General features: G+C 39.2%; 1 protein-coding gene and 1 long non-coding RNA gene across 2 annotated transcripts; one reads left to right on the top strand and one right to left on the bottom strand.

The window, feature by feature from the left end:
• The first annotated feature begins 13,775 nt into the window (after positions 1 to 13,775).
• LOC145785322 (uncharacterized) lies at positions 13,776 to 49,863 on the top strand. Its single transcript, XM_082596982.1, has 8 exons — positions 13,776 to 13,788; positions 13,886 to 13,978; positions 15,964 to 16,053; positions 16,403 to 16,516; positions 24,319 to 24,387; positions 48,994 to 49,256; positions 49,488 to 49,670; positions 49,759 to 49,863. The coding sequence occupies exons 1-8, from the start codon at positions 13,776 to 13,778 to the stop codon at positions 49,810 to 49,812; spliced, it is 879 nt and encodes a 292-aa protein (XP_082453108.1). The 3' UTR covers positions 49,813 to 49,863.
• LOC145785992 (uncharacterized) lies at positions 32,946 to 36,635 on the bottom strand. The gene is made up of 3 exons (XR_014291237.1): positions 36,252 to 36,635; positions 35,218 to 35,458; positions 32,946 to 33,024 (listed from the first exon to the last, which is right to left on the bottom strand). It is a non-coding gene; the product is annotated as an uncharacterized LOC145785992 (long non-coding RNA).
• Positions 49,864 to 72,089: the final 22,226 nt, after the last annotated feature.

The following is a 72,089-nucleotide window of genomic DNA, read 5'->3' as shown; positions in this document are numbered from 1 at the left end:
ACATGTCGAGTCACATGACTGAAATCAGCTGAATCGCGAATGAACATGTCACGCATGATTGCGTACCTTTTCGACGAGTGGGTAATGTTAAAGTGCCTACCACATTATTACCCGAATCCACTCTATTGCTCAGTGCCAAGCAGAAATTAGATTCAGTACCATTTTTAAAAAGTCTTTGGTATGACCCGACAAGGTATCGAACCCATGCCTACCGCTTCAGAGGCGGGCGCACTAACAACTGAGCCACCGAGCCTGATTGTGTTAAACAACGAAGTAATTTATACATCACTCATTGTTGAACTTCCGCCTTTCATAATCAACCTTCCTTTTCTTACTTGTAGACATTTTTACTATGCTAAGCTTTTTGTAGAATAAATATTAATATATTCACCACACTGCACCCATAAAGTAAGATTTATGTTACTGAATTATTGCCAGAAGAACAAGGCAGTTTTCTACAACGCTTACTAATGACGCAACAATAATGCTAATGATGTAATAATGTTAAAAGTCAATAATGCTAATGATGACGTTACAAATAACAACATCCTCCGATCTAACAGTAAAAAGTATTTAAAAATAATGGGCTACTTGATGAAGAATGTGCGGGCCACGTAAATGGGTACCGCGGGCCGTGCTCTGGCCCGCGGGCCGTATGTTGCACGCCTCTGGTCTAGAGTCTAGAGCAGTGGTTCCCAACCAGGGTGCCGCGGCACCCTGGGGTGCCAATTTCCATGCTCAAGGGTGCCGCGAGATAATTGAGATATTGCAATACTGCGGCCCATAATCTGCGGTATGCCTTTATTTTCTCGCCCAGGAAAAACAGCGTGAAAGATAGTTTGACTCGTTGCTGTTCTTTCCATAAAAACCGTTTGAAACTCATCATTATTGCCAGGATTCATGATTTTATTTTGCGAAGAAATCAAGAAATTCATTTTTATTGGACTCTCATATTGTTTTGAATCTTAAAGAAGAAGAAGAAGAAGAATTAAGCTTAATTGACATTCGTAACAATGGAAATTTTAAGCTTATGCATAAGCAGATGCCTCTCGACGAGTTCTGGATAAAAATTCAAAATGAATATCCTTGCGTTGAAAAGAAAGCTATTATAAGCTTTTGCTTGCTGCAGTTTTCCACGTCATACCTATGTGAAAGTGGATTTTCCGTATTAACAAACATAAAAACTAAAAAACGAGAACGGCTGCTTATAGTCGAGGAAGAAATGCGGGTGGCTTTATCGAATGTGCCCCCAGACATTAAGGGACTTTGTGCAAGAAGTCAAGCCCAAATTTCACACTGACTTTTAAATAAATACATTTATTTATGCACACTATAGGCTACTGTACAACTCATTCTGTGTCATTTCATACAGTTATTTGAAATACAGAAACCTCATAAAATTGACCCACTTTTGCCAGGGTGCCGCAAACTATTTATCTCTTTGATAGGGTGCCGCAAGGTCAAAAAGGTTGGGAACCACTGGTCTAGAGTCTAGACTCTAGACTTATGACCGGTGGCTGAATATTTCAATTAAATAGGCGGGAAAGCAAAGAAGTCAACTTAAAAACTCCTTTCAATTTGAAAATGCGTCATGTGCAAAGAATCATTTCAACTTCAGTTAGTTTGTTAGCGTTTTTATTTCAAGTTACGTAAATAACAAAATTAATTTGTAAAACTTGTTTTGACATGTGTTGACCTAACACAAGGTTTCTTTGCACATTAAATCCACGTGACTTGCAACAGTATCTATTTACCTCCTGTAGTTGTTCAAGTATGATTTCAACGCTCACTGTCAGGTTCAAACTTTATCTCATTACTGGCATGTGAGGATGTGGTCATTGTGAAAATAAAACAAAATGGCGGCTTTAGTGTGCCAACAATCAAAAGCAACCAGATTTCTTGCAAATGATGCAACAAATAAATACAATTTGTGAATAAATAAGCTAGAAAATGAACAACTTGTTCTTGAAAGTAAAGTTCTGTATAAATCCAAGCTTTGTAAAGGTGGTTCCATATTTGATTCCTAGGTTTAAGAGATGAGGGGTTCTCACTATGGTAAACCATTGGCATTAACAAGAGTAGAGTTGCCAGTTTGTTTCTCTCGGCCGCGTTTATATCAGCTACTACGACCATAAAGTTTATCACATCCTTGGTAAAGGTAAGCAGTATTTTGTAACAGCCAAAATAAGTATCGAAGTAAGCTCTCATGATTGTAAAGACCATTTGAAGTTGTAGGCTACCATATAGTCCCGATAGCTCAGTTGGTTAGCGCGTGACTTCGTAAGGCGCTTGACAAAATGCCTGGCATTTGAAAAAATTTGACATTTGCATTTTATCAAGTGCCTGTAGTTTACACCTCATGTGATCTGTTTTCCACCATATAATATGTTCATCATGTTAAACCCCCTGAAGTTACTTTGTTTTATTTCTCTATGGTTTAACAAAGCAAACTCTCTACCAAAGCTTTATAAATCCTCAAAACTTGTAAACAATTGTAAAAAAAATAGTGTTTCAACGTCTACCAACGTTGCAATTACATAAATAAAGAGCCTCTCATGCTTGTGAGTTAAAAACTTTTTTCTTCAAGAACATTTCATTTTTTTATCGTTTTCCTGTCCACGTCTTGCTCTCGTGACAATTCGGATATAACCGCGAGCGGTTGAGCGCTTCTGCACAGTCCACAGTAGGGTGGCTCATTTTCCTTGATGTTCTTTAAAATTTTTGTCAGTTTGGAATAATGTTCCATTTTGCTCACTCGTCGTCGTCGTCGTCTGAGCTTCTGGGGCCGAGGGTCTATCCTTTTACCACCTCAGATTCACGATGTTCCCGGACTACACTGGAAGGCTGCTAGAGAGCAGCCAGTCTTTAGTTTCATCATCCATGACGCGCAGACCTTCCACTCCGTTAGGTGGTTTGAAGATGGTACAGTCATTGATGATGTGGTCTGCGGTCTGTTCCTCGGCACCACATTTACAGGAGGAGGAAGAAGCCATTCCCCATTGGTGCATGGTTGAGCGGAAAAGGCCGACGCCCGTACGGAGACGGTTGAGGCGCACCCACGCCTGTCTCTGTAGTGTCAGGCCGATGGGGGCGTGTGTCGGCGTCGGGGATGAATGAATGGAGTCTGGTGGTGCTTGACTTCTATTCAGAATTCCATTTATGGTCCGCCCAAGTAGCCGCAGAGATGTCTTGTTCATCAGCTTCGTTGATCAGAAGCCGAGCGGCTGGCACGAATGGGTGTCTTGATTTCAGTCGGCGAGGGTGCCCGTTTGGGAAGGCAGAGATCTTGTGGTGGAGAAGATGATTAGGCTCCAGTGCCCGTCGACCGAGGAACAGAGTGGCTTCTTCGCGACGAAGCTCAGCAGGTTGGATGCCAGCGAGAATGGGGAGATTGTCCAATGGTGTGGGACGCAGGCATCCGGTCACTGTGCGCAGGGCGCTGTTTATGTCAGTGTCGATCTTGTGGCAGTGAGCACTGCGGCACCAGACAGGTGCACAGTACTCTGCTGAAGAGTAGACAAGGGCTAAGGCTGCTATTCGCAAAGTGTCAGCCCTCGCCCCCCAGCTAGAGCCTGCCAGGCGCTTCAGTAATGCAGCGCGGGATGTCAGTTTCTTGCGCAGTGACACCAAATGGTGGCGGTATGTGAGCGATCTGTCTAGTGTCACCCCAAGGTACCTTGGCTCGGGGCAGAAGGACAGAGGTTTTCCGTTGTTGTGGACATGTAGCTCACGATCAGCTTCCCGATTGTGTAGGTGGAAAGCTGCCGCCACAGTTTTGGTTTCGCTGAGTTTCAGTCGCCAGTTCTGGAGATAAGCTGAGATGGTTTGCATGTCCTGGCTCAAGGTGTCTTCTAGATTTTCCCACGACTTTGTGGAGTGGAGAATTGCCAGATCGTCCGCATAAGCGTATTTTGCGGAGACCGTGGTTGGCAGGTCGTGGGTGTAGATGTTGAAAAGAAGTGGAGCCAGGACCGATCCCTGTGGGACGCCGTTTTTCAGGCGTCTCAGTCTGCTTCGCCGTGGGTTGCCGGTGGTGAGGGTGAAGCTTCGATTCCTGACAAGTTCCATAATCATATGGACCATATGTCAGTCAGGAAGCAGGCGAAGCAGCTTGTAAGTAAGGCCGCGATGCCATACGGTATCGTAGGCAGCTGTGAGATCTAGAAAGACAGCGCCGGCCTTCTTTTTTGCCTCAAAGCAGTCCTCGATGTCTTGGGTCAACAGTGTGACCTGATCTACAGTGGATTTTCCGCGCCGAAACCCAGCTTGCTCTTTTGGAAGGAGCGGGTCGATGATTGGGTTGACGCGGGCATAGATCAGTCTTTCGAGGATCTTGAAAGGAACACAGAGGAGGGATATCGGACGATAACTCCTTGGGTCCTCTGGTGGCTTGTGAGGCTTAGGGATCGCAACTACTAAAGCTCTTCTCCAGATTTTTGGGATTGTGAGGTGGTGCAGGCAGGAAGAGAGGAATCTACGTAACCAGGACTTTAGGGCATGGCCAGCATGGAGCACAAGCTCAGGGCAGATCTTATCGGGCCCTGGAGACTTGTGTGGTTTCACTAGGCGGAGGGCGGTGGCGAATTCCTCTGGAGTGAAGTCTCCAGAGATTGTTTCTTCTGGTGGTGTTTCCACTCGCCATAGGGCAGACACTTCCTTGGCAACAAGGCGGGATGCCTTGCGGTCCTTTGTCTTGTACACCCCGTTCTGCACTAGCTGGGAAACGATGGCATTAGCAGAAACGGGGCACTGACGAGGGGAGTTTGCTGAGCGCCCAGTGAGGTTGTTGATGATGCTCCATGCTTTGCGGCTTGAGTGTGTGAAGTCGATGGTTTGGACAGCTTCGTTCCACCGCTCAAGCTTCTTTGTGTCCAGCCGCTCAAGTAGTCTGGTGGCGGCGGTGTTAGAAGCAGCACCACTTGTGGCGGCTAGGTATGAGCGGTAGAGAGCTTCACACTCAGAATCCCAGCATGGTTTATAGCTGGTTCGATGGCCACGTGGTATTGTGGCCTTTGCCGCAGTTATTATGGCATTGCAGAAGTCCTGGTATGCCTCGTCTGCGTTGCATGTTTCAGTCGGTGGTAACTTTGCAGCAGACTCATTGGTCAGGAGGCTGTATTGATTCCAATCGGCTTTTTTGAAGTTCCATCGCTTCACCGGTGAACTCGGGACAGGAGCTACAAGTTTTGGGGCGGTGATGAGGGACGGCCGGTGTTGGGACCGCGGGAACTTCTCAAGCACACGTCTGTCTGGAAGAGAGCTGTCGACACTCGCGAAGGCCAAGTCAGGGTTTGTCCCTGTTCCCCAGCGGCCGGAGTGAAAACTGGCTGGTTCCTTTGGATTGAATAGGAGGGCAAGATGGTTTGTAGAGGCCCAGTCAGCCAGCAATTCTCCGTCGCTGCTTGTGTTGTTGTAGCCCCAGTCGATGTGCTGGCAGTTGAAGTCGCCAGCGTAGAGACTGGGGGAGGGGAACGTTGGAAGGGATGATGGCAACATTCGCGAGGGTGGGGGTTGTAGATGTTGACGATGTTGTAGTCTGAGATACATATGCACACCCACTCAATCTCGGCATCAGTTGGAGATTGGTCGACAAACGTCCACTTCAGGCTTTCATGCACAAACGTGGCAGTGCCGTGCTTCCTGCTTAAGGTAGACCCGGCTAACGTGTAGTTGGGAATGGCTAGCCTATCTGCAGAAGTGCAGTGGGTCTCCTGGAGGAGGATGACGAGTGCCCGGTTGGTATGGGCAAGCTGCTCCACAACTTTGGTCTTGCTTGTTGTGTAGCCTTCTATGTTGAGCTGCAGAATGGTGGGGCGTCTGAACTTGCTATCAATTGCCCCTTGCAGCTGTGCCGTCCGGGTGGAGGCTCTTTGTTGACAAATTTCGTTTCTCATCTGATTGGAAGCAGATGGTACTCACAGGATGGGGAACGAGGAGCCATTTGTCGTCACTGATATTTGTAAACTAAAAATTTTTGTTGGGTTTTGACCTTTGACCCTGGTTCACCCAAGGAGAAATTCTGAATCTTTCTGAAAAATTAGTAAATTTCGAAGTGGTTTAGCAGTATCTGAAGAGAGAATTTTTCAAAATTTGACCACGTGATTTTGACGTCACTTCCTCTGTTAACTTCCACGTGGAACGTCTTCACCCTACTCCAAGTCTGAGAGTCTCTAATAGTGTATGCTTTTAGTGTCATTTTAGTTGATTTTACAGCCTTTTCGCAGTCAGTGAATCTATAACATGGAGTCATAGACCAACAAAAAAATTTTGGCACAAAAGATGAGAGTCATTTTAGAGTATTTCAGGGCCCCTGATTCCGAAAATGCACTTAGTTTTTTTGAATTGGCTCTAGTTTTCGAGATATTCGACAATGAAAATATTTTTGAAATCGTTTCTCAAAAGCTTTTAATTAGCAAATTACTTATTTTCAGCCCTGTTTCCCATTATGATGTCATAATTGCACTTGTCTAGTTCAATTGGTTCATATTGCACGAAAGTTCAAAACGCAAGCAAAGGTTGAAATGAACTGTGTTTGATGTAAGGGAGACATATATACTCAATGAAAACAGTTGTGAATCAGTAGGTCTACATCACAAGAAAAATATCCCGAAAGTCATGTGTTTATGAATGCAGCTTTATATTGAAAAGGTTGGCCTACTGAAATGGATACTTGTACAAATGAAGTTTTATTCTAAGCCTTTGCTAAGGCCAAGTCTTTGCTGCAAGAAGTTTTTTTTCTGGTCTATAGGCTAAATAAATGGCATATAGGCTAATCAAATATGCCTTTGACAAGTAGGATGCTGTACAAACAACCCAGATATATTTTGCTGCATGAGGCAACGCAGAGGACCAACTCATTCTGCGATAGATACAGCGCTATATAAAAACAAGCATTATTATTATTACTTTGACATGAAGCTGGGTGATCAAGATAAGTCCTGGGTTCCTCCTAAAGTATGCAAACATTGCACTCAAACCCTTTTCTGGGCTCAAGGCTAAGAAGTTCAGAGTGCCATGGCATAAAGAGAGCGTGGAATCACCATGAAAATTGATACTTCTGCACGGTGAGGATGTTCGAAGGAAGTTGGAACATCATGTTTACATGGAGTGTGCAAGGCAGTCATTGCATGGACGTTGCTATTTCTGTTTTTTGTTTGCCCTCTCTAGTTTCAAGTGGTGATTTGCTTGAAACAATAGGAAAACGGGCATGACTGAGAGTAACCTCAATACCTGCAGTAATGTTTTGGAGCAAGGTCAATTTTTTTTCCCAAAACCATTTCTACCACCTACTGTAGTAGTTAAAGATTTAGTTGCAAAAGTGGTAGCTGCAATCTTGGCTCATCATCTCGATCAACATGGCATTCTTGACTCCAAGGCCAAGATTACGTTCTTCCGCAGCAAGAATAAAATTCTAAGCAGCTACTTTACTGAAGAACATAACTATGTATTCTGTAATTATATAAATGGCCTTCGTACCTTGATGGGTGTTGCTCAGTAGGCCAGTCATAATAAAGAGTTGCGTTTGTTCATCGATACCTTTGTTTTACTTATTTGTCTAGTTTGTTAAGCAAAACAATGTATGCATTTTGTTTGTACTTAGTAGCTTACTTAATAAGTCTGAGACTGTTGAAATCAACAAATATATTAATGCAAAACGCAAGTTATATATTCTACATCTTGTATCCTCAGGCTTACTTCACATCATATTTTGATTGTTACTAGGCCAGTAAACGTTAAATAGCTGTTTGTTTGGGTTGTAATCAACGTGATTGGTTCCAAATAGCGTTTACACAACTCAGAAATGTGCCTGGGATTACTTCCAGTTTTGTCTATGTAGTAAACGACACGACGTTAAATTTATAGGGGCTCAAAATTGCGAAAAAAATATTTTTGCTGTAACTCAAAAACTAAAGCCAATTCGAGAAAACTTAGTTCATTTTCAGAATCAGAGGCCTCGAAATACCTTAAAATGACTCTCACATGTCCTGCCTTTATATAAAAAAAAGTTTTGTTGGCCTGTGAAAATCGATAAACATTGTCGAATGATTCAAGAAATTGAAAGCAGTAGATATTTACTACAGTGAAGGGTGCACAAAAAAAAATCATGTCTGAAATGTGGTAGAATTCGACATTTTGAGAGTAATACATGTGTCAGTGTTCATGGAGTTGCTAATTAAACCACTTTGGTTGCTACAAGTTTGTGTTACTGCCTCTTATTGTGTCCATTAAGATGCTAGAGTGCATTAGAAGATAGCGGGTGAGCAGTTTCAGGGATAAGCGAAAATTCGATATTTTGAAAAAATTCAAACCAGGTGAACCAGGGTCAAACGTTAATATTTTTTTGTGAAATTTGGTGTAGGAAATACATTTACCAAAAGGAACAATATTCCAAACTGACGAAAAATTTAAAAGAAAAAAATTTTTTTTTTCGAGATTTTGCGCCAGCCTAGTCCACAACCTGTAGGACAAGGTTCGAATCTTGGAAAAGTTGATCTAAAAATAATTTTTATTGCGTTGTTTCTAGTTTAATTGGTGAGGATAGATCAGAGTTAGAGCAGCAATGTGTCGGTTGTGTAGCCGAGTGGTGAGAGCCCTGGTAGCCTACGACGCTCGATAGGATGCCGGTTCGACACCGCTCAAAAGCATGCGACTGTGTCTTTCACATGACACGTAAACGATGCATGCATGAAAATTGTTTCCTTGCCTTCCATCCATTCAATCTAAATCTTCAACCCCCGGGTATAAGCTTTAGATGAGACAAAATAGTGTGACTAACGTAAACAAGTTTGTAAAATTGGATGCTAAGCAAGGCGGCTTGTCGTCATCAAACATGTTCAGTCAAACTTTATAATTGCTTGATTTTTTTTTTTTTTTTTGTTAGTGGAGCGACATTATAATCACTTGCAATTGTGTTTTGTAGTTTCAACTACTAAGTCTTAGTATTCTATTCTGTCGACTTCCATAAATTAGAAAACATGTCCCTCTCAAACATTGACGAACAAATTGCAGATGTTCCAAGTGAGGAAGTGGTGGCTGAAGGTGAGTTTGATTGTTTTTTTGCTAGCTTGTTTTATTTGTTTTTTTGTCATTGTTTCATGTCGTCAAGTTATAGCCTATCTATTTTGTGAGTCGTGCAAGGCCTGGTGCGTTGCGCTTGAAATGGCTTTGCCCGTGGTAGGATTTCTTTGTGGGGTTTTCTTTGCCTGCCTTGCTCTTTGCTATGAGCTAAACGCATCAAGACGTGTTCCCCTTACGACCATCAGCACTCTTGATAACGCACCATGGCCGATCTTCATAGCAACTGTCCATACAAATCTTCAATATATCAGCTAAAGTTATGTAGGCTAATAAAGTTATAGCCTATATATGTTTATTTGTTTTGTAACATTTTTTATTTTTTTTCTCCCTTTATATCATAAATTTTTCTGAAGGTGTTGCGACCGTGCCAAATTTTTTTCAACTCAATAACTTACTTCGATCACAAGCACGTTTTAACGTTCGCGTTTTGTCGCTTCTACCTTTTTCTTGACCTTTGCTATGTTGATGTGTATTGTTTTGATATGATGGTCAGAAATAAAAAAACAACTGAACTGAACTGAACTGATGGTTGCTCCAACATGTTGATCACTTTGATAGCATTGCTTTTTACGTATTTTACACATTTTAAAATATGTTGCTTCATTTTAGTGAAAGAGAACAAAACTTACAACTGCCATGATTCCGACATCGTTATCGACGTCTTCTTACGTTGAATTCATGGCTCACATGTTAATTGTCAAAACAATATTTAATAAGTTTTCTTACAGGACAAGCTCAGCAACAACTGACTTACCAGGACAACCGACAGTTTTTTACAACTGTCCATCAACATGTTGACCAACAAGTGGTCCAAGTTGATCAGCGACAGCATCATGTCCATCATCATCAGCATGTTGACAAGAGGCAGTTTAATACAACGATCTATAATTTGCCGGAGCAAAGTCGTGTTCTATCTGGAGATGAAGGTTTGTACTATTTATATTTGATTGAAATAGTTTCCATAATTAATCTAATAATTGCTCGGTTTTTAAAGCATCAGAGCATTGAGCTTAATGATGATACACATAGAGAGTTTGCAAACAATTGCTGTGTTGCCATATTTTCATTGAAAAGTTGTATAAGTAGATTTAATTGTCAATGAATCTTTCTTCATCATCAACTGTAACAATGCCAAGCTTTGCAAATAAATCAGCTTCATGCTTTTAATCTTCCTAACAACGGAAACTCAAAAGATACAACAAAATGTTATAACAATCAGCAAAATATATCGTTGATTTTATTGCGAGGCTGGAATGATACAAAAACATTATAAAGTCACTTGTTTCAGTTGATTGTTGCAATAAGAATGTAGATATTTCAAAATTAACGTTTTACAAGAAGGGATATTTTAAAGTGACATTACATCTCTTTGCATTTTGTTCATTTAATAAAAAACAAATTTTAATAAACATCAACAAAATTGTCAATCAGGGTTTTGTGGATATGTTTAAATGAATGAATTTCAAATGTTTTGAATACAGGATAAATATTACACGAAAAGTTTTATTGTAATAATTTTGCGATTTTTCCAAACATAATTTAGTTTCCAAATTGGGCTGTTCAAAACGATTTCTTGTTCGAAACAAAATCTGTCACAAAGAAACATAATTTGAAACGAAATCATGGAAAATATTTTTCCATCGAAAAGAAATGTTTCAAAATTTTGTAAAAAAATTTTTTCTGAAAATTTCAAAAATAGTTGTAAACCTAATTTTTTTACTAAAATAAGAAATAAACGCGAAAAACAATGTCATCAGTTCATCTCATAAAGTCTTCACAACATGGCAGGAGAACAAAAGCAGTGAGGCTTGGCCTTATGAGAATTTAAAGCTCATAACCTCTTTTTTAAGACATCTATGACGTCACAATAATTTGGTTTGCCTGAGTATCGTTCAAGAATTTCTAGTTGTACGCGAAGACGCCTGCTCAGAGTAGGATATACGTTATAAAACAGTATTGTCAGATGATTTTTCAAGAATTTTTTCCACTTTTGGTCAGCTTAGGAGTAACTCGTTGCTTTGTACTTAAATTTGTTCAAATGTTTGAAAAATTAAATAAATTCAATTTGTTTTTGCCACAGTTTTTAGGAATTATTGCTGTTCAATTAAGCTACAGCCTGAAAATACAAATTTATTAAATGAACTCCTGCTACACAACACAATCAATTCATCAACAAGTCGATTTCAAATTCTTACTTTAGTGAATTCTTTTTTAATTTGTTATTTTATTTCAAGTTGTAATTTTTACACATCAAATTATGGCAACAGGTTATTTTTGTCGTATCCAGGTTTACAACTAGTTTATGTGTTAATTGTTTAAAGCTTTTAAGAGTTTTGAGTTAGGGTTTGTTTGCTCATGAGACAACCAAAAATAGCATTTTAACAAAAAACGTCTGGCAACACTTTTGCATAACGCACCTTACACTGGGCAGGTAGTTTTACATCCCATATTTCTAGAAATCCTTGATATTATTAGTTCGTTCTACGTGTGCAATACGTGTACATTCCATCATTTTACCATGGCGATCGGTAGAGTATTGCTAGTAGCATATGGAACTTTTGTAAACGACGGTGTAAGATTACTTCGAAACCTTAATTTTTGTTGTTGTTTTTTGGTTAAAATTCCAATCTGAAATTGTTATACGTCTCGTTTCAAAGGGATAACGAAACAAAACGGTTTTATATTAAGGTTTTATACAGCTTTATATAAAAAACAAGCATTATTATTATTGTATTGAAAATATATAAAACTTATGACCTGTGGAAGAAATGAGACGTTAAATCAAAATCTTCACTATACATAGTTTTATATGTTTGGACTCTTTATTAAACTTTTAATTCACTTTGTTGAACAATCGGTCACTCAAAGTCTAATCAAGTAAGCTTGCCAGCAAAACCAGTCACCATGCAATTGCACAAATAATTTTGCAAACAATTTCCATTTCTGATTTTTAGATTCAAAACAAGAATTAAAAAAACTTCAAAAAGCAACTTCCAAACAATATCATTCCAAATATGACGTTGATCTCTCCAATTTTAAAGCTTCTTCGGAGAGTTTTCCAGAAATTTATCCTGAAATGGTTCAAGTTGATTTTTACCAAGGAAGGTCCATTCCTGACGATGACAAGTACAATCCAAAAAGTCAAGGAATTAAATTGACCGACTCTGACCAAGCAGTAACAATCGATCAATTAGTTTCTGATATTCGAAAGAACGGTTTTGTGTCGGTTATCGGATATCCTGGGTCAGGAAAAACAACTCTATCGAAACGCCTGGCACGACGACTTTCTCAAAAAGAAAACTGCCTTGTCCTAAGGAAGCTTTTTATGGACATGAATGACTGCAACGAACAATCATCATTGAAAGAGTTTCTGCTGGGAGATTGCAACTACAACTTAAGCGACCAAGAACAGAATTCTGCTTTTGAATGGATGACAGCCAATCCGGAAAACTGCTTCATTATTTTGGATGGATTTGATCAAGTGAGTTGGAACCTGAAAGAAAAAGTAAAAAAATCCAATTACAACACCCCACTTCAATATTGGGAACTTGCTTCGAATCTTTGTTTGGGAAAATTTCTTGAAAATTGTCACTTGATATTCACTTCTCGACCACACGCTATGGTTGATATTCCAAAAAAATGCCGACCCAAACGCACTTACTTCATTCGTGATCTGACATCTGACGACATGAAGACGTTATTCCACGCCTTAGTCAACGACCAACAACAATCCGAGATTATTTGGAACGAACTTACAGTAAAAACTCCACATTTGAAATCGATGTCTCACAATCCTCTGATGCTGCAACTTTACCTGAAAGCATGTCTTGGATCGTCACAAATTGATGATATATCCACAATGACCAGGATATTTCATACTGTATTGTTAAATCTTAAAACCTCTACACACTCCGTTTCCATATCTGATGATATTGTCATCAGACTTTCCAAAATCGCGTACGAAGCAACAAAAAGAGAAACCGTCTTAATCTCAGAAGACGACCTTGAAATCGAACATCTCACCAGTCAGGAAGTTCAAGATCTTGTCGTCACTCTAATGGGAGCAAACAGAGAATATGCGCTCCTGGAAGGGCAGCAACGGTTCTACTTTAGTCACCAGACCTTCCAAGAATACTTCAGTGCTTTATACATCTGTCGTGAAATGTCATTATCTGATTTCAAATTATTCGTTCAAAATAACTTCTTAGAGGGTCACTGGTCTGTAGTTCTCCAATTCACGGCCGGACTCCTTTTGGATCCGATCATGAACAAAGGTAAATTTGTGTTTTATCTACGGACTATTCATCATAAAACTAACAACAAATTACATTATTGCGTTTTTTTTCATTATAGTAAGTCGAAACATGATTTATCAAGTTTATTGGAAAAATCATTGCAATAATTTATCCCCCTTAAACAAACTTTAATTGACCAATAAAACCTTGAGACTTGATGTTATTTTATATAATAATTACTGCATCAACAAAAATACCAACATCAAGAGCAAGAAATTTATTCATTCTGTTTTTTCAACAGCGTGTTTCATTTTTGTAGATCTATTGAGCACTGCAATGAATCAACGTCCTTCAGTAGAATGTACGTCAGCACTGACGCAATCATCAACTTCGTCTTCACAAATTGCTTCAAGTAGGGTTACCGACAAGATAATGGTCAATGTGTGCATAAAATTTTAATCAATGCAAATTCCTGGTAAAGTTTATAGCTGCAACAATCAGCTTGAACGTTTAATTCAATGGCAGTAAATTTTGTTAATCTTATGTTTCAACATCGTGTTTCATTTTTACAGATCAGTCGAACACTGCATTGAACCAACGTCCTTCAGATGAATCTACGTCATCACTGACGCAATCAACATCTCAGACGTCACAAATCGCTTCAAGTAGGAATATTGTTTAGGTCGCTAGATCAGCGGTTCCTAAAGTCTGGCCCAACGTGATTACTTTTATACGTGTTGCATTTTCAATACGTAAAATAGTCTACCCACCGACGCTGTTAGAATGACGAACTTGGCCCTGTGCCGACAAATATTGGTGATCACTAGGGCAACCAATTTTTTGAACTAAAAACTTGAAATTTTGACTTTATAATTTACAAATTTTGACCTAATTTTGATCAATAACTTTCTGCGTTTGCAACCCAAATGCGAAATACAAAGCATATTAGAAATCAAACCGTTAGGTAAGGATATCTTTTTTTTCTAATAAAATAAAAGAAAAATGTGGAAGACTCAACGACACCACAGCTAACGAACAGGTAATGAAAGTCACTCGAAAATCTGCAAAAGATAAATATGGAGTGTCTTTAAATATCCCGAAATTACTGAGAGGGTTCTGCAGTATTATACTTCAACATCAAGTAATATTTTACATTATCGCCTTTGAAGTTCCTGTCTCTCGCCAACATTTTTCCTAAAATGGAGAAGCTTCTTTCTACTGATACAGAAGTTGCTGGGAGTTCCTCAGCGGGCTATATAAATGTGGTGAAATATCATCTCGTCCCATTTTCACAAAGCACTTGATGTCATTCCTTGAGATTCTTGCTTGAATATATTTTCCAATTTGGCAGCCATCAACACCAAAGTCAAGGGACGTCATTTTCTGGTAAACTTCTTGAATGGTGTAACGGCTGTCTTCCATCTTCTGAATTATATCAAACAGTGCACTGTACTGCTCCTCTATTTCTACAAGGCGAGTAGCTAAATTGGGAGCTTTTACAGCATCTTGAGCACGCCGCAGCAAGACACCACCATCATGGAAGCGAAGCCTTCCACAATATTTCTTAGTTCTGGTAGACTTCTTGAATAATAGAAAGCAGCTTTCAACCAAGTGGCCCATTTAGTTACAATTGGCTGTGGAGGTTGGCCAATGGAAGTAAAACTAGCTCTTCTTGACCAGTTTTTAATGGTCACTGCTTTTACCCTGGCAACCAACTCATTAACAGCAGGGTAGCTGGCTAATATTCAATCGTCAATAGTGGGCGAAACAAGATTATTACCTCGGAAATTGCAACAAAAAATCAGTATCTGTGTAGCTTTAATAAAATATCAATAGAAAGAAGAAAAACTACGTTAAAAGAAAATTTTGACCTAACCATAAAATTTGACTTTTTTTTACTTAATAACTTTGAAACCTCTCTTAGTGTCAGCCTGAAATTTAGTTTATGGACGTTTTATAAACTTTGAACAACGCAGAACAATTTTGACTTTATTGACTTTTGGTTGCCCTAATGATCACTATAGCCTATAGAAGACAAAGTCATTATTTGTTTAAGTGCCTGGTGGGACCTGCATTGGTGGCAAGCTTTGCTTCACAGCGCCTTAGCGACACAGCTGCATTAAGCGCGGTCTACTTCACAGTAGGGGATCATTTGTATATGAGCACTGCACTGACTGTTTTGATAGCAAGCTGCATTAGATTATGGAATCGTAAGGTAATACCATGTTTAAGTTTAATCGAGCCTTTGTTAAGTGAAAATGTTTATTAGTCACGAAAATATAATGTGTACAACTGTAGGCTACAATCATGTCAGTCACCAAATAATTGATTTCTATTTGTGGTTAATCTTTTTTATTCTAAACAAAACTAAGCTGTAGACATAACTGAAAAGTGTATCTTATTACAACCACAACCACATCAAAAGCTTAACTAAGCAACTACAGTATAATATAAACAATAAACATATTGCAGTATATTACTTTTAGATCTCCGTCAAGATTCCTTTCTTCAAGAATCTCAACAACTGACTACGCAGTCTATTTATTTGTTAATTCAAAGTTTATTTATTTCAGTTAACAAGGGAAGTCTTTTAACTTCATTATATTTAAATTTATATTAAAATTAAATTAATCATATTAACATTTTACAGGCAATTCAACCTCCAACACAACCCAACAACCTTTAACAGAATCTACCTCATCACAAACGCCACCATCTTCCAACCAACCAAGCTCTTCTGGTAATATTATTGTACAACAAATAAATATCTCAATAAATATATTGTTGACATAATGTCAGGTTTGGTGGCCGTGTTTAAATGTAGGCTACTGTGATCACAGATATGCCTTAAGGCTACATCCTAAAGTTTTGCAGTTTTGCCACTTTGTCCTGTTGTTGGTTTTGTTTCTATATATAATTCCAACATTATCATTAAATGTTGCATTCCGGGAAAATAAAAATAAATTTAATTGAATGTTTGTAATGAAGGATAAGACTTTGAAATATCTCAAAGATTGTTTGTAAGGGCTTCTTTCTTTTACAAGTTAAATATTTTTTAAAATTGTTGAATTGGTCTCAATTCGTTACAGCGACTTCATCTTCCCAAAGTTCTTCATTTTTGTTTCAACTCAAGCCAAAAACACAAACATTGATGGAAAGTGTCAGATCTATAATGCAAAAAATATTTCTACGTAAACCTACCGGTAAGTAATGAATTATGCAAATTAAGCTAAGAAGCCCAATGGAGACCACAACATCAATGTCAAAATTTATATCAAATAAAAACAAGCCTTCTGTGTTTTGTAACCACACTGGGATGGATATTAATAATGCATTAAATATGACAAACATGGAAAAAAATCTAAAGATGGCGTCATACTCAGGGCCGTAGCCAGACCGCAGAACAAGGGGGGGCCAACTTTTTGTTAGGGGGGCCGAAAAAATTTAAATGATTTTACCATTTTAACCTCTTAAAGTGCAACTGCACGATCAAATTAACATTGGCTAGAATCCATTGCCAAGACGTCTGGTACGGGATGAAAAACTTACTTCCTTACAATTGAGGCCCACAGCCAAGAAACTGACCTTTTTCCCACGCTCTCTAGCGCTTCTCTCTCACGCTACCTGGAAGTGGCAAACTCGTCTACGCCACCTAGCGATATGACGTCACTTGTAGTCGAACTTGGTGGAGACCAAACTAGACGCGACAAGTAAATGCGCTAATTTATAAGGCATCTATTCTATAATGAAGACGCATCTTTCAGCCAGCATATAATACAAATTTAGTTGTTGATGCCTGTGTGCCAGGAGTGGTTTGCGATGCCCATCGCCGAAGGCTAGTTTCGTAGATTGGAACCGGCAAACTTGGTTATATCGAAAAGATTTTGTATTGTACAATAACGCTTCAACAATCAGTTCAGTTCAGTTTGTTTTTATTTCTGACCATCACAACGAAAAAACGATATATGGCAAACATAGCAGAGGTCTAGAAAAAGGTAGAAGCGACAAAACGCGGACGTTATAACGTGCATGATACCAAAGCAGGACAATCAGTTTAAAATATGGCACGGTCGCAACATCATTGGGGCCGTTTTCTGAATCCAGCATAATCCCTATCGTCGCTAGGATATTTTCTACGAATAAAAGAGACAATGCAGGATGGCAGCACGACTCTGTTCGACTTGCCCAGAAAAATCATGCTCAAGAAAGTGATTTGAGCAGATAACACTGCTAAGGAAGGGTCCATTCCATTTGCGAACTTGATGAGCAAACCTGCACCACTTAATTCGCAAATGTTGATCGTTAGGGAAGGCAAAAAATGTCACCTTGCAACCAGGAACAGATTTTGTGTGACAGATAGAGCAAATTTTCACCATTTTACATATTTAGCTCAGAACTACAATAATCTAAGAAACGAAATTGCTAGAGAAATGTTTTCTTTTAAAAGTTCATTTTGCAAGAGATACATTTGAACGAAAGACTTGAAACTTACGAAAATGTTACGTGACATATTTGGTTGAGACGTACCTCGCATGCTTTCCTTATGGGCCTATGACAGCTTTCGTCAGTCTCTTAATCTAACAATCTCAATGAACAAGACAACAAACCTGGCTTATTTTTTCAAACTAGAGGTTGCAAAGAGCCTATACTACTTGCTTTCACATAAAAAGCACGTGCCACGAGATCGAAGCAGCGAAAAACAAACATCTTCCCTCTTAAGACTAAGCCAACCAAAGGACTTGCAAAACCGATAGTCGCTCCGAGGTCTGACTACAAGTGACGTCATAATCCGCGTGTTGCGCGATGCAATCCGCCATTGCAGGAACGTGGCCAAAAATACAAGCGCGTGGAAAACCATGGTTTTGATAATTTTTATTGAGATAAATATAACCTTAAAATGTAACGGCGACGTTGGTATTTATAGATTGAAACATGCTCTTTCAGATAAAGTGCGGTCAAAGTCATCGTGCAGTTGCACTTTAAATACCGATATCCACAAAAATTGCAATATATCAGATTAGTGTTAAAACCAACACTGGTCTCTTATTTTATCCGCTAGTTAAATCACGGCAACCATGTTACAATGACCAACATAACACAGCAATTGTTGACTTGTTGTACAAATAGCGGTACTTGTTATGAGCAAAAACTTTAACTGGCTCGAAGAAACTAGTGCCGGGGATTTTGATATAGCCTATATGATTAGGGGAAGGTGACCATAGTTGTGCAATTTTTAACATTTTAATCAAAAACTGAATCATGAGTAAAGTTAGCAAACAAACGTTATGATGTGGTTATAGTACAAGCATTTACCAACAAAAAGCACTACAAAAATGAAGTTTTGCAAATAAACTAATAAGTGCTTTTGACATTTTAAAACGGTGACTAAAGTTGCACAACTATGGTCATAGGTGTCTATAGTTGTGCATTCCGATTCCTTAATTGTGCAACTGCTTTGTGTAGGTTTATAACTTTAATATTGCAGTAGACGTTCAAATACAAAACGGACAGGGTCATACGCATTTAGCAGATCTTCACTTGTTTTCCTCCATGCTGTATAGAAATGGCAGTAATGGCTTATTTTGCAATAGTTAGCAATGGGTCTACATACAAAAACGTCGCTGTATAGCAGATATTTTGTTTGTGGATAGGTTACATGCATAAGAAGCAAGGAAAGAATGACATTCAAGTTTACTTGACAAATCAGCAATTAGCCTACTATTCGCAGTATTGGCACACATACATCACAGGATCATTTGTCATGAGCCCAATTATTGCAAGGCCCTGCTGAGCTTGAAGCATTCTCAAAATTACAGTAAGACCAACTTTACATTTGATCCATGTCTCCAGTCCCAAATACCCTTCAGAACACACCATGCACACAGGCCCGGATTTAGGGGGGCAGAGGGTGCAGGACTGCAGGTGCTCCGCCCCCTCCCCCGACGTGGAAAAATGTGATTTTATGTTTTTTTTTCAGCCTCTGAAGTTTGTGCAAAATGTTGTGCAGTGCTGGATTAATGCTACTGTAGACGTAGAGGTGTTTTTTTGCACGGGGGCGCCCCGATCTAGAAGTGCCCCGGGCCCCTCATCAGCTAAATCTGGCCCTGCATGCACACATTCTTGCCCTCCATGTCACTTTCGCAGGCGTTGTCGGAGGAATCGTTATTTAGAACCATTTGGCTTTCATCCTCTGAAGAGCTCAAAGAAGAAGCTTGAGGTGTTGATTTCTTATTTTTACGTCTTGATTTGCTATCTTTTTTGGACCTTCTTGGAACTCTTAATTTTCTTTTTGCCTTTCAACAATTTTTCCTTTAACAGCTATTGCTTTTCAGGAACACTAGTAAGAATAATCAACTTTCTTCTCTTCCTTTAATTGAACTGAAGTTTGCAAGGAGGAGCTTTAGGAATTCGAAGGATATCTGATGGAAATATATATGTAGCCTATAGCCTTGCCTACACATTGGGAGGATTTTCACTGCTTTGGGGAGCTACTGGTGTGCTGAGAATATCATCGTCTCAGGTGCTGAGAATTTTCAATATCAGTGCTTAGAATATTCGTACGGTGTCCATAGTTGTGCAGAATGCTCAACTAAGGAATCACGTGCTGCACAACTATGGAATCAAGACTCTGCCATCTTGAAAGGGATTTTCTGACCACACTGCGAAACCTTTTTCCAGAAGAAGTGCAGGTAATGCAAGCTCTATGCACCTTTACTGATCAAAAATTAGCTCACTTTCCTAGAGAATCAACATCTACTAAAAATTACAACTTATCTGATAACTCAAAAACCAGGAAAAAATGCAACAAACTAACATTTATAGCAACAGCTTGCATAGAGAACGCACTAGAAATCTGTTACCTGAGCTCATTACTTAGAGGCATCACAGGAGTGTGGTCATGTTTGATCAACCATGCATGAAATGGCGGGAAATGGCACATGCACAACTATGGAACCTGCACAACTATGGTCACCTTCCCCCATTGCGCCTATACTCGTACACCTGTGAACTAGTCTATTGCAATTGCAGTCGCGGATGTTTGGATGCAAACCGTCTCACAAACAAGTTTAAATCGATAGATTTCGATGCAGAATGTTCAAAGGCCATAAGCACCAAGTTTGCCTGTCTTGGTTCTAACATGCTGCGTCTAGTGGGAGCGTCAACCCTTGTTAACACTGAGAATCCACACTCACAAACGGCAGTGCTAGATCCAAATTAAGCAATATCTGCTGCAAGGTTGAACACTTCACAGATTAGAAAACTAGAAACAAAATTTATTTACACTGATTGCATTGAAGAGAAAAAATAAACACTGCTTAAAAGATTACGGGTTTATATTTTGTATGCGTTGTCTTCAAAAACCATTGCACATTTTGCGATTTATCACTGCACAAATTTGGTTTATCACTGCACAAATTGGTTATCACTGACCCTTAGAATTAGGTATGATACCGAGAATAGCGACAGCTGATATCAAATAGCCTAATTTATACCGGTTTGTAGGCCTGCTGGAAAACCATTCCCTCTTTGTTAGGTTATCATTCTTTCCCAACACATTTTTATTTTGCACAGTTTCTGACAATTTTTCTACCAACCTAACACGTGTTGGCCTTGGTTGAATTGAACATGTTGAGGTTGCCAATAGAGGGGTAGGGGGGGGGGGGGTGAAATTGTTTAATTATCTTAGCTGTTAACTAAACAAAACAATTGTAGTTAATTGGGCCTAGGTTGGAGCTCTGCAACGGGAAAGATAGGTAAAATCAATCTAATTGTAGCTGTTGCTCGAGAATGTTGGGATTTTGCCAGGGGGGAGGGGGCGAGGCCTCCCCTGGCCCCCGGCTGGCTACGGGCCTGGTCATACTTTTAAACAGTAGTTTCAAAGTGGCCTCATGAGTGACGCATCTATAATATTGCATGCGGTAACAGACCTAGAAAAGTTTTAAGAGACAAAATGGACAATGTAGAAGTTGGGCTCCGACAAATCAAATAGTGAAAGAGATGGTCTCAGGGCTTGCCCCAAGAAACAAATGAAAATTTTAACCTTTTTTGGCCTATTGTGCATTCTAGGCTCATTAATGGGTTTTTCATCAAATTTTTGTATAAGTTTAAAATCGAAGTCACGTTTTAAATGACTTTTTCTTTCCGACCACAGAAGGGCTGCAATAATTTATTTATTAAGCTTTTTTTTTAATGTTATATGTCGTCTCACAAAAGTCTGAAGTGTCCAAGCCTTTCCCTATACGTAGTATGCAAGGCCCATTTTAGCTCATACTTCTATAAACACTGAAATAGGTCATTTAACTGTTAAATAGTTGAATAGGCAATGGGTTTATTTTGAAATTTTACATTATTGTCTTAGTTTTTAACGCAGCACATAAAACATTTCTATCCCTAAAATCCACTGCTGAAACTTTGCGTGCCAAATGCAATCGATTAGGTTGATAAAAATGAGGTTGAACGAGCAAACTGAATAGGTTGAAAAACATTTGCATCAGATCTGTAATTTCAATTTATGAAAAAATCAGTCAGCTGGTTACTTGAAAAGGGCTGACATGAGTATGGCCGAAAACGTTTGTAATTTTTAGTTTATTTTCATGCTATTACGTTAAACGCCGTCTGGTTGCTGGGTTTTATTTGTCTATTTGCATAAAGGAACAAAATTACATGTTTTTTCCTAATTTTTTTTATGGGTTAGCACGTGACCAAATGCCTCCCTACATTCTTTATTGCCCTCAAGCTCGTTGAACAGTATTTAGCTTAAATACCTGAAATTGTTAACAGAATTATTGAACGTGAATTAGCAAGGTTACAATAATTGGAACACTATTAAAATCATCACGCATTGAAGCAACTTTGTCATCAATTTTTAAAGATCATCGACTGTAAAGCGGTTTGCGACGGTGACAAAAAACAACAAACCAAACGTAATTGGTTGGTTTTGAAGCTTTATCCTCGGACTGACAAAGCCTTGATAAGTTATTCCTGGTAGTTTCGCATACTTGTAGAGGCTCTTGACGCAGGACCGGTTACCGAGATTGGCAGAGTGAAGTTTTCCGATTGTTAAAGTCTTGTTGCCGAGAATTGTTCCATCCATTAGATGCCGCTGAATGGGGAGCAGTCCTGAAATGCGTTGCTCAAGCGCACACCCCGAGAGTCGAACCAGCGCCGCGTGATCTTGAGCCGGGCGCGCAACCACTGAGCTAACGGGGCGTAGTAATAAGTCGAAGTAAATAAACCAAACATATTATTTCATCAAGCGTCAAACATAGATTACAAAGTACAGTAGTACAGTAGCCTATATTCGAATCATCTCAACGATCGCATCATAGGATTTAATTGAGTGATTGTGAAATATTTATTCACGAACTGAGAAAGCTTCTATGAGAGCTTAATCCTGGCAGTTTCGCCTACTAGTAGACGTTTTGAACGACAGAACAGACAGGGGCGCCGGAAGCGGGGGGGCAGGGGGGGCGGATGCCCCCCTGCCCTCAAATTTTCTGCAGATGGAGGGGCAGGGGGGGCAATGGTGCCCTTTTAAAGTAATGTAAGCAACTGCACATTTTGCAATATAACAAGTTCTGCTATTCGCTTTTAGCCTAATAATAATCTTTCATTTTTGCCTCAAAATAATATTTACGGCAGAAAATTTTGCAACACAGTACAGGCCTTAAAACTCGTTTTTTTTCGGAAGCTCCTTCTCGGCGGCCAAATCTGTGTGCTTGGAGGCCAAAATACAAAATAAAAATAACGATAGCACAAGTAAATAGAATTAAACTTGCAACAATATTAAAATGATCACTTAGCGTTGTTGAAGTCTGGGCCTGGGCGACGTCCTACAATAGAATCGTCGTCGCACCGCGCAATAACTGCTTTATCGGGATTGTAATCCAGTACTGCGGGACCATCTAACGACACTCGCACGAGTGTCTCCAATGTGGCTGATTTTAAAGAAGTTCGCCATTCCCCTAGAACTCTTTTTAGCAACGAAAAACAACGCTCGACATGATTGTGTTGACGATGACGGCAAGGTAATAAAATAAGTATTTCAATGATGTGAAGGACATTACTAAAAGAAGCATAATTTTTGCAAAATATGATCAAAAAATGTTTTCCCCTTGGATGTCAACTAACCTAGTTCTCCTTTTTAACAACGATTCAATGTCCGACAACATCGAATCGACATAAAAACGACAATATTGCCAGCCGATGTAAATTAGCACTTCGGATTAAGACTTTGTTAAGATAAACGTCGAGAATTACAAACAAGACTTACAGCGCTGGTGATTGCAGCTGGATATATTCCATCAATAACAAATATCCCCGCACAATGCAACAGTGGCGATTATGACTCGCTGACCTAATTTTGCGTCACTCTTTGATACTACATATTTTCGACAGTTAATCCACGACCATTCTATTGCAAAATTAAATAATTGGTTAGAAGAGACCGGCGGCCAAACTTGGCCGATTGAAGAGGTAGCACCGGCGGTCATTTAAGCACTACTTAGCGGCCATGGCCGCAGGCTGCTTTAAGGCTTGACAGTAGGTTACATCATTATAACATAGCATGATGCCCTTCTTTGTATACTGGACACTTGTATGCTATCATTACTCAATACATAGTGAGCTGATAGATTAGCATTATCGCTATATCTTAAAACTTGACAAAAAATTTGCCTTTTAGTAAAAAAAGTGCCCTTTTTTCGTAATCTTGCCCCCCCAGTCAAAAATCGTTCCGGCGCCCCTGAGAACAGACGCATGACCGAGTCACTTGTTTGTCAAGTATTCCATTCACTTGGTGCCGCTAAATGGAGAGCTGTCCTTGAATTGCTCAAGCGCACACCCCGAGAGCCGAAGCACTTGCAAATTGGTAACATCTGTTTTATTTTAATGACATTTGATAATTTGCTTAAGAGTTAAAATCAATGCATATACTGTAGTCCTGCTACCTTATCAAAGTGACGTTTACAAATCATAAGTTTAATGACAAGTTTTTATATTTTAGATGAAAAAATGCAAAAAAGACAACTATTTGTTGAGGAATTGCTGAAAAAAACCCGGAAAATTGCTAAAGGTAAGTAAAAGTAGGCTAAACCTAGTCTAAAACTTCAATACAATGAACAACCAAAAGACATAAATTTAGAAACATGCAAGTACATGTTGTATTTCCAGACGTTTAATATAAAATAAACAATAATAATTGTAGCGATAGCCAACCAAGTGAGAAAACCATTTACCTCTTGTTACTTACTGATTCAGTGTATAAAATCAACGCAATATATAGTAAGAAAGAAACGCAAAACAATCAACTGAGGAACGTGGTACAGAACGCTCAATTAATTACACGCGCAGTGTGGTGGTAATCAATTCCAACGTCTGTACCAGAAAACGCTGAACTGTGATTATGTAGTGACTAGAGATGTAAAAAAACGGTTTTTTTTGTTTTAAAAAAAAACGAGCTCGTTTTTTTTGTTTTTTATCGTTTTTTTTGTTTTTTATTCGTTTTTTTTTGTTTTTTTTACCTATTTTGACATTAAATGTCACAATATGCAGCAATTAGGGTAAACTCATTGCTATAGCGTCTCTTTCAACAAAGAAACAGTCTCATAACTCGTATAACTTACTTTAAATGAGACTATATGTCTGGTATAGGCCTATTTTTTCATTGCAATTTTGTAGGTCCCAAGTCTCAACACACGAGCCAAAAAGATTTCTCACTGTCTCAAATAGTAGTAACAGTGTCCTATGGTTGGCACATCTCAAGTATTGTCTGTACTTTGGTCGAGCCAGTTGTTAAATGCAGTACCACACTCGTGTACAGTTTCGAAGCCACCTGGGATTTTGGTTAATGGCCATGTTAGGACCAGGTGGTCACTGGTCAGTGTCCTGTTTTTCTACTTAACAAAGGCACTTTTGAGCAGCACCACACCTTTTCCAGTACAACGTCAAGAGGTTGTTCCAGTTGATGTGCATTTGGTGCAAACTTGATGAAAATCACACAAGCGGTTCTCGAGTTATAAGTGAAGTAATCTTAGCCACTAGGTGGCTTCATAGATAAGGAGCAATAGAAAATGGCAATATCTCAAGAACCGCTCAACATATTTGGATAATTTTTAGCTCTACCCCATGTTTTCTGGGGAGGGCTATCTGTTTATGAACATTAAAACAAGTTTTGGCAACTATTTTTTGAGATGAAAAGAAATTAACCTCTTGTCGTTACGCCCCAATAAAACCATGATGCGTAACTTTAAAAAAAAAATTTTTTTTAATCGGGTAGAGGAAAGATTGATGAAAAGTTTGACAAAAGCAGTGTAGTGCTAAAGCCCCAACTTTTAGCCCAAATCACATTTAAATGAAGTGAAAGATGGAAAAATTTTGTTGTTTTTTATTTTCCCTGAAGACATTTTTAAAAGAAGTATGGTTGCACTTATCCATCCAAGTTGAACTACTGTAGTTTTCAGGACTTTGAGACTTCAGCACTTTTCTGTTTTTGCCAAACTTTTCATCAATCTTTCCTCTACCCAATAAAAAAAAAAAAATTAAAGTTACGCATTATGGTTTTATTGGTGTGTAACGACAAGAGGTCAATTCTCATTCCTTTTTACTCCAGCGTAGTTCCCAAATAAAATAAGTTTTCATCTTTGATGTTTGTTTTGTATCTTTATCCTGCATTGCGGTAGCCTAATATGGGTAAAACTTTATACTTGTCAGGAAAAGTATTATGAAGCATTTATTCACTATGTGAACACTGAGCAGTGCTGAAAAACTCCACTTTAAAGGGAATTTTTTTTCATTCAGGGTTGGTAGTTATTAGCAATAGGTAACATGGGTGGTGGGCATTTGAAAGGAACATTAACCTAAACCTTTTCTGACAAATGCACTTACTTTTGACAGCTAAAAATATCAGTGATAAGATCTCTTGCATTATGTCACAAATGATCTGCAGGAAGCATCAATGACAAAGTGTCTAAGACCTTTTACAACACACGAAAAGAATACTTCTGTTTCAACATTTATAAAGCATATAGGCTACATCGTTGTTAAGCTATCAGTTAAAAAACATGTTTAAACAAACTATTGGCAATAGCTTGCATTAGGAAATTACCACAAACAAGGTAATGTGTGTTCTGAATACTGCCATCTTGTTTTTGCCAAAATTTCGTCAACCCATTGAGTGTGTACAAGAACAACCAGTAGGCCTACCGGTATACTAACATCGTAGGCTACCTTCCATAAAGGGCACTTCCATAAAAGGAAAAAGAAATTAACTCATCTACATTATGTCATGTATCAAATTGCATTAATTCAATGTTTGTCAGGTCTACTGCCACAAACATACCTGAGAATGAAAAAGAAAGTGAAACAACGTAGGCTATAGGGCTATGCAAAAACATATGCTGCTGCCCAGCACACACACTTAGGAATTTCAGCACACCAATAAAAGCAATTTTACTAGTTTAATGTTTTTCAAGAGCACTATAATGAAACTAACCTGCAAATTGTAAAAAATTTGCAAATTTTCCAGAAAAATATGAAAAAAAACAAAAAAAACCAAAAAACGCGTGTTTTTTTTGGCCCAAGTTTTTTTTGAAAAAAAACATGTTTTTTTTAAAAAAAAACGGTTCGTTTTTTTTGCATTTACAACTCTAGTAGTGACGCTGGTCACGAGTTACATATATTCAACGTAAATAAAATGACGACTATAACACCTCCCCCGATAATTTTTATACACAAAGAAAAATATGAACAAGACACCGAATTAAACAATAACTCTCAAAGTCCGAAACGGGCCGGCGGTCTGCGGCGACGGCTCGACCTTCGTGGGTTGTGTGGCCCGAATTCCGGTACAGTCGGTGTGTCGTCCGAATCCGTTCGAGCTGAGGTGGAGACAGCGGAGGAGTCGACTGTTGGTGCAGGAGTTTCTCCCGGCTCCTGGTCCTCCGATGATGCATAGCGAGGTTGCAGTTGGTCCATATGGCGCCTCCACGTCGGACCATGTGGCAGCAGACGTACCAGGAAGATTCGGCTACCCTGTCGCTTAATCACCTCGGCTGGAACCCAACGAGGATCCTGGCTCCGTCGTGGAGTGAATGATAGCGCGTAACAGGGATCTCCCGGTTTGAAATGTCGTTTTGTAACTTCAGAGGCGTCCGTGTTGTGAGGGTTTTGTCGGGGTACCACTTGAGACGGTGTGGGGAGAAGCGTGTCGATCTTGGTTCGAATCTGACGATTGTTGAGTAATTGGCTTGGAGAGTAGCCACTCGGAGTGGGCGTGTGTCGATACTGCTGTAGGAACTCCAAGACGGCCTGCTTCGGGGGTAGGGAAGATTTGCGAAGTGCTTGCTTGAACGTACGTACGAGGCGCTCCGCCGCTCCATTGGTTTCCGGATGGTAAGGGGCACCCGTGATGTGTACCATACCCCTCTCCTTACAGAAAGTTTGGAATTCTGTGGATTTAAAAGTAGTAGCATTATCGGTAACTACAGTATGGGGATAGCCGAAATGAGCAAAATCTTCTTCTAGCAGGTTGATAGTAGCTGTTGAAGATAAGGAAGTAGTAGCATGAATACAAGGGTATTTAGAAAAAGCATCAATGCTGAGTAACCAATGATAACCCATGAATTCTACCGCATGATCTATGTGTAAGCGACTCCACGGTGCTTCTGGAACCGTCCATGATTGGACCTGGGTTTTAGATTGCGGTTGATATTCGCCACAGGTACTGCACTTGTGACAAAGTTCCGCGATGTCTCGATCGATGTTTGGCCAGTAAACGGACGTCCTTGCCAACTGCTTCATTCTCTCAATGCCGAAATGTCCTTCATGAAGCAACTGAAGGACGGAAGGACGAAGTTTGGAAGGGATGACCACTCTGGAACCGTAAAGTAGACATCCGTAACAAGTAGAAAGAGAGTCTGCGTACTTACGGAACGGTTCGACCGGGTCTTGTGGAGAAGACTTGGCCGGCCATCCTTCATGAATGAAACGCATTACCGTGGAAATGATAGGATCTTTAGAAGATTCTTTACGCAGTGAGGCGGCATTTGGGGTCTGGACCTGCAAATCCAAAGCATCGATAGCACAGACGATATCAATGTCATCCGCACTTTCCTCTTCATCGAAGACTTTATCCCCTCCTGCTGGTAAGCGACTCAAAGCATCAGCGTTTTGATGATCCTTTGTCTTCCTGTACTCAATAGTGTATGTAAATTGCGACAAAAAGAGTGCCCAACGAGCCAAACGATTTGCTGCCAAAGAAGGTGTCGATTTGGTCGGGCCAAAAAGACTAAGCAATGGTTTATGATCTGTGACCAAAATGAATGATCTACCAAAAAGATATTGATAGAATTTCTTTAACGCAAAAATTATCGACAAAGACTCTTTCTGAATTTGACTATAGTTTCTCTGAGAGGCTGATAATACTTTTGAAATGTTTGCTATAGGCCGTTCTGTGCCATCTGGGTAACGGTGAAACAAAGTAGCACCAATGCCCACACTAGAAGCATCACATGCGATACCTACCGGAAGTGACGCATTGAAATGTGTAAGAACCTCATCAGTAGATAGATGATGCTTCAGCTGAGCGAAAGAGTTTTCCTCTTGTTTTCCCCATCTCCAAGGAATGTCCTTTTTCGTGAGATGGTATAGTGGTTCTGCTACAGTAGAAGCGTTCAACGGTAGAAACTTCGAATAAAATTGTAAGGAACCTAAAAACGAAAGAAGAGAAGATACGTCAGTGGGGGCAGACATCTCCAGTACGGCGTTTACCTTGGGACCTTTGGAGATTCCTTGCCTGGACAAAATGTGTCCGAGATACTCTACCTGAGGTTGTGCAAACTTACACTTGTCTTTCCTACACCTCAGGCCTTTTGAGTGAAGTCGATCGAGGAGCCGTCTAAGATTCTGGAGATGCTCCTCAGCAGTAGTGCCACTGACAAGAATGTCGTCTAGGTAGACTGCAACCCCTGGAAGGTCGGCTGTAAGGTCGTCCATGATCTTCTGAAAATAACCTGGAGCAGAAGATATGCCAAAAGGTAAAACATTTTGTAAAAGTACGCCACGGTGAGTGCTTAATGCGAGTCGTTTTCGACTGTCAGGACCAAGTCGAATCTGATTGTAGGCATCAGCCAAGTCTATCTTGCTGAAACCGTACCCACCACCCAACTTTTGCATTAAGTCTTCTGGTAAGGGTAACGGGTGACGATGGGTCTCCAGGGAAGGGTTCACCGTGACTGAATAATCGCCACATATGCGTAACTTGGCCTTCGCTTCTGAAGAGTTTGAAGGCTTACGGACTGGAACAACCGGTGTGCCCCAATCGCAAAACTGAACTGGTGTCCATACACCACGTGCAATGCCCGAATCATAGGCTTGTGCTAAGTCCTCCTTTAGCGCGAAAGGTACAGGCCTAGGTTTGAGAAAAACAGGTTTAGCATCAGACTTAAAATCTATGTCTAGTTCATAATCTCGTAGGCACCCGAGTTCAGGCTTAAAAACATCTTTGAACTCGTCACATAAGAGGGAGCATGCTTTCTCCAGACTCTTATCAGGCTTGTCGCATGACTGGATACTCTGTAAAGTAGAATAGTTAGACAGAAGGAATTTATCGATAGAAATTCCTAATGACGAGATTGCATCACGACCTAGCAAGTTTAGTCCTTTGACTGTCGTGACTACGAAAGGAATACTATCTGACCTTCCCGTGGAAGGACAAGTTACCTGGGCCGTGAAAGAACCCGTGATTGGTACTAGATGCTTGGTAGCAGATTGGAACTGCGACACTGGTGCTTGCAATTGAGGTGCGCCTACCCGAGTCCAGACGTCGTTGGAAAGGAAATTTCCATTTGTAGCAGTGTCCAGTTCTAAGTGTGTGGTTACCGAATTAATGGAGATCGGTACTTCCAACTTTGAATTTCGAGGTTTTCTGCAAGAACTAGAAAGCATGTTAATTTCCTCGATACAATTTACCTTAGAAGGTTTAATTAAACTGTCTAGCTTTCTTTCGACAAACACTCTGTAAGTGTCCCGTAATATTGCAGAAATGGCAAGTGGCTTTCTTAAACCTACAGTCATTGGCGTTATGGTTGGAATTACCACAACGATAGCATTCTTTATTTTTAGAAGTAAAGAAAGTACCTGTAAGTTGCCTAGTTTTTGGAGGTTTGCTGATGGTCCTTACTTTCGCAACTGGTGCTGGTGGAGTGCCGTAAACAGTTTCTTTGGCCACCTTGGCTGCCTCTTCGGTTTCTGATTCAACCTCCAGCGCACGTTTGAAAGTAAGTTCATCAGCTCTGATTTTGAATAACGCCTTAAGCACCGCCTCGTTACCTATTGAACAAATAAAACGAGTACGTAAAGCTTCGTCCAATGGATTTGAAATGGACGAGAAGTCACAGGTGGCAGCTGCCTGGCGTATGCGGATGGCTAGTTCTTGAGCTGTTTCACCGGGCTTGCGCTTCATTTCGCTCCAGAAACGGAATCGCTCCCTCACGATGAAGCGTTTTGGGTCGAATTGTTGAGCCATGTAATTTGTAATTTCCGTCATGGTGAGATCGTTGACTTCTTTTGGGTTTGTTTCCTGCGCAGCCAAATTTGTTAACATTTTGTAGATTGTAGGTGATTGATTGGTGAGAAAAACCTGCGGCATTTTGTCATGTGCGACTGAATGTGCTGCTACAAAGGTGTTAAACCTCTTCCAATAGTCTGCCCACAGTTCAGTGGTGGCATCGAACGTTACGAACTTAGGTAAAGATACCTGTTGTTGTATTGTTGTTGGTTGTGGTCTTGAAGTTTGGGCTCGTATTTCTCGTAGTTGTTCAAGGTGGCGCTTTACTTGGTTGGCAATTTGATCTTGATGACGTTGTTCTTGTTCTTGGTGACGTTGTACTTGTTCTTGGTGACGTTGTACTTGTTCTTGGTGACGTTCTTCTTGTCTGGCAATTTGCTCCTTCGTCTGGCGTTCTTGGTTGGCAATTTGTTGTTGCAGGACTTCGATCAGTTTCTCCATGTTTCTAAAATCCTGTAGAAATTCTGTAAAGATCCTGCCGGCGACGCCAGTTAAATGTCTGTTGTATTTCCAGACGTTTAATATAAAATAAACAATAATAATTGTAGCGATAGCCAACCAAGTGAGAAAACCATTTACCTCTTGTTACTTACTGATTCAGTGTATAAAATCAACGCAATATATAGTAAGAAAGAAACGCAAAACAATCAACTGAGGAACGTGGTACAGAACGCTCAATTGATTACACGCGCAGTGCGGTAGTAATCAATTCCAACGTCTGTACCAGAAAACGCTGAACTGTGATTATGTAGTGACGCTGGTCACGAGTTACATATATTCAACGTAAATAAAATGACGACTATAACAGTACAGTAGTGATAAGTTTCCAGAATCTTTTACTTTGAAAGTTTACAGGAAACCGGCTCAGTGCGACCGCATGAATTCAGAAAAAAAAGGTGAAATGAAATTAAATATTGTTAAATACATTCGTACCACTTCATTTTGCATAAAGTTTGATAAATCAAAATTAGATACAAATTTTACAAAATTACTAAACAAACACAGTTTGACGATTTAAATGCATTTATTACTTCACTGAAAGGTGGCCGAAGAGGTGATAAAAAATTAAAACATGTACTCAAAAGCAAATTAGGAAAAAGCATCATAATTGTAACAGTTATATTTCAAAACAATTAATTAAATTTCCGTCCAGAACAGGTTATGATTTCAATTTCCACTTGTAGGCCTACACCTGCTTCTTGTCTTCAGTTTCTTTTCCACACTCAAATTGCACTTTCTTTGCGAATTCTTAATCAATTTTGAAAATCTTTCCATCAGAGTAACCACAAACAAATACTTTTTTCAATTTTACTAAACTTGACGTGTCCTGATACTTACAAGTTTAAAGGAAAAACCTGACTTGGCTACTTTCCACGTTCTTTGTGTTTAACATGCTACCATAAAACGATTTTCAATAAAATTTTGCCCCATTGCGGTCTGACCACCATTGCGCGCGTGGTTTTGTCAGAGCTGTCAAAACGGGAATTTGCGTGAGCAGCGAAGCGTGCGACTGTACACTGTACAGCCTACGTCATAAAAGCTGATCGAGCAATATTTCTTACTGCGGGCGATTTAACTGTAGCCTATGTATTCTCTCATTAACCAGAGTTTCTATGATTACAAGCGGTAGTTTTTATACTTGGAGAATTAAATAATGTTTTGTCTAGTTCAAATACTGCATTCAAAGAAATGGCATACACATGATTTTACACAACCAACCAACTCTACATAGGCTACTGTGTAAATTCACGCTCGTCTGATCACATAGGCTACATTTCTTGGACCAACAAAATGAGCGATTTTATGTAGATTTAACAGGACATTGAATTGCTTTTCATAGTTTAGTGCATTTTTCACTCGGTGCAGACTTATATATTACTAAGGCCATTTTAATTTAACCTAAAAAAATTCTTTTTTACTTTATTTTTACTGAACGGAATTGATAACTTGGAAACAAATAAGGCGATACCAAGTCAAGTCAATTTATTTTGTTTCAATAGCGCCATATACAAACAAGCAGAGTAAATGTAATCATGCATGTCCAATTGTCCATCCAGCATGTCTTTCATCCGTGCTGTATCCATCTCACAGTAGCACAAAGCTTGATGTTGCTCAACCATTGCCACACAGTGACAACATGAACACCTGTTGATATAAAATTGGTAATAATTAGGGTGATTACTTTTTTACTTGTCAAAAAAAATGAAAAATTTATCAAAATTGTAGCGTTAGATCAAAAATTGTCAAAATTGTTCACAAAGTTAAAATTGTTCACAAAGTTAAAATTGTTTACAAACTGCATTGTTGTGGTGTCGTAGAGGTTGCACTGTCAGTGAATTATTTTCATTTTACACCTTGTAGCCTACTTTGGCGCAGAGGGATGGTGTAACGGATAAGAATTGGACTCACCGAATTGTAGCAGACCCTCTACAATCTACATGTATGCGAAACTACCAGGAATAAGCTATCAAGGCTTTGTTAGTCCGAGGATAAAGATTCAAAACCAACCAAACCTGGTTCGATACCCAGCTTCAGCTGGTTGTTGATAACATCGCTCACCTCTAGCTAGGGTGTAATAAATTGGGTGGGCATAATTGCTGCAGGAAAGGCGGCTGAGAGAAAGGAACTGGCCACCCTACTTTCTTAGTGCCAAAGGCTTAGTACAAAGAGTACCTATCTTCTCATACCCAACACTTGAAGTTGAATCAAGTATGGGATCACATTTGCCTTTTTAGCTCACTTTATACTGGTGTAAATGGCCCATTGTCTACTTATTGTGAATCATAAGCCATTAGGTAAAATAATTAGGTTAATATGGTGCTCCCTGATATGGTGTGGTGCTCAACACACCTCAAAATGTGTAAAATTTTTGATAGGTCGTTTTGCGGCAGCTGTGTTGTACAGCATTTTGTACAATGATGTGTTGTGTTGTAGGTTCAAGGCCTTACAAACCCATAGGGAAATACAATGCAAAGCTGAGCAGTGAGCACTTATCCCGCTACGGTCGGTGATTTAATTATTTTATTTTAAGTAAAGCTAAACAAATGCAGTATATGCAGCCCTCGAAATTAGCTTCCATCTACGACGGCAAAAACATTGCCGTCGCCAAATCAACAAACCTTGAATTGCGGCGGCAATTGCCGTATGCTTTAATCAAACGATTTTTTATGCGCATCACACGGCGGTAGCCCAGAGCATCACGCACGCTATTTTATGCGCTGACAATGCTCTTGTGAACTGTAAAAAGTTTGCAACCTTATAAATACTGGCTTAATTGTTACGCAAAAGTTATTCTTTCATCGAATGCTTATTTTTGACCGGTGTCGTTGCGAATATAAAAAGTGGTACGAAATTGGATAAATGGTTCTTCGGCAGTAAAGAAAAGCAATGCTTCCGATCATATGGTATCGCGAGTTCAAGAACGGGCAGTTTTGCCTCTTCAAGTATTCCAGTGACGACGCGACAACCTCATCATCCGATGATTCCGATTCTAACTAGTTCTTTATCTAACAGACTTTGTGTTGCTCGCAGTATCCTAATTGTGCCGAAATTATGTTAGTGTACTGTATACGTAAATCGAGGCAATCTTCTCGCAGGGAGCTCTTGATTTGTTATCGGTATCTGATTGAGCAATTAACGTTATTTCATGATAATTTAACGTCGCTAGATGTCGAATTAATGTAAAACAAACGTAACTTTCTTATTGGGCATTGTTGTTACGCGATATAACTCGCCGGGAAAATCAAATCGATTTGTGCTGACTCGAACGTTGAATCAACCCAAAATTAACTTACTTTTCCCCCCCAATGAGTTATAACGTGAATCACCGTAACAGCGTGCGTATCGCGTTGATCGCTTTATCACTACTTTTGGTATTATTACATCACAACAAATCAAACAGTGCGGTCGTGATAGACTATTCGATTATTTTTTTCTCCTCTCATTTTGCATGTTTTGGTACAATTTTTTCGTAATAAACGTTCACAGCAATTGCCGAGGCAATTTCAACTTAATGCCGTTTGGCCTCGTCAATGTTTTTGCGAAGTAAAAGTATGCTAATTTTGAAGACTGTGTGAGTGTTCACAGCAAGTAAAATAGTCCGAGGTGAGGTCTTGGTGCGATGTTTCTGCTGATTAAACTCACGCTGCTAGTAAATCAAACAGGAAGAAATTTTGAACAAATTTTGTCCGAATTAAATGCTCATTTTGCGACGGCATTTTTATTGCCGTAGCAGAATGGCCATTATGACGTTTGCGGCGGCATTTACCACGGCAATTGCCGTGTGCCGCCGCTAATTTCGAGGACTGTATATGTTGTCAAATATCTAAATTTGCTTACCCATCAGTGTTCCCAACTCGATCCTCCTGCTGAGAAACGTCAGTCACATCAGCAAGGTAAAGCTAATTGATCTCTGCCTCTGTGTACTCAGGCTCAAAACGATAGGGTTCAGGTTCTAGCATACTTTCTCCTTCATCATCACTTTCACTTCAACCACCGTACTATCTTCCTCTTCGTATTGGAAACCAAGAGGCAGAAATTCTCCAATATGACACAAAAAATTTATAGTAACCTAAAGCACCTAAAAATTGACAACTATATAAACCACGCATACAATAATGATGTTATAATTAAAGTAACTTGCATTCTTCTGGTGACTATAGGCCACCATACTAGGTTGCGTTCTTCTGGTAACCTAGTAGCCTAGAAGAACGCAAGTTACCGTACTTTAATTATCAAATGCCTGGTGAACCATTTCACTCTGTTTTTAACGATGTTATAGGCCTAAAGTGAATTCAATTCATTCCATTTTATCTTTTTCTGCTGGCGCAAACAAGTACAGAATGACAAAGTAAACATACGAGTTTAACACCAAGCAATTTTGTGAAGTTGGTTTTTGTCGCCGAAAAGTGCTTCAAACTGTGGTTTAGATATTTGATTAAAAAATGTTTTTAATTCATCACGAAGATCAAAAACACGTTTCCAAACTTTGCCTCTGGACAACCATCTCACACTAGTGTGAAATAACAGAACATTACTGGATGTATCCAATTCACTGCAAACTTTTGAAAATAGGCGGCTGTTTAAAGCACTAGCTTTTACAAAATTCACGACACTTACAATGCTTTTCATTGTATCTTGGAATTCTTGTGGAAAAGTTTCTAAACTAATGAAATTCTAAACTTTTCAGAAGGCCTCAGGTGACCCCAGGCAAATTGTCAGGCGACCCCAGTTGGGGTCGTGACCCACAGGTTGGAACCGCTGCACTAGGTTAATGGCCTTGTTGTAAATTAGGCCCTGGGGTACCGTACAGGTTATCAAAACCTAATACTGTAATTCTAAATAAATACAATAAACCATAAAATCAACATTACTTCATTAACTTGGCGTCTTCTATAAGCTGGTCGCCAGGAAGAAGTCAAATGTGATCTTTCAGTTGTTGCACTAGTTTCTGGTGGAGAAGGAAAGATTGATGGACATGCACCGGGTTTCAAGTCAAGTCTTTTGGCATATCCCATTTGGAATTAAAGAAAATTTTTGAAGTCTGCTTCTTGAAAATGCTGACTACAAATTCTGTGGTGTGGTTTTGGTCCACTCCAATGACAAGTTGTGGTGTTGACAAATTTATTCCATTTCCTTTTTTTGTGTACGGTACCGGTACTGTCTTTGGGAAACCCAAACATACTAACTTTATGCAATGCTGTCGTGTCACAGCCAAGCACAACACAAAAGTCAGGCATAGTATTTGCTATAATGCAATATTGTTTCTACAATAGTCAAACAATGATGCAATATTGATTTTATGGACATTTAATTTTTAGCAATGCTACTAGAATTATACTACCGTACCTCACCTTTCTCGTAACATTGCTACTATTACTCAACGAAATATCCTAGAAACTTAAAAAAGTGTGAAATTATCCTGCAAAACTCCTTTGAACGCAACACGTCCGAACTTTGCAACCCAGCGCGCGAAACAGTGTTGCCACTCACATCAATTTTTAAAACATCAAATTGAAAGCTCGGGTGCGTTTTGTCAATAAAATGATAAAAAAAGATAACAATTACATTAAATCTACACTTTCTTCGTAAAATTTAGGCAGTGGCTATTTGACCGGCGCCGGTCTTTGAATCTGAAACACTATTTGACCGTCATTACGTCATTGTCCAGTCACTTTTTTTCTTTTTCTCTTTCAAAGCAAAAGATGAGAAGCGCGCATATAAGTTCTGAATCCAACCATTTTATTCAACTCGTTATGTGGCGCGTGTGGTACGTCGCCGCTTCCTATTCTAGAGGGACTGAGTTCGATACTTCCCAGAAGCGTTCTTTTTTTTTAACTAAATTTTGACCCAAAGTGCATTTTGTTGAGAGCAAAAATGTATTGCTTCGTTCGGCAAACACGGTCACATCAATCAATCATTTTATTTTTCGTCATTAACGCGTCCGGGACGAAAAAGATACTAACTACAAAAATCGATACATATAGACCTCCCAGCACGTTAATGAACGGGAAGACGTGGCAAAACCTTGAAAAGTTTAAAACGTGGCTGAATTGAAAAATTATGTAGGCTACCGTATCAGTAGTTAGCACGGCCACAATCGGAAAATTACCCAGAGAAATTCTCAAATTCCAGCAAATTAAAAAAACTCTAACTTTATTACTCACATTTAAAAAGACATAAACAATAATTAAAAACTGACTAAAAAATGCACTTCGTGTCAAAATTTGGTTAAAAAAAAAAAATAAAAAAAAATAACGCTTCCGAGTAGTATCGAACTCAGTCCCTCTAGAGTCGGAGGCGGCGACGTATCGCAGGCGCCACGTTACGAGTTGAGTGAGATGGTTGGATTTAGAACTTATATGCGCTTCTCGTCTTTTGCTTTGAAAGAGAAAAAGAAAAAAGTGACTGTATAGTGACGTCATGACCGGTCAAATAGTGTTTCAGATTCAAAGACCGGCGCCGGTCAAATAGCCACTGCCTAAAATTTACTTAAAGGTTTATTTAAAAAACATGTTTTCAAGAAAAACTACTTGGCTAGCAGAATTTTATATGCAACTAAAAAACACTGGTCTACGAAAAAAGAATTTATTTTTGCTCCAAAACTTTGAAGACTGATTTAGAGTAATTTTGGGGTGCTGAATCCGAATCTGACCTCAGATTTATCCTATCACGTGAGGTTTTTGAGATATAATAACAACAAATTGTTACTTTTATCAAAAGTGGAAGATTTGGCGTTGCGTTTACTACCAACATAATTATGCAGTGCTATAAGGAAAGGTTAGTGTTAGACAGTAGCGTAGCCAGGAATTTTCAATGGGGGGGTTTTGACGACCCAGCGGCGGGGGGTCTGGGGGGCCTCCCCCAGAAAATTTTGAAAAATTACTTTGAATTTGGTGCATTCTGAGAGCATTTTCAACAAAAATGTGGGTATGAATATTCCTGTAAAATGGTGCTGTCCGGTGGCATAGCAAAAGGATAAGATCATGTTAATTTTTCGGAAATAAAGCTAAGTCTCTATGTTTTCTTGTTGCTAATTCCTGGCTGAGATGTTTGAATGTTTGGTATTGGCAAAACTCGCTCTTTTAATGCAGTTTTGTTTAAAATTAGGCAATTTGTTTTAGACTGAAAGCAACATTCTCAATATCGTGACGTCACACGCGTGCCAAAGGGGGGGTTGTAACTCCCAAAACCCCCCTCTTGGCTACGCCACTGGTGTTAGACAGGCCAAAACAGCCTAAATAAGGTTACTGGACAAGCATTGACATAGGCCTGCTTAAATCTTTGTGGTTTCATGCAAAACATTGACGGAGGAGGGGTTCAGTTATACTTTTAGCTTCCCTTTTAGTTTGTTATTACTGCCTTGTTAATAATGTTGCTTAGACAACAAATTGGTATCAAAATTATAGTCGGTGGGTGTATTTCAGCTACTTATGCACCACATGGCCTGGATTTCTGGATATAGCACAATGTGTATGTGTGATAAACTCAACATCAAATTTTCCACTTTTGACAAAAGTAACAATTTGCTGTTATCTCACAAACCTGACGTGATAGGATAAATCTGAGGTAAGAGTCGGATTCAGCACCCCAAAATTGCTCTAAATCAGTTTTCAAAGTTCATAGGCCTAGAGCAAAAATCGTGTAGACCAGTGAGTACACTTTCAATGCGGTACCTTTTTAATTTTGGTGGCTGATATTTGCAAATAAGCTTACCTACAGTATATATATACAACTTACGCCTGTATTTTAAAACCCTACTCGACTTCAAGTTTGACTCACTTCAGATGTAATGCAAAACTGATTTTACAAAATGCATCTTTTATGATGAATGAAGCCCAGCAATTGGCTAGTTATGAAACATCAAACTAAAGCATCATTTTGGTACACCGTGTTTTGGTATTACACTTTAGCCTACTTCATGGGGTCGAATTTTTAGTCAAGGCCGACTTGAGCTCAAGTAAGGTTTTAAAATATGGCCCTTAATGTCTTCATTTTAGATACTACAACCAGCCTATCAGTTTTCTTCACAACGGCTCATCATGCTCATGTATCTTTTACGTGGACCACCATTTCTCATAACTTCCACTAGCCAATTTAATGGTTGCCAGCTGGTGCAGCTTCCACTACTTTGGGATACAAGTTGGCGAGCTAGAAGCTGTCCTTTTAAAGTTATTGAATTCACCAAATTGATTATATTTTATTTAGTCTGAGCTAGTTAACAGCAAATTGCTTAACATCAGATTTTTGGGCAAAAACATCAAACATCAAAAAGTTACCCAAAAACATCAAATTTGATGTAATTACATCAAGAGTGGCATCGCTGGCGCGAAAAGACTTTTGATATTGCTGGAGCTCTTGGCAATTATGACGTATACTCTAGCAGTGTTTCCACTTTTTGGTCATTTTAAAAAAAATAAAAAATAAATGAAAATTGGACTTTGGGCCTCGCCAGCGCCCTTGAAAACAATTGTTTTTCGGTAATTTTTTTAAAAATGTATTCTTGAGTGTTCAGTTTACGCATTTTAATGCTTAATTCCAGTTTGAAAATTTTATTGGATATGCCTTTAAGCCTAGATTTTTTTTATAAAACAGATTTTTAGTTTTGGACTTAAAGAGCGAAATTTAAGCTGCCGATTCTGAAACGGTGCGGAAATACCATCTTTCATTGGTCCACTATTTGTCTGAGCGTAAAACGTATTGACCTGGAATAAATTGCGACCTTAACAAATTAGGTATCGTTGGAAAGTTTAACTCCTCTAGATTAAGATTTTTACTCTCCTCCAACCAGAGACCCTTGGCAAAAAAGTTATGGCCGTTTTTTAAGCAGCACCTTGCGCCGCTAGTGGCGAAAGTGCATTTTTCCTTTTGTGCAAGTTTCTAGTCTCATTTTCAACTTTTTTCCCTACGTGTATAAGAAAAAGACAACTCACATTTGACAAAATATTTTTTATATTTAAATGACGTCACTCTGACGTCATCAAATTAAAATTGCTTACTTATTACTCCCAGCAACGAGATATAACACAATGAATGGAAACTCCTCTTTTTGCTCTGTTTTACGTGTCGGCCGTCACGCTTCACTACAGACACTTGCGCAGTAGCTTAAACGGACATCACAAGAGTTTTAGATGGGATGTTCCTTCGATTTTATGTGCGTTGAGCTCTACCACTGAGCTATCTCACCGCCTAAGGTGCTTGGCTAATTAGGAATATAGTTTTGTACCATGGGTAAGGTGCTATCCACATGTTAGGCTATTTTTAACCTATTATTTAACATTATGTTATTGTCAGAAGCCTAAAATTAAACTCTAGTGCAGCCCTAAAGTTAACCCAGCCAGGCTACTGTTAGCCTGTCAGCAACTTAATCAATTTTGAAGGACCTGAATTTCTAATAAGCCGTCTAGACTAGCGTCGTAAGTCTTACAATGTTTTTAAAACCTTAGGCTATAGTCTTGCACTGTTGCTAGTTGAATCGTGAAATTATAATAATAATAATAATGATAGCATTGATATCTCCTTAAACACAGTCTGCATTGTATTACAAAAGCTGAAGTGTTTTCGAAAATCCACTTCCAGCCTCAGCAAAATTTTCATCAGAGTAGGACTTGGCTTCAGTAATGTTCCGTATTCGTCGTTTTGTAGTGTGTCAATCATAGATGAACCCGCTGTGCAACTGGTGTCACTTTCTATTTAGACAAAATGCCTTGTTGTTCATCTGTGGCACTGCGCTTCAATTTTCGTAACACGTATCCCCCAATATATTCTATTATGTGTATTTCATCAGTTGTAAGCACCGTATTAGTCGTTTGTTGTTGTTGTGAAACTTTGCTATTTTCATCTCTGAAATGTAAATTTCAAAACGTTAATGTTTGTGTATTGAACATAGATGCTGGCAAGAGTATTTAATGGTATACAAATCGTAAATTCGTGCTATTTTTTACGGTAATGTAGGCAAAGTTAAAATATGCATCTTGCCCCGTTTTATGCATCTTGAGTATGTCTCATTTACTGGCTGGTATAGACAATTGCGTTATCTATTTGGCGACTTTATATGAAGTTTTTGGATATCGACCAATAAATACAGACTGATTTAAGACAAGTTTCGTACTTGAATTTAGACGGAGAGATTGGGATTGGCTCAGTCAACAGCAATCCCACGAGATCACTGGATAAGCATATTAATCATTGAAGGCAGTTTCTGAAATCTGGCAGAACTGTCGTTCGTCGTACCAGACATGATTGAAATAAATGTAAATCACTGTTGATAAGCTACACTGGTTAAACAAGCTATAGCATCGGTATAGAATGAAAATGCCACTATATGTTTGGTTTTTACCTCAGAAACACATCAAGCAATTTTCTTGTTTGCTCCACTGCTTCCATACGTTGAAGTTTTCCGTGAAATAAACCTGGGATCACTTCAATTGCATCACAGCTAAACTTGTGAAAAAGTTCGCTCCCATTTGTGGTGGATTCGAATGCACGAATGTAATATTGAAGAGCTGCATCAGTGAAGTTATCAAGTGAACCACCAATTTGTAACCACATCTTCTGTACTGTTGATTCAGACACTAAAAAATACAAAGTGTGTAATGAATACTACATGTAGTGGCGGATGTCCCGGTAGCACCTTTTGAAAGTGTACCACAATACGTTTCCTAAAAGGAAACTTGTCTACAAATTCCCAAATCAAAGACATCTTACCGTAACCAAAATAGAGGATTCAAACCAACGACCTCCAGTCTTCTGGCCAATAGCATACTCTCTACGCCATGTTGGTTGGTCGAAAACTCGATCTTAGCAACTATATTATTACTATCCTTTTCCCTAACCCTCTGATTGGTCCATTCCCTCTATACACCTATGTAATGGTACATTTTCAAAAGATGCGTCCCGGTAGCTTATGTTTCCATTATATATTGGTGTAATGACGATATTCAGTAGAATCAGGGCTCCCGAGAGGGGGGTCAGGGGGACCAATGCCCCCTCTGCAAACGAAAACGCGATATATGATGTCTTAGTTGCAACCTGAAGGGGGTATGGGCCTCCGTTTCAAGAAATTAGGGGCCTCATTTTGCTATTTTGACGTCTGGAATGTGGTCTAACAATTTCCCCTTTTTACGTCGATTCGACGTAGGCAGGTGTTGAATAGATGCAATATTTGCGATATGTTTTAATTTGGCAGACTGGATATGCCTACCACAGCAATTGTTACACACAAGTGGCTGACTGCAGTCAGATTTTAACGTTGATCCGTCGTCGCCAGACGTAGAAACAATGTGTAAATGGACGATTCAGGCTATAAAGTTGTCTTGCCGGTCTACAGGCAGGTAATATGCGGAACTGTAGTACCATACCTTTTCTGGTGTTATTACATGTGTTTCCAGCGTGCTTTGACTTGACATGAAAACGCAATCCCCCATTGGTTTTGTAAGTTTTCGGACATAAGTGAGATCTGCAAAAATACCGGATAATATATCCAAACAATTTTATTCAGCTTTCAACACACAACTGCACAATTTAATTAGAGGTGCGGAGGTCCTTTGAAACGCTTTCTTACCCAAATTCACGTTGCACTGTAGACGCGCTCGTTGAAATGGGAATACTTTGAAATTCTTCATCTTCGATTATTTCCACAAGATACTCGACGGTTAAATTATCAGAACTGTTTTCCATTGCACTGTTATAAAAAGCCAAACTTCTTCTAGCCCTGTTGGTTGTTTATAACTGGATAAGATAAACTTTGATAACCATATAGCCTACAGTCAGTCGTTTTGTATCGTATTTCGTAGACCTTTGCTACCCTATACTAATTTAATATTGTTGTTAGCAAGAGCCTATGTATTTACCCTGCTTATTGACCTGTAACTTCCTGATTAACCTACTTCAAAATTTCACACAATAATCTGAAAAGACAAGCGGTAACGAAAATAAACTTTTAAACCACCTAACAATAATAGGCTACTATGGTCGGAACAGTCCAATTGCTTCGTGGTATTCGCCGTCACTTTAGCCTTGCTTTAGTGCATTCTTAGCACGCCGTACACCCGTACGGTCGCAGTCTGTAGCCTTCCATGTGCAAGCAGTGAACCATGAAACGTACGACGTAGAGAAACGAGAGAGATAAAAGAGAAACACTAAGAGAAGAGTGAGTTTCCACTCATTGTGTTATATCTCGTTGCTCCCAGCCAACGAGATATAACACAATGAGTGGAAACTCCTCTTTTTGCTCCGTTTTACGTGTCGGCCGTCACGCTTCACTACAGACACATGCGCAGTAGATTAAACGGACATCACAAGAGTTTTAGATGGGATGTTCCTTCGATTTTATGTGCGTTGAGCTCTACCACTGAGCTATCTCACCGCCTAGGGTGCTTGGCTAATTAGGAATATAGTTTTGTACCATGGGTAAGGTGCTATCCACATGTTAGGCTATTTTCAACCTATTATTTAACATTATGTTATTGTCAGAAGCCTAAAATTAGACTCTAGTGCAGCCCTAAAGTTAACCCAGCCAGGCTACTGTTAGCCTGTCAGCAACTTAATCAATTTTGAAGGACCTGAATTTCTAATAAGCCGTCTAGACTAGCGTCGTAAGTCTTACAATGTTTTTAAAACCTTAGGCTTTACTGTAACGCTTTACGCAGACTGATGTTGTTTTTCTGAACATCACCAATGACTTTGAGCTTTAAAATCTTCGTTTTTTGATAGGTACGAATTTTAAAATATAGCTTGCAAATGTGGTTTACAATATATGACACAATGTCCCAGTTGTTGGTTAATAAATACAAACTGTTTATATCAATCTCCTTAAACACAGTCTGCATTGTATTACAAAAGCTGAAATGTTTTCGAAAATCCACTTCCAGCCTCAGCAAAATTTTCATCAGAGTAGGACTTGGCTTCAGTGATGTTCCGTATTCGTCGTTTTGTAGTGTGTCAATCATAGATGAACCCGCTGTGCAACTGGTGTCACTTTCTAGTTTAGACAAAATGCCTTGTTGTTCATCTGTGGCACTGCGCTTCAATTTTCGTAACACGTATCCCCCAATATATTCTATTATGTGTATTTCATCAGTTGTAAGCACCGTATTAGTCGTTTGTTGTTGTTGTGAAACTTTGCTATTTTCATCTCTGAAATGTAAATTTCAAAACGTTAATGTTTGTGTATTGAACATAGATGCTGGCAAGAGTATTTAATGGTATACAAATCGTAAATTCGTACGCACAACACAAAATACGGTAATAGTTTTATTGCAGCCTGATACTAATATTGCGCACAGATGTCCAATTCTGCAGTAAAATCTTGTGTGGTGTGCAATACGCCTAAGCAAACATCACACTTTTTCCAAGACAAAGGGTGCCCAGAATGACTCTTCGTACCCCGAGTGAAAATTTCTCTCAGAGGCCCTGTCTGCATGTACTTGACTTACCGTAGTTGGCCAAGTGTATCTGCAGGTTTTGCACTAAAGCTTGATAGATCAACAAAATATTGCATTGTTATTGGGGAATCTCATTCAGACTAGTACTCAGCAACGTTTTAATTTCTTCTTATTTAATTAACTGTGCACCAATACAGTCCCAGTATCCAACCTTTTCAATAACAAATCTCTTCCAGCATCAGCTATTTGCTCACGTGTAGAATCTAATCTACCAAATACACCAACAGATTGTTGAAATTCTTCCTTCTTCAGGTAATTAAACATGTTTAGCATTCTTCCTTCTTCAGGTAATTAAACATGTTTAGCTTTCCTAAGCAACAAGACAGATGAAATAATTAATCATTGTCACAAAATAATGTGTGCGTTCACTCCATAGGCTACATTCATTGGCATTACAAATAAAATTATTACAATATTAGAATAGTGTTTAGTGGATTCGGTAATGACTGCCATTTGAATTCTTGCATATCTTTTAAAAGCTGATCAGAAAATGGTAAAAATGTACTTTCAGACAAGCATGGTAAGCAGTTCAGAAATGAAGAGTGGGGAAAATCCAGAAAATACTGAAAGCAAGATTAAAATGTACTGCTACCACAGATGATTAATTATACTGGTACCTTGTTGATATATTACAGAAGTTATTATTATCACATCCACTCCAAGCATGAGTTATTATTATCACATCCACTCCAAGCATGAGCAAACAGCATGTAATTTAGCACCTCTAGTGAGTGGACAATGTCTGAAATCTTCCAGTACTTCAGCTCTCTTTGACTAGAATCACTATTCCGATCAATATTATACTGAAGTAAATTGTGTTTTGTTTGTCACTCCAATGATGACATAAAAGAACTAAGATGTCTGTATCATCAGCAGCCACAACCACGGTGTTGATTGTAGATAATTGTAACACCCTATTCACAATCAGAGTATCAGCATTATGTTGAGCTTGATATACAAACAACCATGAGCTTTCAAATGCTCAAATAACAGTTTAATTAATTGCTCTTTGTTGTTTGTATTGCGAAGAAACATTTCACGACTCATTGTTACCAAAGCATCTTGTGAAATTGCTACATTTGCTGACAAATTGCTTCCACGCCTGCCTTGTTCGTAAGTCTTTGTTGACTTGTGGGTTGAGTATCCATCAAACACAATGCTGATGATGGGGTATTTTCCATACCGTCTTTGTACAAATGCACAGTATTCTTTTAAAACGTCTCCATTGTCTTTTTAAATCTTAAAACGTCTTTTGAAAACGTCTCCAGTTTGTGCACCAGTGCACTGGTAGCTTATAACAGTGGTCTACTACTACTACCATACTGCATTCATTGGTACAAATACTTCACATCTGCATGCAATGCCATTTAAAATCCAAGATGTTAAATGAAAGAGAACTCAACTAAAAGAACAACAAAAAACTCAAAAATTTAATATAAGCTAGACCAGGGGTCACCAACTGGCGGCCCGCCACACTGTTATGTGCGGCCCGCGGAAGGTATCAGCGCACAAGTAGGCTACTTTTCTTGAAGTGGTAAACAGCATGAAGGCAGAAAATACTTTCCGGGAAGCATGTTTTCGCTTTGTATACGATTCCACCGACCGACCAATCAGATTGTAGTTGTAGGTAGGGGTCGTTTAAAGTTGTTCCAATGCGATGTCCAGCCACATTGTCCCAGTGGTTGATTAAAATGTCTGTTTTCTAATTTCGAAAATGTCTGTGAGCATAGGGTTGCTTATTTTAAGTTTGTAAATGTCTTGTAAACACTAGTGTGCATTTCACCATTATTGGGTTTCACGAGCAGTTTTCCTTTATGCAAGTTTTTGTTGGCAAAATAGGTCGGTGTGCCAACTCAATTTATAATAAATTGGAAAAATATTATATATAAATTTACAGACTTTTTCTGGTATGAAAATATTTAACTTAGTACTGCAAAATGTTGTTAACAATTCTTGCCATGCTAATAAGCACCGCAAGGAAAGACGGTTTTATAAACTCTCACAAAAAGGATGAAAAACCGATTCATTGCTTTTTTAGAAGGAACACTGTTCATGAGTTACGATAGAAACGTTTTATTTTTTGGTGATTTTCTCAAGCGTTTGTTTCATGGTGCCAGGTTTCTTTCTCCCTGTTGTTGGAGCCTATTTTTTGCTGATATGTTTGCAGGTCACTATTGTTGCCTGTATTGCGATGTGTCAAATATTTCCTTGTTTACCGAAACTGTTAATTGCAAGATATCTTTTGTAAAGCGAAGTGACGATACCACTCTTGCTTGGCGATGAATATTGTGATGAAACCGCTCGCCTAACAATAAGTGCGCAAACAAGTGGCCTCGTTTATTAGGCAATGTTAAAGAAGTCAAAAGTGTTGTTAAAGGAGCTTGGCCTGGCAGTAACGTTATTCGACTAATTTTGTTGCTGCGGTATTCTAAGATAAATATTAACAACATGTAATATAATACTAGGTACGAAATGCGTTCTTTTCTAGCACAAGAGTCAACCTACCTAAAATTTTGTTAGTGCGGCCCGCCACAGCTCTCCTAAGTGCCAAAGTGGCCCGCATGCAAACAAGGTTGGTGACCCCTGAGCTAGACGAGTAGACATGCTGCATGTAAAGAACATTTAGGCCTGTTTCCTTTAACATTCATCATAGCCTAGCATACACTGTTACAGACCTAGTGCACCTGTGTATCTCCTGCTTCCCGGTACCGTATATAACGTTTTGACTTCTGTTGCAAACCAAATTAAATGAATATCCTGACATAACTTACCGATAATGATGTTCTTGAAAACACTTCCCAAAACAAATTAAACTAGGCTATAGGCTTGCCTGGTACTCCGTTCTGTGATATTTAGGCTAGTACTGCAGCCAGTGCAGAGTGGTAGATCAAGAATCTTTGCTGTCACACACCTACTCAGTAGGCTACTGCCTAGTTACTTACAAACCTCATGGCTAATAAGCTGGTCAGTGGTCACCGGAGCAATTTCAACAGCCAGAATTTTACACGGCTTGCAGACCGTTAGCCTAATCATTCTGCTACAATTTCAACCAAGTTTCTGTTGAAAGTATAGCTAGATTAGCTGCGCCACTAGCGGCGCAAGGTGCTTCTTAAAAAACGGTCATAACTTTTTTTGCCAAGGGTCCCTGGTTGAAGGAGAGTGATAATCCTAATCTAGAGGAATTAAGCTTTCCAACGATACCAAATTTGTTAAGGTCGCAATTTATTCCAGGCGGCCCTATATTTTCGCATTTTACGCTAAGACTATATGCTGATACAAGAGAGAGCAACCCATTCGCAAATGTCTTACTGACTGGAATAGATCAAAGAATGGTAACCGACTTGTAAACAAGCGAATAATAGTCTTAATAATGAATAATAATGAATAACTCCAGAATATTTTTGAGAAAATTGTTGAGAGCCGAAACATCATCAAACAGCTGGTCACAGCGGTAAACCATAATATCTTCGTGGGAAAGTTGTAACATAAATTTCCCGCATCCGTTCGTCTGTATGCAATGACAGAAAGAAACACTCTTCTGAAAACGTCTATTCAAGAATTGTATTTCTGTAAAAATAGCCTCAAGGCTGTCGAAGAATGAAGGAAACACTGTACCCACTAAAACTTGTCACTAGAATACAAATTACTGAGATAAAGACGGAAATTTCGTCTAGTTGGTATAAGCACCAAGCAGACAGTTAAATATTCGACCAACTTTTCAAAACGACAATTCTAAATGAGAGAATAGATTGCAATATTCCAAACGCACGTAACCATCTTCTGTGACGTAATAATGATAAGCATTATGAAGCTATTCAAGCACCTGTTAAATTTGGCTTACACCATATCTCGTAATTCAAGATTTAGCGATGATGTAATGATAATGATAAAACTTCGAAGCCGTTCAAGACAAAACTTGTGATTTTGTGACCAGCTAAGAAAAGTCTACTCAGGTTATTTTCAAATTAGAACTTTGACTCAAACCTGAAAGTTTTGTTCAAAATGATTTGTTTATATTTTTGTTTGCGATATAAATGAATTAATGTTTTGTTCTTTAGTAAAAACTTGTGTTCAATGTTTGATTATTTTATGGTTAGAACCAAACTGTGGTTTTAGATGACAACCTGGTTAGCCGAGCTAATATTGATTGATATTATTCCTGCATTGTTAGATCACAATGAACGCTCCATCATCGCCATCACAAAGATCCTGAGGGAAGGCAACGACTTGGAAGTGACAGTCACAGCAGGACGTCATTTTGATGGAGGGAGGATACGGATGTACCCCTCCGCCACTCAGAATGACATTCATGCAGTGACGTCATTCATCAAGTCAATGCCGACGCGACTTGAACTCCTTGATCTGCTCGGATGCGGAATGAATTCCAATCGATTCCTTCTATGGAAGGATGCGATCAATTCGATGCCTGGATCCGTGAGTCATGTTTAACTTTTATAACCAACACATTGATTCATGGTCAGTTGTTACGTTGATTCAACGTCGCATTACGTTGTTTTAACGTCTCAGTTTCACAAAGTAAGTTCCAGTTTCTAATTTTAATCATTTTATAACAATTCTTGTAAACATAAAATAAATAAACAAAAAGTCACAACATAAATAAATTGTTTAAGTTTAATTGTTGCATCATAATTAATTTGTGTTTAGATTGTTCGGATGGATCTCCGTGACAACCGCCTATCTGTCGATGACGTCATCGAAGTGTTGCACAAAATTGAGGGGAAAGTTGGGATGTGGCAATCCCTCGATGATGGAGATGGGGAGGAGAGAGATCCGAACATGGAGGAAAGATCAAAGCTGCAAGAAGCATTGGATCGGACGGACAATAAAGTGAGAGTTGTTTACGTTGTATCAACGTTATAAAAATTAATTATGTCAACAGTAAATCAACGTCAATTATTTGCTTTGTCTTTTACAGAAGTTGAAGATCCAGGTTGGCCGCGGTCGTTTCCTCACGCACAAGAATCGATGATGTTTTTATTTATTTGTTGATGTTTATAATAAAATTATGTCATCCAGTGATTTTGTTTGGTTGAGTTAAAAATACAACAAACTGCTTGTTTACATCAGGTGACCTAACATCAACAAAAATGTTTATAATATTGTCAAACCAAGGTTTGTTTATGTTCTTCAACTTGAGGTCGATAAACATCAACAAAAGTAAGTTTGTTTATTTAACTTATTAATTTTTATGAAATAATTTCAAAGAAGAATTCAAATTAAATTGTTTGTTTACAGTGTTGCCAGATTAGATAAATATTTGTTTGTAAATTGAATTTGTGTCTGAAATCTGAAAGTAGCCATCGAGATGAGCCACATTGTAGGTGACGTCGAATCAGTTCATATGTATACAGTGTTGCCAGATTATTATTTTTTAAATCAGACCTGCAAGCGTTACCTCTAAGTAACCATTGTCAGAGTTGCAAATTTCGTTCGGACTAGTTTTGCCAATTAAAGTGAGTTTGAAATGTTTGCCAATCCCAAAAAGTGTCGACCATGCCTGGAAGTTTTAAGGGTTGCGAGTTGTGCGATTTTTGCCTCAAAGTTAGATTACTTTTGCTTCGTAGTCACGTGAAAATTATGCCAGCTACGAGTTGTGGTATTGTTGATTTCTTTGTTTTTTTTAATTGGGCATCGACTTTTAACCTTTTGAAGGTTGGGGGGGGGGGCTGTCAATTCAACTTTTTTGTATCAACAGTTGTATCTCTAAAACCACTGAGGCTGCGACTACGAGATTTCTTGACTTTTCCTAACTTTTATTTACCTCTATTGAGCTGAAATTTTGAGCGAATAAAGGTTATAAATTGAGAGATATAAGGCATTTCTCAGCAAATCCTCTGAAATATTTCACATTCTATTGTTCAAAATTTTCCCACCAGCTGGATGAAAGTAATTAATTTGGCCCATATCTCGTTAATCCTAACTGTTTCACACAGGGCCCGATTAACCATGAGGCACACGAGGCACAGGCCTCAGGCCCCCTGGTTTTGGGGGCCCCCAATTTTTTTTACATTAATACCGTAGGCGTCAATACTTTTATAGGTTTCAAGCAGTGCCATGTCAAGGGGGGCCCGGATCCCAGGCCCACCATCTCAAGGGGCCCACAAATAATAGATTTTTGCATTTCAGAAAAGTGTTTTTTGAGTTGCTAAAGTTCACTGCATGTACTTGTCCATTAAGAAGATGATTTAGGCCCTTATACTAAAACATCTCAAATTTGGGGCTTATTTTACAAATTTGGGCCCTAACTACACTGAAACATCTCTAAAAACACCATTGCTATCTAAAAACAAAGTTAAAATGCGATAAAGTTAGTAACATGTTCTGCAGAAATGTATTGGATGCAATTGAATATATGAATTCAAAAAGGGCCTAACTGCCACAAAGTGTTTTTGGCACAACTGTTTTAATTATTTTGGTCATTTACTTTTGTGGTAAAACTTCGATAATGATTACATGCTTAAACATACTGGTAAGAAGCATCATACCTAAAAAGTTCACTCATTGAGGATTCTGTGGAGAAACTATAGAGAAGTTGAAGTGCAATTGCTGTAGTTGGGCCCATTTCAAAATCAATGGAAAAATTGATAGAGTATTTTTTATGTGTGTACCAATATGTTTGAAAAATCTGGCTGTTTTTTTTTAAGTATCATTTAGAAGACATTGAAAGAAATTGGAAAGCACAAATAGTGAAATAAAAAAAAAAAAAAACTGGAGGGCCCTTTTGAATTCACATATTCAGACTCTTTTCATCAATAAAAGTGCTTTGTTTTAAAAAATTGTAAGCTGTAAGCAAAATAGCATTTCAGATAGTTTAATTATCATTTCAATTTTAACATTTACAATACCATAATTATAAATATCCTTGACTAGTGATGTTGCGAGCAGGAAAAACCGGTCCTGTACTTTTAGCAGAAACGTTCTTCTGTATTTAGTTTTTCTGAATATCATCATCATCAGCCGGTCATGCCACTGCTGGCAGATGGCCTCCACATATGTTTCCACACCATTCTGTCTTTTGCTGTTCTCATCCAGGTGATGCCAATCTTTTCTTCTATGTCATCTCGCCATCTTCTTTTTGGTCTCCCTCTAGTTCTTCTTGCATATCTTGGTGTCCATTCTGTGGTTATCCTGGCCCATCTGTTGTCTTTCATTCTTGCTACATGTCCCGCCTATTGCCACTTTAGGTTTGTTGCTGTTTCTATGACATCTTTGATACAAGTTTTGTTTCTGATAACTTCATTTCTAATCTTGTCTTTTCTATTTATGTTCAATATTATTCTTTCCATGTTCCTTTGTGCTGCTGCCAGTTTTCTTGTTTGTTGTTTTGTGAGTGACCATGTTTCTGCTCCATATGTTAATGTTGGCAATATTACTGTGTCCATGATATTTCGTTTTAAGCTAATTGGAATATTCTTGCTCTTTAAAAAAGTGTTATATTGACCAAATCTTCTCCAGCCTGATGTTACCCTTTGGGTGATCTCAGTTTCCATGTCGTTTCCTGGCGTTATCATTTTTCCTAGATATTTGTATTGATCAACCTCCTCTATCTTTTCTCCATCTATCAAAATACCCGTCCTTGGTTGTTTCCCTGCTATCTCGTTACACATTATTTTTGTCTTTTTCTTGTTCATCTTCATTCCATCTCATTTCCCTTCTCGATTCAGTTCCTCAAGCAATTGTTGCAGAGTACATTCTGACTGTGCAAAAAGGATGATGTCATCTGCAAATCTGAGATTGGTCAGCAGTTGTCCATTAATGACAAGTCCAGTCTCAGATTTCAGCCTCTTGAATATCTCTTCAACTGCAGCTGTAAACATAACAGGTGAAAGAGTGTCACCTTGGCGCACCCCTTTCTGAATCTTTATTTTATCACTTAATTTCTCGGTTCTGATTTGTGCAGTGCCATTTGTGTATGTATTTTTGATAATGTTTACTATTTTATCTGATATACCATGAATTTGAATTGCATTAAAAACAGAGGAGTGCTTGATGGAATCAAATGCCTTCTCATAATCAACAAATGCCATAAATATGGGTAGTTGGTATTCATTCATCTTCTCTAAGATCTGCCCAACTGCATGCAGGTGATCAATGCAAGAGAATCCTTGTCTGTAAGCTGCTTGTTCAGGGGGTTGGTTTTCATTTAGACTGCTGCTTATTCTGTTCTTGATGATTTTCATAAATAGTTTGTAAATATGAGAAAGTAGGCTAATGGGGCGATAGTTTGCAAGGTCTTTCTTGTTTCCTTTTTTAAAGAGAAGAGTAATTATAGCATTCTTCCATTGTTCTGGCACTTTTTCGGTTTCGATCACGTTGTTAAATAAGTCACAAAACTTTTCGAGTAGAATATCCCCTCCTGCTTTTACCATCTCTATTACTATGTGGTCTTCTCCGGTCTTCTCCAATATATGCACATGAAATTGCTCTTATTTTCAAATACCTTATAAGCCTGACATATCACATGTTGTACGGTACAAAACAAAAATCCTTTTTAACACAAGGGACCTGTTTATTCTTGCCACTAACTTAGGCTACCATACCCTAAAAACTTTAATTAACTTGAATACCTACATAAAATTATGAAAGCTTTGCCTTGGAATGAAATAATGTTGAATAAAAATAATTGAACACCTGATCCTCAAAACGCTTTACACTGCTTTTGTTTACAAGTTACCGTACAATCACAATGTTTTCACCTTGGTTGACAGAACAAGTAATGTTGCCAGATAAAACATAAAAATAGTGAAAAACAATAATGTTATCAGATGACCAAATCTGAATGGAAATTAATAATTTCCACAGCTTTGGTTTTATCCCCAGATTTTATCTGCGCGGTACCGGGCGGCAAAGCAGGGCAAAGTTAAAACAGTCAAAATTTTGTGTGGTACGATGGTATGACCGCGTCGTGACCGATAATGTTCCATTGCCAGTATTGGAGCTGGTATACAAGTCCCCCCCCACCCCCTTGGCAACTCATGACAACGACAGGACTCAACCAAACATATAGGGTGAAACTACTTTACCTTTGCTTTACTGTTCACACACTTCCATCCACATGTTTTGGTCAATTCCTCTTTATCATGAGTTGCCAAGGGTGGGGGGACGTGTACCAGCTCCCCAGTATTTTTTTTTTATTAGAAATTGTTAACACTTTTGGCTTTCATTCCGAGCAAAGATGTAGCTAAGAAATGATAGACCTGTGTTTGCGGTTACTTACACTTGTGTTGTTTTCTAAACTGGTGAGAAAGTCTATTGAAATGAACCACATTTATATGTCGATGCAGTGAAAATTTACACAATATTATAGGTCTGCTTGACGATAGAGGGCCCAAAATTATTCTGGCCCCGGGGCCCACAAAAGGTTTAACACAGCACTGGTTTCAAGGAACCATTAATAAACTCTGCTAGTTCAAATTCAAATGTAGCCTACATTTTGCTGGTGTTTCCTGTATGAAATTGAAATGAGCTCAATTGCCAATCTGTTAGAGAGATTTTTCATCCAATAATTTTTGTAATAAGTATGAAAGTGTTCATACTGTTAGAAAGTTGTAGGTAAATTGGCTAAATTAATATTTATGAAGTTATAGTTTTGCTTGAACTATTTTTTAGCCCATATTTCATCATTCGCAGAGACTACATGGCATTGCTTTGATTTGAAAGCGATTGCCAACAGGGGCCCTTAAACTTAGCTGTGCCTCGGGCCCCCATGAGCCTTAATCAGGCCCTGGTTTCACAGCGTGAAGGGAATTGGCTGTATGTAAAATTATGTAAAAAAATTTTAATCACAACATTGCAATGCATGTTCTTCAATACTCTACCTAAAAGTCACCTCAACATTTCAACGTATATGAGCAGTTCTAAAATTCACATAGTTTTAATTTTCGGATATGCTCAGCGTGAATAATTTTACACAGTGAATCTCAAATTTTGAAACCGTGCCTTAAAAAATAACAGAGATATCACTCCTAAAGCATAAAAAGAATCGACAGCCCCCCCCCCCCCCCAAACTGAGCAACACTCCAGAAGCCCAACCTTCTAAGGGTTAATAGATCAATATTATTTTTACTTGAACACATCCTGCAACACTGACAATGGGTATTTAGAGATAGTACCCCCTCCCCCTTGCAAGTTGATTATAAGAATAAGCAAAGACTGTTATTTTTCTTAAATGTGTAACAAAAGAAAAATGATTGCATCACAATATTTGTAACAAAATACGCATCGTAAAACAACTCGCCACCAGAATCAAACAACTTGCGGCTCGCTAGCCTGATTATAAAGCGAAACGACACAAGTAGCATGAAGCGGCTTTGCCTCGCAAAGTAAACGTAAGGAAAGAACAACTAGTAATGAAACAGTGGCACAATAGCCGAAGCCTGAAGGCACTTAGGTATTATTCGGGGTTCACACTGAGCTTGTCTAGCATACAGGGGGTGGGCGTGTTTCAGCTTTATGATTTGCGCTGACATGTTCACATTGGTTTCTATAAAAACAAGATGGTAAGCGTATGGAAGCCATTGAGTGACTAGGCTTGTTCAAATATCCGTTGCCAAACTTTTAAAGTTATAACTAGGGTAACCAAAAGTCAATAAAGTCAAAATTTTCTGCCTTGTTCAAAGTTCATAAAACGTCCAAAACTAAATTTCAGGCTGACACGAAGAGAGGTTTCAAAGTTATTAAGTAAAAGAAAGTCAAATTTCATGATTGGGTCAAAATTTTCTTTTATGGTTAGAACCAAAATTAGTTTTTCTTCTTTCAATTGGTATTTTATTAAAGGCATACTAAATGAAAATTTCAAACGGGAATTAAGCATTAAAATGCGTAAACTGAACATTCAAGAACACATTTCAAGAAAAATTACCGAAAAAAAATTGTTTTCAATGGCGCTGGCAAGGCCCAAAGTCCAATGTTTCATTTATTTTCATTTGTTTCAAAACAGCCAAAAGTGCAAACACTGCTCGAGAATACGTCACAAAAGACAGCAATAACAAAAGCCACGTTACCACATCTGATGTTTTGAGCAAACTGTCTGATGTTTTGACGTTGAAATCTGATGTTTTGATGTACATACATACACAGGCTACAGTCAAATCGACGCAGTAACAATTATTGCGAGATCAGCTGATTGTTAGTCTGTAGTGACCCAGACTGTACAGTCGCACGCTTCGCTGCTCAAGCCCAATCTAGCTTTGAAAGCTCTGACAAAAGCACGCGCGCAATGGTGGTCAGACCGCAATGGGGCAAAATTTTATTGAAAATCGTTTTATGGTAGCATGTTAAACAGAAAGAACGTGAAAAATCGCCAAGTCAGGTTTTTCCTTTAGTATCCCTTTAAAGCAGTGGTTCCCAATCTGGGGTTCGCGGACCCCTTGGGGGTCCGTGAGAAAGCATTTGGGGGTCCGTGATTACCTTGATGAATTTTGAAAAAAAATTGTTCTACTGTATATGCACGGATGGAGCACCAGCTATGCTCAGGAACAAAGCCGGATTAGCTGCTTTAGTAAAAAACGAAGCTCCTCGCGTGGTTGTTACCCATTGCTTCTTGCACAGGTACGCCTTAGCAGCAAAAACTTTACCAGCAAGTCTGAAAGAAATTCTGACGAATTGCGTGGAAGTTGTTAATTTCATCAAAAGCAGAGCTGTAAACCATCGTACGTTTAAAGCGCTCTGTCAAGAAGTAGGGTCAGATTACGAAGTACTTTTGTATCATTCTGAGGTACGTTGGTTATTTAGAGGAGAAGTTTTAAAACGACTGCAGCAGCTAAAAAATGAGGTGTCAACTCTTTTGAAAGCAAAAGGAAGTCCCCTCTCAAATTGTTTTAGAGTAAAAGTTTTCTATACGGTATGGCCTACTTAGCCGATATTTTCGGTCATATTAACAATGTTAATCGTGGCATTCAAGTACCGGGTGTGACAATAATTGATGCAGCTGAAAAACTGAAAGCGTTTTTAGCCAAGTTGGCGGTTTGAAAACGCAGATTGGAAGCAGGTAATTACGCTAACTTTCCAATGTTAGAAGATCTTATCTTGATGGATGAAACTCAAAGAGAATGTAGCTTACTCTTTTGATCTCTATGAGAGAAAAATTTTGCGCACACTTGCAAACCCTGCAAATCTCATTTCAACGTGATTTTAAGTTAGAACACCTGCCGCATGAAGTTGAAACATGGATTCGAAATTCTTTTCTTTTTGACTTGAGCAACATTAGCGATGACGATCTCAATAAAGATGACCTATAATTGATTTGAGATCAAAAGAGTTATTACGCATTGAATTTGATTCAAAAATTGTGGAAGAATTTTGGTGCTCACAACTGCAAACCTACCCATTCTTGGCAAAGCAAGCGATTATTGTTTTGTTACCATTCATAACCACTTACCTTTGCGAGGCAGGATTCTCAGCTCTTGTTACAATGAAAACTAAACATCGAAGTCGCCTGGACGTTGAAGATGACATGCGTGTTGCATTGTCAAAAACTCAAACACAGTTCAGTCGTTTAGTTCAGGAAAGGCAACAACAGCCCTCTCATTAAATTTGCTTACGTTGAAACAAGTTTCGGCATGACACTTTGGGTCACCTTAATATTCAAATACTGCTGACATTTCTTGAACAATTCATTTATTTTCTTATTTGAGCAACTGTTTAACCTGATATTTGCCGCAGGAGTCATAGCGGCAATGCAATATGACACAGTACAGTAGTTGAGTAGCATAATTATTACAATAGTCAATAGTATGTTAATTGAGTTTCAGACAAAATTTAGGTAGGGGTCCGCAGAATTAATAATTTGTCTAAAGGGGTCCGCGACAACAAAAAGGTTGGGAACCACTGCTTTAAAGCTACACAGATACTGATAAAGCACCTAAAAACGTGCAATATTTACTACTTTTTAACAAATAATATTTAGTCTGTGATAACTATATCTTTGATATAAATTTTGCTTTGCCAGATGTTGGCAGGTGAGGCGCTGCCTCACCTGCCTCCCCTGACTGCACGTCCCTGGTACCGACTATACCGTGATTTTCAAACTGTACTTCCCAACGAACTGGTGCGATGCCATTTGAACTTTCAAAGGACATTGCACAAATGTTTGGTCTCCTAACTAAAAAAATATCATATAAATGAATTAATCTTTAATAAGGCTATGTTCAACTTAATTCTTTTGAGACAGCAGTCTATTGATCATTGATCAATGCTTAACTTAGAAATGCAAACGTTAATCAGCCTGTCAGCAGTCAATCACCACTCACAGTCAGGCCCGGATTTAGGGGGGGGGGCAGAGGGGGCAGTTGCCCCGGGCCCCCCGACTTTCGAAGGGCCCCCCTATGTGGAAAAAATGTGATTTTGTGTTATTTTTGCCCTTTAAAGTTTCTGCAAAATGCTGCGCAGTACTGGACTGATGCTACTGTAGACATAGAGATGGTTTTTGCACGGGGGCCCCCCTATCTAAAAGTGGCCCGGGCCCCCCATCGGCTAAATCCGGCCCTTCTCACAGCTTTGCAATGACAAAGATTATAACGAATTAATATTGATCAGTAATTAAAAAAGAAATTCTTTGTAACGGTCGCAAAAATTCTATTGATTTTTGATCAAATTTAAAGAAAAACATCGAATCAATATATTGTATAAGTGTATAGATTATTGAATTTTGATGCAGTGTGCCAACATAAAAAGCTCATAACATACTTTCGTCAATGTCATCAATCGTTATAATGCGTTGCGAGTTCAGCAAATTCTTCTAAGTGTGTCGTTTCCAAACTCATGAAACATTTGATTCCATTATAGGAGAAACGATATACCAAAAGTTCAGATAAAAGATGTTTAATGGTCTGCGACCGCTCCGAAGGTACCCAAAAGGGTCCGCCAAAACAAAAAGGTTGAGAAGCACTGATCCAGAATGACGGATCAATACAGTGAAGCAAAGACATCAATTTCCTAAAAACCAAGGAACCGCTGCGGAATCCCACTACATGTGCCACAAAACTCCTGTTTAAAACGAACGAACCCAGAGGTTAAAAAGACATAAATGTTTGTTCTGATAGCAGCAAGTATAATAATAATATAGCCAAGAAATTTGTTGTGGCGAAACAAATTGTTGCTGGTGTCGAAATTTCTAAAAATTTTACCTCCTTAAAGTTATACTAAATGAAAAACCTGACTTGGCGATTATACACGCTTTTTGTGTCCATGCTACCATAAAACGATTTTGAAAAAAATTTTGCCCCACTGCGGTTTGACCACCATTGCGCGCGGACTTTGGTCAGAGGTTTCACAACGAGAATGGGCGTGAGCAGCGAAGCGTGCGACTGTACAGTCTACGTCACCAGCGACTAGCAATCAGCTGATCGGGCCATAGTTTTTACTGAGGGCGATTTAATTGTATGTATTTTCTCATTAACCAGAGTTTCAAATGGCAGATCTTGTTCTTCAAACGGTCAATCAGCCTCTTTTACATAGATTCAACGTATTCAGGCCTTCAATCAATGTGAAATAACAAGTTTTTGAAGGCAAACTCCACAAAGGCATGTGAACTCATGTGAAACGATTTCAGCTAGGCAATTCAGCAGGCGTGGAGTAATCAGCATTTTTTACATGGATTCAACGTGTCCAGGCCTTGATGATGATGATGATGATGGCGTATGAGCGATCTTTCCAGGCTAGATTGGAGGGCAGGAAATCTTCAGCCACTCAGCAGTCTCGTCGTCCAGGATTCTCAGACCATGCGCACCGTGTGGAGGCCGATGGATTAAGCAGTGGTGGATGACATGGTCTGCGGTCTGTTCCGTGGCACCACACTCGCATTCTGATGAAGGAGCCAGGCCCCACTTGTGCATGTCTGAACGAAAGCGGCCGACGCCAGTTCGCAGGCGGTTAAGCCTGACCCACGCAAGCCTTGCGAGGGACATCCCTGGTGGACGGGGATCGACGTCGGGTATGAAGTCACGGAGCGTGGAGGTGTGATTTTGCCACTCTGTGTTCCACATGTGGTTCGTCCAGTGTGCCGCACTTAAACCAAGTTCTTCTGCGTTCTTAAGGAGTTGTTGTGCGGCAGGCACAAAGGGGCGTCTTGATTTCAGCCGCTGCTTTATAGGTGGTGGACTCTTGAATGTTGCATGGAGGAGATGGTCCGGGTCCAAAGCGCGGCGAGCGAGAGAAATCGTGGCTCCTTTACGGCGTAGCTCAGCGGGTTGGATGCCTGCTAGGATGGGTAGGCAGTCCGTTGGAGTGGGACGCAGGCATCCAGTCACAGTACGCAGTGCGTCGTTGATGGCGGTATCAATCTGGTGGGTGTGAGAACTACGACACCAGACCGGCGCGCAGTACTCAGCGATGGAATGAACAATGGCTAGGGTAGCTGTACGAAGAGTTTTAGCACCAGCTCCCCAGCCGGAACCCGCCAATCGCCTCAAAAGTGCGACGCGTGTAGATAGTTTTTTGCGCAGTGACTTCAAGTGCCGGCGGTACGTGAGTGACCTGTCCAGGGTTATGCCGAGGTATGTAGGTTCGGCACAGTAGGGCAGGCGTTCCCCATCAATCTTGATGTTTATCTCACGCTGTGCCTCCCGGTTGTTAAGGTGGAAGGCCGCCGACACTGTCTTTGACTTGCTGAGCTGTAGCTTCCATTTCTGGAGGTATGCTGATAGTGTTTGCATGTCTTGGCTGAGGTTCCTCTCCACTGACTGCCAGTTTCCTGCTGAGTGCAGGAGTGCCAGGTCGTCTGCGTAGGCATATTTCCTGGAGATGGTGGGGGGCAAGTCGTAGGTGTATATGTTGAACAGGAGAGGAGCCAAGACTGAGCCCTGTGGGACGCCGTTTTTAAGTCGGCGTAGTCTGCTTCGACGACCGCTACCGGTTGTGAGGGTAAAACTGCGGTTTTGCACAAGTTCCATTATCATATGGACCATGTGTCTGTCAGGGAGCAGACGGAGTAACTTGCAGGTGAGGCCGCTATGCCATACGGTGTCATAGGCAGCCGTGAGATCAACAAACACGGCGCCAGCCTTCTTCTTAGCCGAGAAGCTGTCCTCAATGTCTTGGGTCATAAGTGTGACCTGATCTACGGTTGATCGTCCGTGTCGGAAACCAGCTTGTTCACGGGGGAGCTGCGGATCTATTATTGGTTCGACACGGGCGTAGATGAGTCTCTCGAGGATCTTGAAGGGGATGCAGAGCAGTGAGATTGGACGGTAACTCTTCGGGTCCCCTGGGGGCTTCTTCGGCTTAGGGACTGCAACCACAAGGGCTCTTCTCCAGATTCTAGGAATTTTCAGGTGGCGCAAACAGCAGGAAAGGAAGTCTTTTAACCAGGACTTTAAGGAGGCAGCAGCATGGAGTATCAACTCCGGGCATAGGTGGTCAGGGCCCGGGGCTTTACCTGGCTTTATGTGCTGGAGGGCGGCGGAAAATTCTTCCGGGGTGAACTCACCCGAGATGTTGTCCCCGTCTGGGGTTGTTACCCTCCATAGGTCCGTCATTTCTTGCAAGACGGATCTATCTGATTCACGGTCTCTCGATTTGTATTTTCCGTTCTCCACAAGTTGTGAGGCGATGGAATTTGCTGAAACGGGACACTGTTGACGAGAGGCACGTGATCTGCCAGTTAGGTTGTTCAGTGTACTCCATGCTATGCGGCTGGAGTGCGTGAAGACGATTGATTCAACGGCTTCTGTCCAGCGCTCCTTCCTCTTTAAGTCCAGCCTTGCCAGCAGAGCTGTGGCTGAGCTGTTGGTGTCATTGCCCTGAGGGGCGTGAATGAAGTCGGAGTAGAGGCTTTCGCACTCCTTATCCCAGCACGGTATGTAGGTCTTTTGTCGGCCGCGGGAGATGGATTGTTTTGCCGCTGATGTTATTGCATCACAAAAGTCCTGGTAGGCCTCCTCCACGTTGTGGGTGTGAGGGGATGGGAGATACTGTGCGGCTTCATTGGTGAGGAGGCTATAGTACTCTCAGTTAGCCATTCTGAAGTTCCATCGATTAACAGGCTTGCTCGGGACAGGCATTATGAGCGTTGGAGCCGTGATAATCGAGGGTCGATGTTGGGACCTGGGGAACTTCTCTAGCACACGTCTGTCCGGTTGGCAATTATGGTCATCACTTGCGAAAGCCAGATCGAGGTTTGTACCAGTGTTCCAGCGTCTGGAGAAGAAGCTTGCTGCACCCTTGGGATCGTGCAGTAGGGTGAGGTTGTTATTGGCTGACCATGAGGCCAGGCTTTCTCCGTCGGTGTTGGTGGTGTTGTAGCCCCAATCAACGTGGTGGCAATTAAAATCGCCAGCATAGAGGCTGGGTTGGGGGAACACTGGGATGGCTGTTGGTGTTAAGCGTGAGGGTGGTGGCTTATAGACATTGATGATGTAATAGCCTGATATGTCTATGCATAACCACTCTATCTCCAATTGGGCACTGGACTGGTCTATTGGCGTCCAGCTCAGTTGCTCATGGACAAACGTGGCGAGGCCGTGTTTCCTGCTGATGGTTGCGCCTGCGAGTGTGAAGTTGGGTAATACCAACTTATCCACAGATGTGCAGTGGGTCTCCTGGAGGAGAATAACGAGAGCCTGATGTTTTGTGGCCAGATACTCGATGATGCTGAGCTTGCTGGCCGTAATGCGCTCGGTGTTCAGCTGCAGTACGGTGGGTCGTCGGTACTTTTCGACAGAGGAGCTGCCGCGCCCTGAGAAGGGCGTTTCCCTATCCACCCTGGGCTGAACCTGGGCCTGGTTTGCTCGAGTGTGACAAGCTTCGCTTCGCATATCTTTTTTCTTAAAGATATGGTACTGACGGGAGGGACCACGAGAAGGTGCTTGTTCTTCCCCCCGTGTCCAGGCCTTGAATCAATGTGAAAATCCTTGGAACGCAACACGTCTGAACTTTCCAACCAACGCGCGAAAATACTTTTGATATCGCTACAGCTACTGCTGTCGCTGGTGACGTATTCTCGAGCAGACTTTCCACATTTTGGTCATTTTGCAAAAAATAAAAAATAAATGAAAAAGTGGAGTTTGCGCCTTACCAGCGCCATTGAAAACAATTTTTTTCAGTAATTTTTTATGAAATGTATTCTTGAGTGTTCAGTTTACGCATTTTAATGCTTAATTTCCGTTTGAAAATTTTGTTTAGTTGGTTTAAAGCCATGCTTTTGTTGTTCACAAGCATAGGCCTATTTGGGCTGTATAAAGCAAAGCTAAGCTATATTTGTCACTGGTGGCTGGTCTAAGACTATTAGTAGGCTACAGTTTTCTCGTGTATTGTCTACAGTTTAATTTTAACATGGCCAATTTGGCTTTTCAATAAGATTTATGAATTTGGTGACTTGGTTATTGTTTTTTTTTTTAATTTAAGCGCAAGACCTCGTTTCATTTCAACGGAAAATGCTTTGCTATTCTTTCATTTTCAAATCTTAGCAAGTTGGTTTTGAGAGGAAGTAAACCCGCATCTTACTCTAGAGCAGTGGTCTCCAACCTTTTGAAGCGACCCCAATTTAAATGAAAATGAAATCAGCGTTTACATGCGACCCCATTTTGTTTTCCGATATGGAAAAAAATAGTTCAAGTTATGCTGATACTAAATATTAGGAGTAAGTAGGTATGCATAATTACAGAGAAATGTGGCTACACAAAAGTAGGCTATTCCAAAATTATTGCTTTTAAAGAAGTTTCAATTAACACAATCAATTGGTTAGCGCGTCACTTTTGGAACGAAGAAGCTTCAAGATCAAGCGGCGCTGGTTCGACTCTCGGAGTGTGCGCATGAGCAACGCACTGCTCTCCATTCAGCTCTCCATTCAGCGGCATCTAATGGATGGAATAATTCCCCGGCAACAAGACTTCAACAATTGGAAACTGCACTCTGTCAATCTCGGTGACCGGGCCTGTGTCAGTGATTCAAAGCCTCTGTAGCCTAAGTGTGAGAAACTGCCAGAATTAAGCTCTGCAAAAAGCTTTCCCAGTCCGAAGATAAAGATTCAATCAATCAATCAACTTGATTTCACCGACACAAAGTTGTCAATTTGTTTCAACGTTTAATTTGTTAATGCGATGGTGGCGCCTGCATACTGCTGGCATCAGCAATTTTACTCCAACCAATTGTATGGGCTTCTTTTGCTTTGCAATCTGATAAAAGGCGACATACGAAGAATAAACAGCAGCTTTATTTACTGCAGTAAATGCTTTCATCACACTTGCTTGTGATGCAAGAGATTGCAATTTACGTTCAAACAACTCGGATGGTTTATCTACGCAGTGACGCAGCCTGGATGATTTTTTATTTTTCTTCATCAATTCTTCTGCTAGAACTTTAAATGTGCTGCTGCGATCCTCACGTGAAGTCCAGTGGTTTTATTCAAATATAAACGTTATTTCGGGTGTTTAAATAAGACAGATTACACACTTTGGTTTGCCATTAAATTCGGTGAAACCAAGTTTTAAAAAAGCCTCGTCATATGATCTTTTTCTGGTATTTTTTTGCTGCCGATTTTGTACAATATTTAGCTATACTTACTAGCTACAAATTACAATCACATTACCAGCTGCAAAGCAAACCGTAAACAACCGATGAAATGTCTGCACACTCACCTGCATAAATAACTATTCACTCGTTCTGGAGTCACCTTGAATAATAAAAAATAGTCTGAACTAGCATCGTGGATGCTTTTGCTCTGTCCTACTTGCAGGACCGTTGACAGGATTTCTTGAGCCCGGTACCAATTTATTTTTGGGCCCCCTTCATCGACAATGTTATGAATATAAAGGTTGTGTACAAACTTTTATTGATGTGCTGTTAAAATGAGGATGACACATGCCGTTCAAGGTAGAAAGTTGAGAGGAATATCATTACCATATGTATATATATAATATTATTAAATCAAATATAGTTATTACTATCTGAAGCCTTTACAAATTGTTTCACCTAACGGATCATCAGAAGGTCTTATTCAAATAGAATCTTGAATATTGAACCTAACGGATCATCAGAAGGTCTTATTCAAATAGAATCTTGAATCTTGAATCATCAGAAGGTCTTATTCAAATAGAATCAAATAGAATCAAATAGGTCTTATTCAAATAGAATCTTATTCAAATTATTATTCAAATAGAATAGAATTCGCTCTGCTTTGCCTTTTTGCTTGGCATTGAGCACTTTTTGTAGTATTAATAGTTTTCATTGTTATAATATTATTATATTCTCAAAGATTTGTTGTATCCACAAATTTCCCCAACGGCGCAATTACGCTTTAGGGATTTTTCCGTAAACCGCGAAATTCTTGCTCTCAATCACGATCTTTGTCGCTATGTTTAAAGTTATTGAAGTTTGCGGCTGAAATTAATTCTTTGTAAAGTTGACGCAAGTAGCTGTGATTACCACCAAAAATATACATCTTCAGAATTAAAGAGTGGGTGAAGAAAAATATTTCGTGTTTTTGAAAAAAATAATCGTGGTTATGGAAATCACTATACCCTAAAGGGGGCCCGGTACTTTACCATCTGTCGACTGAAGTGGCTGTTTTAACTTCTGATGGCAATTTCTTTAGATCTGATGATATTAAGATCTTGATAATGTTTGAAGTCGCGGGGAATCTTTTAAATCCGGGCCCCCTAAATAATCCGGGCCCGTGTCCAAAAGTACCACCTAGATCCCCCTGTCAACGCCCCTGTCTACTTGTTGCAACTATTCGTTTTTTTATTATTGCACCACAATGGTTTAATAATTGTGACACGAGGTAGAAAGTTGTAGCCTACTCCAAAACACAAACAATGTTTGCGAACTAGAATAAAAAAGTATCAGTCTTTTTTTCGGTAATTAATTGAAACGATAATAAATTGAATATGGTGAGTTATGGCAACCCCGCTTGGGGTCGCGGCCCACACGATTGGAGACCACTGCTCTAGAGACATGGTTTTATCTTTAAGAGGATACATTTTATGTTAAAGTCTAAAAAAGTGTTTTTGCAAAAACTAGCTTGTTGTTTTAACGTTTTTGTGACAATCCATGTTACAACTGTAGTGGCATATTTAATGGCGCTGCAACTTGCCTACTGACTACGGTAGCAGTTCAATAGAGAACGTACGAATTGAGCGACCGTAAAAAGCGACACATAAACTCCTGCAGCCATGTGTAGCCTACTGTATGAACTAAAGATGGAAAGAAAAGTTCCAACATAAACAAAAGAAAGCGCGCATTAAAAATGATTGGTAACCACATGCGACCTATAAGAATGAAACAAAGAAGTTAATTAAGTTAACATGCAAGTACCGTGTTAATTATCACCATTGTCATGTACAGCGCCCAGGAGCATAGTTTGCACTGATATTAATAATAATAACAATTGTAGAATGTTGTTATTATGTTTCAACTCAACGCAAAGTTACAAGAGGATGTCATTTTACGGATGTCATCAATGAAACAAGGCAAATTGTTTGTTATTGCGCTCGATGATGTTGTCGATTAATTATCTGTTGAATGCAGTGAACCGCATTGGCTAGTTAGACCAAACGGCGTTCTCTTCCGTTGCCAGAAGCTTCCATCTGCTTCGAAAGAAGCGTAATTTCGATCTTGCTGAGGAACTTCTACTTTGTGAAACGCACTTTTCAAATCAAGTGTTGTATAGAATAGATGCTATTCTTAGCAACACTACGTCTGGCGTAAGAAGTAAAGGATACGCGTCCAAACAAGTGAACTTGTTTATAGTTTGGCTAAAATCGATGACCATACGCTTTTTGTGATTTTCCTGACAAGAGGTTGTGCTCGCCATGTAACTTAAGGCAATGTAGCAACAAAACAATCAGCAATCAGTAACTACGTTAGTTACAATGTAACTTAAAGGTGCAGCCTTGAAGAGGTCCAGAAAAGTAGGCTACATTACTGCCTTGAATCTATTCCTTTGCAGAATGCCTAACAGAAAGAAGTTTCAACATGCACTACAGCGATATACAGCAACACCAATTAATGATTTGGTTTTGACACTAAATATGTCGAAGATGTAGGCTATAACTAGGCCTACCATATTTTCATCACCAAAAAGAGGACATGTTTAGTAAGGAAGTAAAATACCAGTGGATTTTTACGTTTAAACAATTTTTACATCTTCTTAGATGATTATAGGCCTATGTAGAAAAAGTGACAAATAAAAAACATAACACATTTATTTGTTAGACTCAGTCAATGAACATTTTGCTGTTTATTTGATTTTCTCCACAGAAAACATGCGTTTCACATTTGCATTTTGAGCCATAGCCAATTACAGATGAAGAATTGCTCGATTTTTAACAATTCATTAAAAAAAATCTATAATGCAATGTTTGAACTATTCTGTCCATTTTCTAATGTGCCTTCATTTAAACAAAGTTAATGCAAGCTATAGCTATTAGGTTTAAGTTGTCTTTGCACTAGCTTTGGTATAATAGATCGAGCAATTTAGCATCCTCAATGCCAAATTTTTTCTCTGACAGATAGGCTACTTTCACACACCGCTGAAAAGCGCTAGGCCAATGGTTTTCAACTATTTTGTTTTGGTGGACCCCTTTTGGTACTTTCGAAGCGGTCGCGGACCCCTAAAAAAATTTTATCTGAAATTTTAGTATATTGCTTCTCCTATAATGGAATCAAATGTTCCATAAGTTTCGAAACGACACACTTAGAAGAATTTGTTAACTCGCGACGCACTTTGACGATTGATGACATTGCCGAAATTATGTCATAAGGTTTATATTGGAACACGGCGTCCAAAAATTTATAATCTATACTTCAGGGGCGTCCAACCCGTGGCCCGCGAGAAGATTCTGAGTGGCCCGCGTAATATTTTTCGAAATGACATATATTATATAATCAACTCAATCGCCAACGTAATTTATGGCGAACTTACATTCCGATAAATTGGCATTTATTGTTTGCTTTCTTTCTCTATTACTCTATAATCCCTAGTGCATGGGGTGCGCAACTGTTCAAGTTAATTTTATTGTATCACAATGCACATTGTTACGCATCACATTTTCCACATTGTTACGTCCACCCTTTTCCACACAATAGTACTGGTGCTTCAAGAGTCAGTCAATCAGCAATATTTCTTGCTTTTAGCGAGTGAAGTTCAAAACTTTCTATTGCTAGAATTTTACAAAAAAAATTGTTTCTTAAGAAAAAGATCAGAAGATTCATAGATTGGCAGTTTTCGTGACATCATTCGGCAGCACTTAGGCCTACTTGTGCGAGCAAGTTTTTCGTGGATGAACCTAGGGACAGCCGGACAATACATCACGGGGCGCGCAACTCCGCTGTTTCGGCAACATCTGAAGGGTCAATTGCCAATTTGCCATTTTTTTAACTTTGCTGCTGGCTTGCTTTCAACTAAAAACCTTAAACCACTTTAAAACCAACTTCACTCTTCTTATATAGGCCTAACCCATAAAATGTACAAACACATTTCTAAGATTAGAATTTAGGTGTGAGGGTTTTAATTAGAAATTATCAGACAGTCATTTTTAAGATTACAAATTAGCAGTAAATACTCAAGTGGCCCGCGCAACCATTCGTAAACTACATGTGGCCCTTTGGCCAAAAAAGTTGGACACCCCTGCATTCTATAGCCTATGTTGATTTGATGTTTTTCTATAAGTTTTATCAAAAATCAATAGAATTTTGCAATCGTTACGCAGAATCTCTCTCTTTTTTCATTTCTGATCAACATTAATTCGGAATTAATGTTAATTCGTCATAATCTTTGTCATTGCAAAACTGTGAGTGGTGATAGACTGCTGACTAACGTTTAGATTTCTAAGTTAAGCATTGATCTCAAAAGAATTAAGTTGAACAAAGCCTTATTAAAAAATTAATTCATTTAAGTAGGCTATACGGTAGTATTTTAGTTAGGAAACCAAACCTTTGTTTAATGTCCTTTGAAAGTTCAAAGGACATCGCACCAGTATGTTGGGAAGTACAATTTGAAAACCATGGTAATACACAAATAAAGCACAACCAACCAATTTTTAAATTTCGTAATTTATCTACTGCAAACTCGGAAACTTTCACGAACCCCCGGTTGAGAACCACTGCGTTAGGCTATCCTATTCTTTGGTGTAAGACATTATAAGCAATAAGCATCCAATCAAAGGATGTGAACTCGGAAAATGAAATTAGTGGTCTATTCATCCAAATAGGCAACACAAGAGTCGAACAATAGAAACACATCTGACATGGTCATCGAGTATCACTGCCTTCGTTTGCCACAGAAATAAATGTATCCACCATACCTACTGCAAGCAATGCATTGTTAACCTCAAAGTCAATAAACACTTTTCTTAAACAAGGATAGCTTACTTCTGCCACAGCTCACATACTTTTCCTTTTTGGTATCGTTGCTTAGCCTTATTTAGCTTTCGCCAAACGTCACATAAAAATAAAACCCTGTTGAAAATAATAGCAATGCAAAAAAGAGGACATTTGAGCATTTTTAAGTGTCCTCGGAGGACAATTCATTTTTTTATGAAAAAAGAGGACAAATCCTCCTAAAAGAGGACATATGGTAGCCCTACTATAACGTAACCCTAACTCTACTATTTGTGGTGAAAAGTAGTACTATTTGTGGTGAAATTGGTGAAATTTAGTCAACTTGTACGATGAACATTATGATGAATCTATAAAAAACAATCGACCATGATTTTATTGTTGGCGACAGTTAGCTGGTTCATAAAAGCTTCGAACGAAAAGCATTTTGGGAAGATCTTTTATTTAACCTAAAAGTTATAAAGTGAAACTTTACGAGGGCCATGGGTTTATTGTTGGCGGCAGTTAGTCGGTTTGCACAGAATGAACAAACACTTTGGATGCTTTCATGATTTACAAGCCACGCTCGTTTGCGGTTTGATATTGAGGCTCCCTTGTTTGCTAAGTTGGTATTGTTGAGTTTGGTGATAATTTGTTCGGTTTTAATTAACGAGCAAACAGTTGATCATAAAAGCGCGCAGTAAAGCTTATTGGTGAATTCTATTGCTTTGAACAATGAACAATTGTGTAGAAACTTTTTGTAATTTATGAGTTTTTGTAAATCACTGATGTAGTTCTTTGAATTGTTCAACAGTCAACATTAATTTTATTATATTTTAATATTGTTACGTTGAAATTCATGACATTTCCAGCAGAATAAAATTTGAACATCTCTCTTGAGTTTATATGAAGAGTTAGAATCGGCAATACAAGAATATGTCCATTGCGTCTTTCCAATGTAATACGATGAAAAACATCTTCAGCTCACATCATGAACATGGTAACATAACCAGTAACGTACAAAAGTAGAAACAGACTGAAAATACTTCAAATAAATTTGTTGTGTACAAAGTAAGTTATAAATTACAACGTACAAACAAGTTAAAATACAAGGAGATCAAAGTCGGTTTCTTTCGATTGTTTTCATTTAAGAATTCGAATGAGATTGTTCACTAGTCCACTGCTTCTCGAACTTGTTTGGTGGCAAACAATAAAGACAGAATTTTTGTTTTGGAGAAATAATTTTTTGTTGCAGCAAAAGAATACAAAACATCTTATTTACTGTATCAACGATAATTTAGAAAGCTTTTTAATCATTTTCATAAATAACAGAAGTTGTATTTGCATGTGAATGTTCGTCGCAATCAGGTTGGACGCAAACCACAAAGCTTTTCATAGTTTTTCGTTGTTTCCGTTTGTTGGCTTGGCAGACATAGCAACTGCCAACAATCATAACAGAATATGTCTGAATATTGTGCTGAAACATTCGGACCAATAAGAACCATACGGAAAGTATACCTACCCTGATTTTCATGCAACATATGAAGGTACAATTCCTGTTAGTGTTGTAAAATTATGCAGCCGGACGAAACTTCAGAGAGAAATTTAACAGTAAATTTGGGTTATTTGAAACAAGTGGTTTGTGTTTTCATGATTTCATTGGGTATAATAATTTAATTTTGGTAAAGAGGTCACTTTCTTCAACCACAGACATATACAACCAAGCAACCACACGGCATTTAACATAATCCATTAAAATTGAACATAAACTATAAGCTACAAACGTTTTCGGCCATACACACGTTAGCCCTTATCAAGTAACATGTTACTCATCCAAAACGTTAAAACAACAAGCTAATTTTTGCAAAGACACTTTTTTAGACTTTAACATAAAACTTATTCTCTTAACGATAAAACTGTGTCTCTAGAGTAAGATGCGGGTTCACTCCGTCCTCCATCAATGAAAAAATAACCGAAACAATAGTGCCAGTAGTGTCAGTCCGAGGATAAAGATTCAAAACCAAACCAACCTATATATTATTTTGAGGCAAAAATGAAAGATTATAATTAGGCTAAAAGCGAATAGCAGAAATTGTTATATTGCAAAATGTGCAGTAGCTTACATGAAGTTAAAAGGGCACCATTGCCCCCCCTGCCCCTCCATCTGCCGAAAAATTGAGGGCAGGGGGGTGACCGCCCCCCCTGCCCTTCCGCTTCCGGCGCCCCTGCTACTGTATGAACTAAAGAAGGAAAGCACGCATTAAAAATGATTGGTAACCACTTGCGGACGGATGATCTATAAGAATGAAACAAGGAAGTTAATAAAGTTAACATGCAAGGCTTGAAAACGTAACACAAACAAATTTGAAAAGCTGTTCATGAAAGGGGAATCTTCCGATTTGCATGGTGAAAGTGAGGCTTACGTTTAGGATGAGTACGATCATGGCGACCAAATGACTCTATGGAAACATGCGACGCACCTGACATGTAAAGCTGCTGTTAAGTGGCAACTTGGGTATCAACTCAGTTGTTCAGGTAGTTGAAGAGTGACTCCTCCGCAAAATAACCATATGCGGGCTACATGACAACTCTGAACTGCGCAAAGTCGTGATAGAATCTGGAAAACACTCTAAACTAAAAAATCATGATAAAAAACATTTTAAAGCAAAGTTCGTTAATAACAAACACACGTAATGTGCCAAAAGGCCACATAGCAACATCTTTGTCATATGGAACTTGTCATTGTCCTAACAAATTACAGTATGACGCATAGGCGTAGCCAGGGGGGGGGGGGGGCGAAAGGGGCCATGGCTCCCCCCAAATTTTCCAACTTTGGATTCCGAAGTTGAGCTCTTTGTTGAAAATGTAATAAAATTTGTCGAAATTTATAACGTTTTCCAAGACATCTGGTTATTAACACCCCCCAGGACTTGTTTTAGACACATAGATAGACACCAATAAATTTTGCAAATCGTAAATTGCGCAACATTT

The sequence above is a fragment of the Aplidium turbinatum genome, chromosome 16 (genome assembly GCF_918807975.1).
Source record: "Aplidium turbinatum chromosome 16, kaAplTurb1.1, whole genome shotgun sequence".
NCBI classification, from domain to species: Eukaryota; Metazoa; Chordata; class Ascidiacea; order Aplousobranchia; family Polyclinidae; genus Aplidium; species Aplidium turbinatum.
The sequence above is the reverse complement of the archived record's forward strand: the minus strand, read 5'-3'. Positions and strand labels throughout refer to the sequence as shown.

What these genes read in the sequence shown, in the direction of transcription:
- LOC145785322 (XM_082596982.1), top strand. An exon ending in CAACCAACCAAGCTCTTCTG is followed by an intron (nt 16,054 to 16,402) that starts GTAATATTATTG and finishes AATTCGTTACAG; the next exon opens with CGACTTCATCTTCCCAAAGT. An exon ending in TCAATTCGATGCCTGGATCC is followed by an intron (nt 49,257 to 49,487) that starts GTGAGTCATGTT and finishes ATTTGTGTTTAG; the next exon opens with ATTGTTCGGATGGATCTCCG.